Source organism: Triturus cristatus, chromosome 4_1 (assembly GCF_964204655.1).
Source record: "Triturus cristatus chromosome 4_1, aTriCri1.1, whole genome shotgun sequence".
In the NCBI taxonomy this organism is placed as follows: Eukaryota; Metazoa; Chordata; class Amphibia; order Caudata; family Salamandridae; genus Triturus; species Triturus cristatus.
Window position 1 is genome coordinate 159,514,709 of NC_140585.1, and position 72,089 is coordinate 159,586,797.

The 72,089-nt window shown below is 44.3% G+C and overlaps 1 protein-coding gene and 1 long non-coding RNA gene across 2 annotated transcripts in view; one reads left to right on the forward strand and one right to left on the reverse strand.

Annotated features, from left to right (window-relative positions):
- Window positions 1-40, reverse strand: part of LOC146853769 (olfactory receptor 5A1-like) — a 954-nt gene extending 914 nt beyond the window's left edge. Inside the window, exon 1 of the mRNA XM_085650883.1 lies at window positions 1-40. This exon is cut by the window's left edge and continues 914 nt beyond it. Coding sequence (XP_085507009.1) covers window positions 1-40 — 40 coding nt within the window.
- Window positions 41-15,915: 15,875 nt separating this feature from the next.
- Window positions 15,916-45,680, forward strand: LOC146853770 (uncharacterized). The gene is made up of 3 exons (XR_014980720.1): window positions 15,916-15,988; window positions 16,565-16,653; window positions 45,521-45,680. It is a non-coding gene; the product is annotated as an uncharacterized LOC146853770 (long non-coding RNA).
- Window positions 45,681-72,089: the final 26,409 nt, after the last annotated feature.

Below are 72,089 nucleotides of genomic sequence, written 5' to 3' on the forward strand. Positions count from 1 at the left end.
TACTCTGATTTCTGGATTCCATAGCTGCAGTTAATGACATCTTCCTGAGGAAAGAGAAAGAGAAGTGAATTCTAGAGTTCAACATCACTGTGAACATGGCAGACTGATCTGAGTATTAAACGAAAATAAATAAGAAAAAATAAAAACTTACCTTCAGGCCGGCCAGCCGCAGCATCTCAGTTCCCTCACTGCCACCTCTTGCTTCTCAAAAGCAGGATCCACGAAGCACCCAGGCTCCTGACTCACCTAGCCAATCACAACGCTGCATGTAGCATTGTGATTGGTCTGAGCGCCATTGTTCAGCACTCAGAATGGGAATGGGTGCCTGGGAATGTTCTGCAACCAGGCCGTAATGCAGCCTGAATGCAGAACATGCAAAGTGCACATGACTGTTTGGCCGGCCCGAGAGTGCCAGACAAACAATTATGCGCACTTTAGAGTGGAGCAACCAGCCCTGCACCAGGAAACGCAAAAAGCAAAAATGATAATAACTCTGGTTATTATCATTTTAGTTTTCCTTTAACTATTGCTCGCAGAGCAGTGGGGCGACGCAACCCCGCCTTAGCAGAGGAGCCACCTCTGACTACATCTTAACATTGATGTAATCTAAAATTGTGTCAACAGGCAGCCATACTAATGTGAAATAGTTTAGCAGTTTATACTCTTGGAGATAATTTGACACCTATATTTGAGTGTGGATCCATAAAAATGCAGGATATTTGAATGGGGATTAATAATAAGGATACATACAATGTCTCCTCACATGGCTAAGGTCCACTGCATACAAAGCTTCCTGTCTCCGTTCTGTCTGTAAGAAATCTGTCTACTCTGTACCTTTCCCCTTTCTGTGAGAAGTGAAACTCCAGTTTTCTGGGCTGGACTTGAAACAAAAATCAGCTTGGGCAAACAAACTAAAACCTACCCCTCTACAAAAGGCTGTCTCTAGTCATGGCAGCCCATCCAGCTGTGAAAGTAGCCCCCTTGCCTGGATCTACCAGGCAAATGTCTGACTAGCAGAATGGCTAGTCCTGTTGTCCTTTTTTGTCCTTTATTGTGTTGGGCAAATTTGCACTGCCTAGGTCTATACTGTACCTCTCCTATATGCAAGGAAGTATTGTGGGTGAATCTAGACACGCAACCTCAAATCGTCTTTGAGCTTATCGAACTGCATGGATTGTTTGCAAACTCTCTGAAACCCTTGTGTGACAGTTTAATCATCAGGTTAAACAGTTACTAGTCAGCAAAAGTTCATAGCTGTTGTTGGAGGAAATCAATTATAGTAAACATATTACAATTTTATAGTTTGGAATTTCTAGCTTGCAAAATAGGATCCAGTATTCTTTTAACATAAAACACCGGATAGGTGGGATCCTTATTCTGTATGGCCCTGAGGTGTTCCAGAATTCTGATCTCTGTGGGATGGATAGTACTCCCAATGTAACGCAACCCACACGGGCAATTTACACACAGCTATCCATTCAGTAATGGCTGACACTCTGACTGAAGAAAGTCGAGTAGTCCTCTGTCTATGTCAAATGCTACCTCTGTATTTAAATCTGTGTCATGCCGGCGCCGGCCTCTATTGACAAAGGCGGCAAGCCGAAACGCGTCTGAGTGTGTATACATTTTTTCCGATTACATTTTGGATTTATACGTTCCTGTGAGTGCTGGTATTTTGAATATCGTGAGCTGTGGATGAAAATCCAGCGCGGTGTCCGTCACCGTGCTTTAAAGCACCCGATTGCGAGTGCAAGGGAGACAAGGCGGAATGTCAAAAGTGTGATATATATATATATATATTTATATTAAAAAACGAAGATGCCTTCAGACAGAGTGCACTCCCAACAAGTTAATCTTGGAAATGGAAAAACTTTGTAACCAGACAATGAAAATGATAGCATGCCTTGCCTGATGCGTTTCAAACATAATGTTCTTTCTCAAAGGCAGCATGCAGCAGCAATGTTCTTTCTGTCTCCAATCGTGATTCCATTGAAACGCGCCAGGCAAGGCATGCTATCATTTTCATTGGTTGGTTACCAAAGTTGTTCCCTTTCCAAGATTAACCTGTTGGGAGTGCACTCTGTCATGAAGGCATCTTCGTTTGTGAATTTAAATACGGCCCGCCAGGTCGTGGAGTAGCACCATTGCAGATAAAAGCAAGTCTCGGGGTGCAAATCAAGCAGCAACATTATGGAGCAACAAGTTTGGGTTTATTTCTTGGAATAATTGTTGGCTACTGAACTTTGTGAAAGAAAGGTGCAAGTATGTTATTTAAAATTGAGCATTTTCATGTTTTTCTGACCCATTAGGGTTAAATGTGAACTCCAATTACCATGATGCAATTCATTGAGGAGCCTACATGGGCAGGATGTATTTGATTGGGAATCATGATTGGAGATGGAAAGAATATTGCTGCAGCATGCTGCCTTTGAGAAAGGACATTATGTTTGAAACGTGTCAGCAAGGCATGCTATCATTTTCATTGTTTGGTTACCAAAGATGTTCCATTTTCAAGATTAGCTTGTTGGGAGTGCAATCCGTCCTGAAGGCATCTTCGTTTGAGAATCTAAATACTGCCCGAAAGGTTGTGGAGTAGCACCATTGCATATAAAACAAGTCTGTGGCATGCAAATCAAGCAGCCACATTATGGAGCAACAAGTTTGGGTTTATTTCTTGGAATAATTGTTGGCTACTAAACTTGGTGAAAGAAAGGGGAAAGTATGTTATGTAAAATTGACCATTTTCATGTTTTTCCGACACACTAAGGTTAACTGTGAACTCCAATTCCTGTGATGTCACTGACCATGTCATGAATAAGCCTGGGCATAGTGGGCGTAGTGGGGCTACATGTAGCAGTACGTAGTGTGGCAAAATCTACGCACACTCATGCGCTCCGCGTAGCCCCACTACGCGCCTCCGTCCTCTCGCCCGCCCTAATTTTAAAATAATTTAAAGAAGGTTAAAAGTAAATATAAACCTCATTACCTTCAGCACGGCGATCCCGGGGCTCCCTCTTCTTGCAGGCGGTAACTTCTTCAGGCAAATGCGCATGTGCGGACGCCCGCTCATGCGCATTTCTCACGATACATGAGCATGCGCGGGCGTCCGCCCATGCGCATTTTCATGAAGAAGTTACCGTCCACAAGAAGAGGGAGCCCCGGGATGCCGCGCTGAAGGTAAGGTGGTTTATTTACCGTTAACCTTCCTTAAATTATTTTAAAATTAGGGCGGGTGGCGGGCAGCTCTGCTTCGCTATGGTGTGTGTGTAGCGCTGCCTGCTATGTCTACTTCGTAAACGGCAAAGCAGGCAGCGCTACATGCACTCTGTGGGCGAAGCGGAGCACGACGCCCAGGGTTAGTCATGAATGATGTAATATGTGACATCATCAGCAGTGCATTGCGGGGGTGCAAGTTAAAGTTAGCTCAACTAACTATAACGGCTGAATTTCTCTGGTTTTTTTCGAGTGAAATGTCAAACAAACTATAAAATCCCTGAAAAAGACAAGATGGTGCACAAAAAAGTAGGAGGGGTACACAAAGAGGCACGAGAGGTATAGAAAGAGGCAGGAGGGGTGCCGAAAGAAGGAAGAGAAGTGCAGAAAGAAGTAACAGAGGTGCTCAGAGAGGCGCAAAGGGTGCAGAAGGAGCAAGAGAAGTGCAGAAAGAGACAAGAGAAGTGCAGAAAGAGGCAAAAGAGGTACAGAAAGATGCAAAAGAGGTGCAAAACAGCAGGAAAGGTGCAGAAAGAGGGAACTGGGTTACAGAAGGAGGCAAGAGATCAGCAGAAAAAGGCAACAGAGGTGCTGAAAGAGGCAAGTGAGGTGCAGAAAGGGGCAAAGGAACTGCAGAGAAAATCAAAAGAGGTGTTGAAAGTGAGGTGCAGAAAGAAGCAAGAGAGGTACAGAAAGAGGCAATAGAAGTGCAAAAAGAAGCAAAATAGGTGCAGAAAGAGGCAAGAGGAGTGCAGAAAAGGCAAAATAAGTGCAGAAAGAGACAAGAGAGGTACAGAAAGGCAAAAGAGAGGTGCAGAAAAAGGCAGGAAAGGTACAGAAAGAGTGAACAGGGGTGCAGAAAGAGGCAAGAGAGGTACAGAAAGACAAAATAGGGGTGCAGAAAGAGGCAAGAGATCTGTGGAAAAAAGCAACAGAGGTGCTGAAAGAGGCAAGTGAGGTGCAGAAGTAAGAAAGAGAGTTGAAGAAAGAAGGAAGAGAAGTGCAGAAAGAAGTAACAGAGGTGCTGAAAGAGGTAGGATAGGTGGAGAAATAGGGAACAGGGGTGCAGAAAGTGGGAAGAGAGATGCAGAAAAAAGCAACAGATGTGCAGAAAGTAGCAAAAGTTGGTGCAAAAAGAGGCAACAGAGGTGCAGAAAGAGGCAAGAGGCATGCAGAAAGAGGAGAGAGAAATACAGAAAGAAGCAAAAGAGGTGCACACTGCTCGGGGATGAAGTCCATTTGTGTCCTGAGGTCCTCAGGACACAAGAGGACCTCATCACCCCACCAGCAATGCACCAGCCGGTGCGTTTTCAGAGTGGTGTGAAAAGGGGCATGGCCTCAAACCCCCTCCCACTGTGTGGGGCTTACTGGAGGTACCTTGTGGGCTAGTTGGCCCCAGGGCCCCTCAGGAATGAAGGGGACTTAATCTCCCAACTTAGAATGCACCAGGGGGTGCATTTGCAGAATCATACATGGAGGGGGCAGGCCTCTGGTGAGTTGCCGGTTTCTTTTCTTTTTTCTTTTTTATTTCATGGGAGGGAGGCCCCGTGCCCCCCTTCCCTAGGTCACTTCTGGCCCTGGGGACCCCATCCTCTTGGGCCTGGCCATCCTTGTTGTTTTTTTGGAGGGGGGCCACATTGCCCCCTCCAGAGGCCAATTATGGCCCCAAAGACCCCATCCCCCAGACTGTGCCTTTTTTTTAAATTAATAATATATTTTTTTTAGTTAGGGAGGTTGGCCGCATGGCTCTCTTCCCTTGGCTACTTTTGGCCTCAGGGACCCCATCCCCTGGGGCCTGGCCTCATGTTGGGGACCTTGGGGGGAGCCCCAATTCCCCATGGTCCCTGCCAGCTCCCCACCTCCTGCGGGAGTCTGCATTGATTTTGGCCAGGGGGAGCTGCTAACATACAGCTCCCCTTGCCCAAAAGCAATTCTACTTTGCTTCCAAGATGCAAAGTAGTGTTTGCAATGACAGGGTGGGAGCCCTGTCATCGGAAACAGCAATCTGCTGGGGTGGGCACCCTGAGACATTGCAGGATCCGGCCCTGGGGGGTGGTTGTCCCCAGGGCCATCAAGGGCTCCAGGAGGGGGGCCAGCTAGGCCCTGCCTCTATTATAATAAAACCCTTGGGAAGTGGCAGTCCCCGGGGCAGCATGTGGGGGTTGGGATCCCCATGCATTTATTTTTCAAGCACCGGGGAGGTGGCGGTCTTCAAGGCTGCGGGGGCCCCTGCAGGCCCCTGATAATTAATTAGGCATTGCCCCAGGACCTGGCCCACCCGGGAAGTTAAGTACAACAAAGCGTGGAAGCCTGCGCTTTTTTTGTTTTTTATTTTCACGGCCTGATTCGCACATCCAGCGTGAATTCGGCCGTTTAAATTTTATTTTGCTTTTTTGGGGCCTGGGGTTTCTTGTGGGACCCCCTGAACTGGCCTGGGGGTTAGAATGTTTCTACCTTGCCCCCCCTTTTTTGTTTTTTTACCTTTGTTTTACCTTTTTCTTTTGACTTGGTTACCGAGTCACATGATGGCTGCCAACACATTCTGGTTTAGAGTATTGGCAGCCAATCAGATAGAAGCTCGGGCCAGGGAGGGTTCGCGATATCGATATATATATTTTTTTAAATTTCTTAACAACTACTGAACGGATATACACCATTTAAAAACAAGCACGCTTTCTAGCCCTACCTTTTTGCCAAATTTGGTGTAGTTCCGTTCAGCAGTTCGGGCTGTAGCTTTGCGTAAAGTTTCCTATGGAAATTAACATGGAGAAAACGAGTTTTGGGACCCCCCTTTCTTCTCCGCCCCCACTTGACGAATCACCCCGAAGGTTTCAAGACTGGAGCTGACCGGAGTGCCCCATTAGTTTTTAAAATTTTGCAAAGATTCGTCAACCAGCGCCAAAGATATTGGGAAATCAAAAAATGCTTTTCCAATGGATAATAGGTCCTAACCATAACTACCTTCTGGCGACCACCAGTAGGTAATATATACATATTTATAAATACACACACATATATGTATGTATATATCTATTTATTAACTGAAAAAAACAGAGGTTATGGGGACGTTATAGTTAGGTCTGAATTTACACAAACAAAACCATAGAAATTCAGCCGTTAGTTAGTTAGTTAGTTAGAGTTATTTCAAATAACTATGACATGTGCACTAAGTAAGGTAACTATAACTTGCACCTGGCCAGCCATACCTAATTATCCCACATATAACATCATTTATTACATCTTTGATGGCATCATTGATATTATCACTGTAACATTTGCAAAACAACTATTGATGAGAAAACTGTGCATGGCGAGGGCGCAATAAAAAGATGACACTGAGCTGAAACTCAGATTCAAACCTCATTTCATAGTTCAGCTTTACCTACAAGGGTGTATTTCCTCCACCTTCCACCAACCATAGGGTCTGAACACAACAAAGCAACAGGCGATTCAGTTCCTGTTTCACACACTGCATCATTGACATTTTTTTTTAGGTAGATAGACTGTGCTCCCTCTGTCCGCACGTTATAGTAGAAGTACATGTTGAGCATTGTTCTTAAGAGAACATGCTATGGTGCTTAAAGAGATGCGCATGACAGGATAGGGCACTGGGCGCTGTTTACATGCTTGCGAGGTATTCAGTTGTGTTATCACTGAACCATGCAGCTTCACTCTCTTGCCTTTCATCAGCCACCGAGCTGGAGGTGATGGAGCCTAATGTAATCAGAAAAGCGGAAGCAACAGTTGTGGGCAGTAAATTAACCAGACACCCATGAACCTGTTGCAGAGAGCAGACATGGGATATAATGAAGTTTTTCGACTTGCTTTACATTTTGGCCTCATGGTGTTTTAACACAACTAAAGTAAAATATTTAGTACTGGTCTGAAGTGGGAACTAGGAAATTGTTGCTTCACATTCTGTTCCTAATTTTAAAGACTGCATCATGCTACATCACTTATTAGTGTCAAAATGACACAAAGATATTTTTGACTGCCTGTGCTTGCTTTTTTCAAATTTTTGCTAAGATTTGTGGATTCTTTGTGATTTTGTAGCAACAATTTACAAAAAATGCTTTTTGGCCGTGGTGAAATCTCTTGGGGGCCCCAAGTACCAGGCCTAGGGGGTCAGGGTATTCCTAACCTGCCCTCTTTCCTTTATTTTTCAAATTTGGGGGAACTCGTGGCCCTCTGCCCTAAAACCATCACCCACCCCAACCACCCACGTCCGCAACTTCAGCATCATACTCAACAGGGAACTCTCCATGAGACAACAGGTCAACTCGGTGGCCTCTACCTCCTTCAACAACCTAAGAATGCTCTGCAAAATCTTCAGATGGGTGCCAAAAGACACCATGAGAACTGTCACACAAGTCCTCATCACCAGACATCTTGACTATGGGAATGCCCTCTAAACTGGAACCACCACCCTCCTCCTCAAAGCATCTAGAACACAGTGGCTAGAATCATCCTGGATCTGCCATGACAATCCCACACCACTCTCCAGATCCGCACCCTGCACTGGCTCCCCATCAAGAAGGATGCCACTTCTAACTGCTCATGCGTGCCTACAGAGCCCTCCACAACACAGGACCTAAATCCCTGAACAGCTGTCTGAATTTTCACCACCCCACCAGACAGCTGCATTTGGCCTCCCTGGCTCTCGCCACATTCCCCTAAATCCAGCGCACACAAGCCAGATGATGCACCTTCTCCCACCTCATTGCCACAGCCTCAAACCACCTCCCTATCCACCTCCAAACCTACTCCTCCCTCGTCGAATTCAGGGGCGGCCTCAAAACCGGGTTATTTGAGTAGCTCAACCCCCACATAGCACCTGGATACCCCCATGGGTATTAGTGTGTTCTACAAGTACTGATTGATAGATAGATTGATAGATTGATAGATTGATTGATTGATTGATTGATTGATTGATTGATTGATTGATTGAGTCCGAGTCCCAAAATAGCTACCAACATTTCTTGGTTGAAGTGTTGACAGCCAATCCCATCTCTGCACGAGATTGGTTGGATTTGCGGAGGGTTCACAACACTAGGAATACAAATTTGGTTTTCCTTTAATATCTCAAAAACTCCTGAATGGATTTACACCAATTAACAAAGAGGTCTTTCTAAACCATGACCTAGCTTTCGGCCAAATTTGATGTAATTCTGTCCAACGGTTCGGTCTATAGTTGTGTTTAAAATACCAATGGGAATTTGCATAGGGAAAAATGTTTAGGGACCCCCATTTTTCTCAATCCCCGCTTGCTGAATCACCCCCATCCTTTCAACACAGCTGCTGAACTGGCTGTTGTACTAGCTTGAAACATTTCGGGAAGATTTTTCAAAGGGCGCCAAAGCTATGTATTTTGTAGTCACCTGCATTTTAGGTCCCAAGCTCGGCGATCATCTAGGGAACCCTACAGAACCTAAACATTTCTGAAAACTAAATACCTGGAGGAGTCCAGGGAGGTATGATTTGCGTGAATCCCCTACAAACTTCAGATTTTGTTAAAAAATCTAATTTTCCTCACATTTCTGTCTGGTATCACAGTGCCAACACAAATCTTACACTCGGTCTTCCCAGAAAAATGATACCTCGCTTGTGTGGGTAGGCCAAGGGCATTCCACTGGGAAGAGCCAAAAACATAGGTTATGAGGGGATAGCACAGGGAGCTCTAAGCACAATTTTTTCTTATATATGCGTTTTTAGGCTAGCTCTGAATTGGACACCCACATGAATAAGGGATCATTTTTATTGGGCGATCAAGGGGCACGCTGGGTGGTAGGACATTTGTGCTGGCACTGTGATCCCACACAGATATGCAAGGAATTATGCCTTTTTTGCTAATTTGTGGTATGCAGGGGATTTTAGGTAGGAAACGTTTGAGGTCCCAGGACTCCATGGACTTCCCTAGATGTCTAGTTTTCAGAAATGTCTGGGTTAGACCACTGAGCCTGGGACCAAAAGCGCAGTTGCCCTCCTTGCAAATCCAGGTTATTTTGTGATAGGTAATTTTGATGTCTTCACAATGTGTTTTGGGCCCTTTCCTGCCACAGGTACTTGGCCTACCCACACAAGTGAGGTACCATTTTTATCAGGAGGCCTGAATGTGTGGACGTTTGTTGCTCCCTGCAGTTTCTAAAACTTTCCATCACAGAAATGTGAGGAAAATGGGTTTTTTGGGCAAAGTTTGAGGTCAGCAAGGGATTCTGGGTAACAGAACCTGGTGAGAGCCACACATCCTCAATTCCCCTGGATGTCTAGTTTTTAAAAATGTACAGGTTGCTAAGTTTCCCTTGGTGCTGGCTGGGCTAGGATCCAAAATCCATATGTAGGCATATTGCATTAAAATATGTCAGTTTTCACTTGAAAAATGTAATCTGCACATTTTGCGTTTAGGGCAATATCCTGTTGCGGACACTAGACCTAATCACACAAGTGAATTACCATTTTTATCGGGAGCCTTAGGGGAACACAGAATTGTAAAACAAGGGTTACTACCAATTGACTTTCTATGCATTTCTGCCTTCCAAATGTAAGACAATGTATAAAAAATAAGTTTTAAAAAAAAATTCCTCTAATTCACATGCTAGTATGGGTACCCACAATTTCTGAGATGTGAAATAGCTACTGCTTCTAAACTCTATGGGGCTTATATACAAGGCCCTTGTGCCACTGGTGTGTTACCTTTTGTGATGCACTCGGGGCTGAGCCTGTTGCCCCATATTTACAAGGACACATAAAGCCACCAGCCGTGGATTTTCATGTATTTGTAAACACGGTCCATTTACAGTCAACATTTTTCGTGAAAGTGGCGTTCCATGGGTGTAGCTGACACATTTCCAGATTGATGAGAAATTGTGAACCTGGAAATGCATCAGAATACTACTCCTCCCCAAGGGAGGCGTTGGGAGGCGCAACGAGGAGAAATGTATTAACTTCTCCTCTTTTTTTTCATCTGTCTATGCATGCTATGGACACCATCCTGCACATAAACAATCATCCCGGTGACGCAGGCATCCTTGCACAATGGTGCGAGGGTGCCTGCTTTGGAGCATGGCAGCTAATTGTGCACCAGCGCAGGGGAGAGCAAAGGGATCTGTCATATCATTGTAGATATGAAGGATGTATGACGTAACAACGCGAGTCATTACAACGCGTGCAGTTACATCGCATTCGTTACAACGACTGCAATGTTACTACGCTATGCCATTACAACGCAAGTCTTTACATCGACTTGCGCTAGATGGCGTGCTAACATTAGAAAAGCGTAATTTACTATTCCAACTCCAGTCCACTTAACAGTAGGGAAGGTGTTGGGATAGTAAACTACACTATTTGTAATGTTAGCACGCCATCTAGCGCAAGTCGATGTAAAGACTTGCGTTGTAATGGCATCGCGTGGTTACATCACGTTCGTTGTATTCAATGCGATGTAAACAATGTTTCCCAGATATGAAGCATCCCTGTGCTTCAGAATTAATACAGCCCAGGGAAATGGCTTGCGGCACCGCGCTGCATTAATTCTTTGTAAATAAGGTGCTATATTTTGTTCCCAGTTTGGAAATACAGTGTCCTTGATACCTATATTTCACTCTTCATATTTTACCAAATTAATTGCTATATACCCAGTACCTAATGAAAAACCATTGCAAGGCACAGATCAGTTATTGGCTCTGGGTACCTTGGGTTCTTGCTGAACCTACAAGTCCTATATATCACCACAACCAGAATGGTCCAGCAGACATAACGGAATATATTGCTTTAAAAAACCTGCCATACTTATTATAAGTTACAGGTAAAAACGTTGGAACTAATAGCTGTTTTTTTTAACTCAATTTTAATATTGTTTTATTTTAACAGTTAGTTTCTATAGGAAAACCTTGAAACTTCTACGCAAATGACCCGTTGCTAAATTAGGATGTTACTTTTTAGAAATGTATAGTTTTCCAGGATACATTATTGCTCTCACACCCATTCCTACCGCTAACTGGAAGGAGGTTGAAAGCACAAAAATAGGAACAATAGGCTATATCCCAGTAAAATGCCCAAACTGTGTGGACAATTTTGCATTTCTAACAAAAGTCTACTTGTTCCTGAAAGCAGGGAAGATGGTGATTTTAGCACCACAAGCCCTTTGTTGATACCATTTGCAGGGAAAGAGACAGACGCTTTCTTCTGCAGCACTTGTCCCCTTTTCACAAAAAAACTAAATGTTGCTGTATTTTGGCTCATTTCTATGGTCCTCTAAATGTGAATCCACAAACCGTGGGAACCTTTGGAATCCAGAGGATGGTGGAAGAAAAGGACGCAAATTTGACGTGGATACCTTATGTAGACAAAAAGTTACAGGGGCCTAAGCGCAAACCACCCCAAATAGCAAAAAAAAGGCTTAGCGGAGTGTGGGGGGTAGGGCCTAGCAACAAAGGGTTAAGTAAAATAACCTAAAAATTGGGAAGACCTAGCTACAAAAGTGTTAAGTAAAATAACATCAAAATTACAAACTAACAATATGGAGACCCGAGGAGAGAGGTGTCGTCAACCCCCGCCTCTTGTGTCTGTAGCTCAGCAGATAGAGGCTAATAATTAACCCAAAAGGGTGAGAAGGTGAGTGAGTGGATGGGCTGATGGATGGATTTGTGGATGGATGGATGGATGGATATATGAGTGAAATGAAGGATGGGTGGGTGGGTGAGTGAAGGGATGCAGGGATGAATGAGTGAACGGATGGATGCATGGATGGATGAGTGAAAGGGAGGGAAAATATATGAATGGGTGGATGAATGTTTGATAGGTTGGATGGATGGATGATGAGTGAAAGGGTAAATTGATGAATGAATGGAGTGAAAGGCTGGATGGAGGGATGGGTTGAAAGAGTGGATGGATGAGTGAAAGGAGTGATGGAAGGACAGATGAGTGAAAGAATGGATGAATGATTGAAATGAAGGATAGATGGATGAGTGGATGAAAGGATGGATGAGTGAAAGGGTAAATGGATAGATAGATGCGCAGAAGGCGGGATCAAGGATAAGTGGATGAGTGAAAGGATGGGTGGATGAGTGTAAGGATGGATGGCTGGGTGAAAGGGTGGATGGATGAGTGGAAGGGAGGATGGGTGGTTTGAGGGAAAGGATAGATGATTGAAAGGATGGATGGATGAGCGAAAGGATGGATCAATGGATGATGGGGGATGGATATGTGAAAGGATGGATGACTCGGTGAAAGGATGGATATGTTTGATGGATAGGTTTGAATGTAGATGGATAGGTTTGGATATAGATCAGTTAACAGATGGAAGGAATGGTGATAGACTGAATGTTGTATGAAAGACTAAATGCATGACAGAATGTAAAGATGTGGATTGGCGGGTGGATGGAAGGATGAAAAGATGAATAGATAGATGCTTGGATGGAAGAGACAAACAAGCTAAGGTGGGGAAGGTCTTGCTTACTTGTTTTGCTTGCTCAAGTGCTATAAAAGATTTGGTACAAATTGGGTGGTATATTAATTTTCTGGCTACTCCCTTGCACAAAGACATTAGTTTTTAAAGATTTAAATTACAATGGCACAAAAAAGAGCAAAGATTCAAATGGTACTTAACAGTTATGGTTGACCAGATTTGAAGCCAATTACAAAGGAGCCTGTGTCAGATGCATCAAGTGGATGACAATAGGGAAATTCGAAAATGTGTTTAAGATCCAATCTGAAACTGGACTTTATTGGTTTTTTGAGGAAAACTCTTCTACACACAGGACAAACCTGAAATGTATTCCAATACCATAGAACTTCCAGTTGTAAACTTTTTAGAAGCAGTCCTCTTGAAATTCCAGAGCTCTAGAGTAAATGTTTAAACAATATCCCAAACTTCTTTCCGTTGCCAAACATCCACAAAAGTACACTTCTACTAACTCCCGCTCCTCAAGGGGGGGGGGCTTTTAGAGACTCACAGTGGCTTGCAGAGGGTAACAGCAATGTCCAGTCCATTTCCAATTGCCATTGATGAGGTGGTATTCTTAGCAGGATTATCCTCTTCAGCGTTTTATGTTCCTGGAGCTACCAATGGAATTAGCCTTATGATCCTCAACAAATTATTATGCCCTTGGATTGTAAGTGAAAGCAGATCCAAAGTCCTCAGTTTCTTCTCACAGATCACAGATGCCAAGTGCAGCAGGTTCAGTCTGCCTGGCATCTTTTCAATAGTCAAGGAGTATTCTGTGGAAGGCTGGTTGAGGGTACTTCTGCACAGGGTTCACTTGCCTCTGGACGGGGGACACTCATAGTTCCTCTCTTACCAATGGAGCAAAGGTTCCAAGGCCCTGACCTACATGCTTTTGCAGTATTTCCTATTTGCTTTACTGCAAACAGGTTAAACATTCAATGTGTCAGGGTATTTTAAAAATGGTGAAAGTCTTTTCCGACACAAATTCTGGATTCTGAAGGCTGAGGGGTGTGTGGGAGTGTCATGGGGGAAGCACCAGTATCCTCCCACATCTAGTACTAAAATCCAGTTTGTAGCATCCACTGCACACATAACTAACCGGACAACAGCAGGATATTTTCTTGGAACCCTGTTCTTTCCCTTTCAAGTATAGTCCAGTTTTACATGTGGCTCAACAGACCGGTCACACAGGATTTGACCATGTGGTATGAGAAATGATGCCCTGAGCTCCCACTCTAAATATTCTGTCAAGTTCAAAGGAGTCATCTCTGTCCATTCAGGTTAGCTCAATGTTTTATCCTGGGAATCATTTCACACCTCTTTCACACCTCTTTTCAAGAGCGCAGGCTGTGATCTAGCAGAGGCATATACTAATCAGGTATATTATAGCTTTCTAAAAGTTACTTTTCCTTAATGTGTATTATGAATCCAGCTTCACCTTTGAATGGAATTTTTAATAACTATTATAAATAGTGTATTAATTATTTTTCTAGCTGGTCCCATTCCTGTGACACAGTATTAGCTTTTTATCTGTAGGCTAGTTTTCTACATAGTAAAGCTAGTTCTGCCACAGTGAAAATAGCTTTTAGGTAAGCCCGGGCAGAGTTCGCGTAGTTGCGCAATGCGAACCTGTGTGAAGCGGTCAAAAAACCCTGCAACGCTAAGCTGAGTTCTGCGAGCATACAGAGTTGGTTGTCCCGCATGCTCGCGCAGGTTTGCGCATACTCACAAGATGTTTTCTGACGTTCGGCAACGCGGACTCCATGTTCGGGGGGAAATATCGAGCAAACTTTACCATGCATGAGCCAATGGGCGCGGCCATCTTGTTTTTCTACTCTTTGAATGGTTCTGGGGCCTGTTTATCATCCCTCTTCAATCTTTTCAATCCTTTGTTTCTAAAACTGTTTTTCTGATCCTTTATATTTATTATCTATCCCTCTCTCTCCCTAAGTGTATATTTTGCATTTTATTTCTACTTTTACTGCTTTTTTATACTGTTATTCTATTACTTGCGTTTTATTTTTTTTATTTCCTACTTCTTCTCCTGACTTTATTTTTTACTTTTAATTTTTCTTTTACATCCCCCAGAAACATGGCTGAGGCTAGCCAGAAGGGAAAGGCCAATGGTAGTGACTCTGCCAAGAAGAGCCGCATTCCTTGTGGTAGACAGCACCTGGAAGAGGTGTAGCCCCGCACTCTGCTCTCTGAGGTGGAGGTGGCCGCCCCTTGTTTTTTTTGGACTGCACCACCTCCCCTTAACCTGGGCAGCAGGCGGCAGACCCGGCTCTGGCTACACTACCCTGGAGCATCATGGCCAGTGGGCAAGGGTGCACCGAGCAGTGTCTCGCTGCTCTGAGGTCTCTAAGGTGACGGTCCCGCACCATAGAATAAGATGTGACCACCACCATGGCGGTTGCATCCTGGTTGTTTAACATTGCGGTGGGTGCTGCTGGCTGCAGCACCCACCGCAATGCTAAACAGCCATGTCTTGCATTTCCCTGCACTACCTGACAGGACCCACATGGTGCCTGCCCTTAAGTGTAAGGAAAAGAAGGGGGTACAATGGGTACCTCCCAGTGTGCCCCCCACACAAGAGGGGCCCGCCACGGGCTCCCAAATACAATACCCACCAGCCTGTGAATGGTGGTTTCATCACCATACACCGGCTGGCCGGGATGCAGCATCGTAATATGGCGGATGGTGCCAGCTAGGCACCGCCGCCATTTTACAGATGATGACTGTTCCCCCAGGCAATCAGAACGATTGCCGTGGTGGAACCGTGGCGGGCTCATTCTTTGAGCCCGCCACAGTCACGGTCAGATTCCCCCTGCCATCCTAATTTGGCGGGGGGAAAATCGCTGTCCCATGGCGGAGGGCCCACTACCGCACAGCTGGCGGCGGCGAGCCTTCCGCCATCATAATGAGCCCCTAAGTCAACAATTGGCCAGTCAATATAATATATTTTCTGGCAATTGAATTAATTTCTAATGTCTCTGAAATAGACAGGCTAGGTGGTACTTACTTACAGGTTTAGGATTCTGGAATTGGAATAGAAATAATAACTAGATGGTCCGCGATACTACTAATAGTCGATCAGATTAGCTAGGTCAATTTTATTGCAATTGTTGTTTCCTGTCCAAAAATGTTTTTAAAGCGTTTTAAAAAGTATTTTATTTGTTTCACACCAATCAATTTTTGTATCATTATTATATCTTACATGATCAGCATCCAGGGGCAAGAAGACGAAGGGGTCGTCTGAGGCGGGACTCGGAGCTGGAGATGCCTCCCAGGGCCAGGATCGCTCCTCTACCGAGGGCTCTGCTGCTGGCCCCAGTAAGTCCTCCTGTTATTAATATTAATAAATATATTTCCCTAACTTTTAATGAACCTTATTTTTTCCAAACTATAATTTCCGTTTCCTAAATAATTTTTTTAGCAAATCTTTTTCGATCTATCTGTTTATAAACTCTTGTTATCCCTGTATAACCTACCTACTTAGTTACATTTTTTCTAGTGTCTGTTTTTTTTTTTACATCAATCTAACTGCCTCTGACTCTGTGCTACTATTAGTCTGTCTGTAGCTAGCCCAGTTGGCCACTCTTTATTTTTAAAAAGTTTTAAAACTCAGATTCACTAATAGCTCTAGCCACTGAGTCCAGTCCTTTGGGTTATCCTGTTCTTAATCATGGGAGGCTTTCAGCAATTACCACCAACAAAATCCCAACCAGATTTTTGACTATTTTTGATAGGATAGGACTTACTACTGTCTACTCTACTCTAGTACCCGATTTGTAGTGATGTATGTGGTATATGTATGTATGTATTGTATTTTCTCAATCTTGCTAGTAAAAAAAAATAAAAAGGGAGAGGCGTATATGCCATCTAAAAAATGTGTAATGTTTTTTCTAGGCATACCGACCACCAGTGCCATGGTCAATGGCGGGGCAGGCAACGTCAGCCAGGAAGAGGCAGATGCGGCACCTTCTACAGCAGCAGTGGTGGGCGGTGCTAAGTTGTACTTATATTCCTTACTTATTGACAATAGTTACACAGTCGCTGCAAGGGTGAACTGTACTGTACTGTTGAGAGAAACTTCGTTGCTGGGAACAACGATTGAAGAAGAAGAAACCCTTTACTTAGCATTAGCAATAGCTTTAGCGGCGTAGTTGAGTAACTAATGGCCTCTTCTATCTGACTCCAACTCAGCTGGGAAAGTTTTATGAATAAGACTAGGAGTCATACGACCTTGATGTATGGGTTGAACGAAAGGGAAAGAAGGATTGAAGGAGGAAGGACGGGCGACATATCATATTATATATATGACTGGCAGAGAAGGATGCGTGGGACGAATAGTTGGCTGATAGGAATCGGACGCATGGGTGGTTGAAAGATGAGTGAAAGGTGAAAGAAAGGCTGCCTGCCTGGCTGGGAGAAACTGTATGATTAATAGGAAGAATCCTCCAGGGGGGGTTTATGGGTCAAACGCAAAGGCAAGCTAGGAAGGATGCATGGGTGGTTTTTAAAAACAAATACTAATGGATGTTGTTGTTGTTGAACGTTTTTTTTAGAGAGTATTTAAGAAGAATGATAGCAATGTGTACTTTAAATGGATGGATGCCTGGATGGTACAATCATCATAGCATAGGTGGAGACTGTCACTGGATTAAGACAATGTAAAAGAAAAATAAACTGTGGCAGAGTAGCAAAGCCAAGGAGAATAGAATGAGAGATTCACATTAAAAAATATAATATAATATAAATATAAATATAATATACAAGGTTTTTGATTCAAGGTTGTATTTTAGAATACTCTCTTGACTCACAGTAGTTTGCAAGCACAGCATATATATTGTGTATGTATGTACCCATTCCCACCCACCCCCCATTATCAAGCGCCTCCCTCCAACTCCGAGGCCCACTCCCTAGTCCCTACCTATGTCATTTTCAACTGTGTCAGCCTGCCATGGGTGGCCTAGCAGCCGCCATCGCTCCATATATAATGAATGATCATTTGAGTCAGGTATCATATGCCTTGTTGTAGTAGTCAGGGTGAAAGTGAAATTGAGCAGTTGCCATTGATGTATGGCCATAATAGAAAAATAATATAATTGTGTAGTTGTAGACTACAGCTGCCCTACCTGCAGACAGTAGTAAATAAAATAATGTGAGTCTGCAACATGAGTATGTCATTCTAGGGCGCAGGCTGAGTGAGCTGCCATGCCTAATTGTCTCCAAGGTTAATTTAGCTAAACAAGAGAGAGAGAAGAGAAAGACTTGTCTACTCCATAGTTCCTAGTAGTAGTAATGCCTGAAACTCCCACAAATTGTAGAGACCAAGGAAGTGGGAGGATTGCTAGTGCTACTGTGCCACTATGTGTATAATTAATTTTGTGCTACAGTTTTACTAAGAGTATTGGTTACAATTGTCTTTTTTTCTTTCTTGATTTAGCAATTCCTTCCCAACCAAACAGGAAGGAGTTGGCAGTCTATGCACTCTGCAACTGAACTTGGAAGGGTGTGGGTGTGTGAATTAATGAATTAATTTCCACCATGCAGCCAAAGCGATGGCTGCATGATGATGATGGTTTGGTTTCCCAAGATGGCAAGGTGGTGGTGGTAGTAGTAGAGGACACTGATAGCGACAGTAGCACTTGCAAAGAAAGAAGATGAGACAGTCAGTCACCTGAGAGAGACTCAGGAACAAGCAATAAAAGTACAGTACACATGAAGACTGGCAAACATGAGGATAAACAATGCTAAAGTAAAATAAACATAATGGTGGCGGGGATAGCCTAGTACAAGTTACAAACTGAAGTTGGCTCGACCTATGAAGTGGACAAGAGTAACCTTTAGTGCTGGATGGATGATGACTCGATGCCGGCAATTATAATTATGATGGATTATGTTCCTTTGGAAACAAAATTTACTCGCGAATACTGAGAATGGGTTGGCAAGCAGAAGAAGATCCTCGCCCTGCCTTGAGTTAATGTTGCTTTCACCACATATGCCCCAGCAAGTGTGTGATCAATTATTGATGAAATTGTATTTAGTCACACCTCAATAAAAATCACACAGCCCGGGGGAAGAGGATTAGGGTTTGATGAATGGTTGGGAAGGGATATTTCAAGGAAAGGTTTAATAAAGACAAACACTACACGTGGACAACACACAATCTTGGCAGACGACAATCATAAATCTGTTAAGGGAGAAAAAGGACATGCATGCATGATGATGACTTGATGGTTAATGATGAGTAGTACTAGACTAGTAGTACAGGGCAGCAGTATATTATTAATTATTATTATTATGCAATTGCCTTGCCTGTTTGCCACCGGAGGGACCCAAATTACATACATTTATGTTCTGTTGTAGTGGGCTTCCTTTTAAAGCTAGGAAAGAAAATGAAAAAACAGCTGTAGAGGTCAAATATATAAGCAAGCATAATAAACAACAACACACACAGTCATAATGATTGAAGAGTGAAAAATGAATCAAATTAGAAGATGATGATACTACGTTATGGTCAAATTGGGAGTTGCATCTCAGCATTGCTCTTGGTCCTTCCTACTATGGATGCACCGTTTGTCAACCTTGGGTGCCACTGACTGCCTTGCGGATGCGGATTGGTAAGGTAGGTGTGAGTTGTGTTTCCCAGAATAGCACATGGTAAAGGCCGGCCTGTAACAAGTATAGATGAAAAAACAAAAGGGATATTGAAAAATCAAGGAGAAAAGTAAAAAAGGTAAAATGCAAAAATTAAGGAGGAGTGCAACATGAACACTTTCAGAGGGGGCATGGCTAAATTATGTCTACTCTGTTTCCAGCATTAACAACAACAGGACAGAGCAGGCCTGCGGCGCCCACCCAACCTCCGCTTAGCTTAGATTTTGAGCCGGACAGCACTGAGCACCCATATACAGAAACATAGCATTTTCCAAATCAAGTAACTAAATCGATGCACCGCTGTCAGTCATACCACTACACTCACCTCCAACACTACACAGACATGTAAGTCTGGTGTGGGTGTTGTTAACTTGTTTGCCTTTAACGACACTTCATGAAACGCCCAAGTTATTTAATCACCTCCGATCGTACTGACTGATTGCAAGTATAGCATGGTCATCATGGTGTCCAACTTTGTAGTGTACAGAGTTAGTCCAGATTCCAGAATCAAAAATACAATGGATCGGCCTGCAGTAGTACAATTTTGTTATTAAACAACAAGAAGGGAGACATTCACTTGAGTCACTTATTTGTGTGTAGATTATACTAGTAGACTTCATGCACAACAACAACACAAACACCAACCACTCAGAGTCATCGTCCAATGCATGCCATCATTTACCTGTTCTTAAGGGGCAGTCCCTCTGGGCTCGGAAAGGAGGATAGTTAGAGTCAGGTTCTTTGGAGGGACTCGACGAGGCAGGCACACATTTCTTGTACTATCCTCCATCCAATGTCTGGCTTAAGGGAAATAGATTTGGGGCGAGTCAGGAGTGGACTGGAGCACGACTCGGAGGATTGGACGTACTTCCTCACTGACTGCACACAGTTGCAACTCCAATCTGGCAATAAAAGAGTAAGACTGTGGTGATGGATTTGTTGTGATTCGAACCAGAAAGACAGAGACACACACAAATAATAACATTAAATAAGCAAGAAAGAAAGTAACAAGTCAAAACTTGAAAGCCTAGCTGTCAGGGAAGTAGAGCTCATCCTCAAACTCTGGTGGTTCACCCAGAAGTAGGTCAACTAACACACTACTTCCATGACCTAAGTTGCCATCATCATCTTCCTGCTGTGCTACTTCAGGTACGGTGTAATCCGGTGGTATCAAGTGCTGATTTATTTTGATGATGGTTAACCTATCCACGTTTTGAGTCAAGAGACTGGTCCTTTTCACTGTCGGAATGGCACCAGCAGCACTGAAAACACGCTCAGAAGAGGCACTTGCGACAGGGCAAGCCAGATAGTTTATCGCCAGCCTTCTGAACACTGGCCGTTGGTGCCTTTCCCCATACCAATACACCAATGGGTTTTGATCAATGTAGACTTCTGTTGGGTCATCCAGATAGGCCTAGACCATCCGCTCAATGCTCAGGGGTGCTCTGCTTTGCTCGGACTCTTTTGCCTTTGCCTCAGCACTGGACCTAACAAGCCGTTGCTGTAGAAACCATTCCTGCACCGTTTTTGGTGGGGCTGATGCTCCTGTTCTTGTTGTTGTTGATGTTGTTCTTGGTGTTGCTGGTCGTTCTGCCTGCTGTGAGGCAACCGCACTGCCCTCAGGCTCTGAAGTTAAACAGCTGACGCCGGCTGCCCTGCAGTAGTTGTTGTGGCCTGGAGTAGCAGGCCTCTAATTCCTGGCCGTTCTTTGTCTAAGCGACTTGCTTCCACAGCTATCCAAGTTTTGTTCCTGGCAACCTCCACTTCTGAAAAAGGAATCAATATGTTCAGTACTTGTTTGTACCATGGATCCAGAATTGTGGCAGAAATGTAATGGTTGGATGACACAATGCCTCTTTGCACCCTTGTATTTTCAGATGAGCGAAGGGTTAAGCTCTCCTCCAACTCATATGCTTATTTTTTTCCTCCACGCCTGTGTACATTGCAGACACCCCCTTCAGCTGTTCCTGTAGCATGTGCAACAATGGGATAGCTTGGCCCCTAGTACAGTTCTCCTAGCTGACTTCCAATGTGAAGAGCTAGAAAGGAAGTAGCTTCTATGTCAGGCATTTAACTAGGCCCCATTGGTCCATCTCAATGGTGATGCCTTTCACAGTAGCATCCCCTTTTTGCATTACATATTCATTGATTGGTCTGTACTGCTCAACCAGACGTTCAAGCATGTAATAAGCTGAGTTCCAAAGTGTTGGCAACCTCCTGGATGAGTGCTTTTACTGTCACTCTATGCTCACGTTGAATGATCCTCAGCTGTTTCCGGGTTTTAAAAGAATGGCTGGAATGTGTGCAGATTCTTCTGCAGGTGGTCAGTAAGTTGCTGACTCGGTCTTCTTTTTTCAGAAAGTTTCGAACAACGATGTTAATGCAGTACACCAAACACAGGACCCTGCAATAGCCACCATCATACATGGCCTTAACTATATTACTGCCATTGTCTGTGGCAACAAAACCAATGTTAAGCCCTCTTGCATGCAGCCATTCAAAGACCTTGCTGCCAAAGTCTTCCAAAATTGTTTTCAGCAGGATGAGATTTCTCCAAGGCGAACATGGTTACACTTGCATGTTTCCGAGTGGCAATACAAATCTCAGCAGTGTCAACAACACCTGCTGTAGATATCTTTTCTCTAACCTCCAAAAAAGAGATCCATTGTGCAGTGATGCACATGTAATCAGTGGCTTGGCAACTGGTCTACGTGTCTGTTGTCAGGTGGATAGTGTGAACAGCACTTTTCTGCAAAGCTTGTCCAAGCAATTCCAGCACGTCGTGAAGTAGCAAAATAGGACTGGCTGGGAACCTTCAATTTTGGGAAGATGGCTGTCACAAATTCAAGAAAACCCATCCCTTCCACAAAAGACAAAGGGAGGAGGTCCAGTGCTAACATTTTAATCAGCTTTGCATTGTACAAACGTGTTGTTGGGTGGTTGCATTCGTGCTGCCCCTCTGACCTAAGCATGCTGAGAATGGTAGGCTGGATTTTTTCTTTTCTGGTGCCACTGATGCAGGTGACTTCTTGACGCCAGATGTTGTTAGGCTCATCGTTGCAAGTTTTTTCGTTGCGGTTCTCCCTTGCCTGGGACCTCTTGGTGTCTCAGCCTGACTCTTACTCTTGTGCCACTGAGATGTTGCTGATGAGGAGATGTGCATCCTACATTGCTGAGGACAGGGCTACATTGTGTACCAGTGAAAATGTCTCACCATTGTTCACCTTCCACCGTGATCGTATCTTCTACTTCTTCATCCCCACCAACAGCAATGGGTGCAGTTTTTTGGCCGCTATGGTGCACCTCCCACTGGATCATTTGGTGTTTTTTCAGATGGGTTGTTTGGCCTCCGGTACCATAGTTTGTACCAAGCTTTCCCCGAATGGAGCATATAGCAGTGTTCACCACCTTCATGCTAACCGAAAAGAAGTCCCAAACTGGGGTGGTCAACTTCCTGACGCTGCTGCTGGTGCCACTTGCAATGCCGGATGAACTGGTAGGTGGGCATGAAGTTTCACTCTCTGCAGTACCTACTTCTACAGTTGTGGTACTTGTGGTGGATGTACGTGGCTGCCAGAGAACAATGGAAGCTGGGGGTGGTATTGGTGGTATGATCTATGTTGGTGGTATCCGTGCCACATCCCTCACAGCAATTTGAGATGGGGTAATGTTGGTCTCCACTGGGGCGGGAATAATGTTCATGATGATGACTGGCTTGTCATCATCCTCTTCTTCTACATCTACCTCCATAACTCTAAGGCTTTCTGGCACCTTCCTTTTCCCTAGCCTTGTCTTGTGGTGTGTCTCACTTTCAGACTGAGGTGGTGGGATCCATGTGGCATCTAGATCATCAGAAGGGGGACTTGCAGAAGAAGTTGATGGACTAACACTCCTTTTCCTTGCTGGGGATCTGGAAGACAATGGATCTCCTGAAAGAGTGGCTTGCTCTTCCCACTCTGCAGGAAGCTCTATCTCCTGAACTGCCCCTACTTCGGGAGGAAAAACTACTAATGGGGCGGTTGCGGCTGTTGTTGCCCCTCTTATCTCAGTTCCCTGCATTGATTGGGTACTACTTTGCGACAACGATAAGTCAATTTCGGGATCACCGCTCGTCGGCGTTGCCGTGATTAGACTGTCTGCCCCTGCAACAGACATGGGTTTGGACCTAGGTTGAAGGGGTGGGTCCACTGATGCGGGGGGTGTCAAGAGATCAGAAAGATATATATACATGAGATACATCAAATGATTACTTTGGATGTGCACCTCAACTCACTCACACATCACAAAGAAAACACCTCAAATGAACAAAGCCACTGGCCACACATCACAATGGCAAAAATCAAAACTCAACACTTCACCTGGTGCAAACACTGCATCTTAGCCCACACCTGACCGGGGGAATTAATCAGCCAGGGATAAGAGCCTCAGCAACCAGGGTCCCGAAGTAGAAGCGTCTGTCCCCATTTGGATTCCAAAATCCCGGTTTCTAAGTCAACAATCCTCAGCTTTATAATCTCAAAACACACCTTCCCCCCGAGCCAAAGGAATATTACCAGAACTGACCAGCTTCCAAGCAAGCATTCCCTGGCAGCAAGGAGTTCCCACATACCCTCTCCAATCTTGCATGTTTCAGCCTTTATCTTGACGAAGCTCACAAAAGCCTTCCAGGGTACATTAAACAATCTCTCACAAAACAATCCTTGAACGTGATTAACCCAAACAACTTGCAAGGGTGGATGTGCATGCCGATAAAGCTCAAGCCATGCAGAGTCAGAATTCAGGATGACATGAGGCCATGGCAAAGCCAATAGTAAGAACTTCATAATACTTATCAATGTACAACACAATGCACATGTGTCCACCAATGCTCAGAACACTGCACTTCGAGACCAAAAAGTACATTCCACACATCACTCTAACTCTCATGCTTTCAAATGCACATCCCACACATTCTGTCCTTGGCAAGGCTGTTCTACTCCGTGACAGCTCCCACTGAAAGACAGTAAGATTAAAAGAAATAAACCTGTAAGGGAAACAAGGCATATACAGGACATTGTACATTCAGGCTAGGATAAAATCACACACCAAAGTCAATTCAAATAATGGTAGTCAAAGTCATCACAGGGAGTCAGACCACAAGAGTGCCTTTAGCACTACAGGGTGCTGCTCCCAGCTTGCTCCCCAGACACCACTGCAGCAGGCGTACATTTTGTTTCCCAAAAATGATCTTGGGTGGCACACCAGTCTTTGGTAAGTGGCAGTTCCTTCCTCTCACTGGCAACTTTCATGGTACTGGAGGTCCTGGTACCTTTCTTTGGGGCCATCTTCTTCAGATGTCAGCAGCACACAGTGGCACAAGTTAAAGAGATATCTATGGTCACACGTCACGTGACATCGTGCGCAGCAGGACTTCTGTCTGGCAGTACAATGGGTGATGCCACCTCCTTCTCTTTTGTGCACCTAAGAAGCAAGAAGAGCGCCAGTGAAACATGGTTTTCATTGTTGTGGTTCAATTACTACTAGTACAAACAAACAAATATAATATATAACTTTGTGTGTGGTCACACTTATTAATATTATTACATTTATTGTTACCTCAGTTATTAAAAAAAACGTAACACAGTGTAGACATTTGTGAGACTGACAAAAACAAGGGCTTTCATGATTTGTGTACTAGTGTACAGTACACTGAGGAAGGATAGGAAATAAGAAGAACAACAACAAAAATACAAATGTAACAGACCCTGTTTGGCATTGTGCATCATGTGGGATTCACCATTCAGGGAGCTGCACCTGGCAGTGGATAGAAGCGTTAAGCCAAGAGGAAAAAAGGAAAGAGAAAGACATGCAGCCCTAATGCAGAAGTATACTGGCTGCCTTTGCAAAATGGATGCCAGCTACATAGCCAGGCCAAAACAACAAGAAAGGGAAGGCAGACAATGCAGGTCTATGGCAAAAGTACATTGGCTGTCTCACAAAATGGCCGCCAGCCACATGGCCAGGCAGGCTACCACAACAAGAAGCAATAAGCCAAGAGGAACAAAGGAAAGAAGACATGCAGGCCTATGGCAAAAGCAAGCACACAAACGATCACCACCAAAAAAATGACCATCAGGCACATGGTCAGTCACTAGCAACAACAACAAGCAAGAGGACCGGAAAACAATGAATTCAAGCAGGCCTATATGGATACAGACTTTACAAAATGGCCACATGGGGAGGCTCAGCCAAGGCAAATGCGGGCTGGCCCACTATTAGAAACACACTCACACACTGGCCAGACAAATGAAGCATGCTAAACAACACAGTTTTAATACAACAATGCCAAAAATGAAAATCCACAGGGCTAAAGAGGTATGCAAGTTACACAACAACCACACACATCCAACAAAGGCATGTAATTAACTCATATGAAAAAAGTGGAAAAAAACCCAAGACATTTTGCATTTCAATCCGAGGCCAACCATGCCCTAAATGATGTTTCAATTCAAACACCACAAAAACAGTTGTTTCATGCACCCACGAGTAGTCTGGGCCTACTGGCTAAAAGGCCTATTGGCAGACTACTGGGCTAGTGAACTAATTAAATATAGCAAATTGATTTCAAAAGTTGGAGAAAATGTAGTGAACTTTGCAACATGTTTCCTTTATAAAAGAAAACTAGTAGAAAAATGACATTCACAGAAACAACTAGGCCCCTACTGAAACTACAGGCCACCCACCACATTCCATTTAAAAAAAAACTGTAAAAATAACAAAAAAATTGAGGTGCAATGCCCCAATCAAACAGACAACACCAATTTTCCATCTTACTTGTGAAATCTCAAATCCAAAAGTCCTCAAATCCAATGATATATGATGTAGCAAACACAAAGAGTGATTCTTCCAGCTCCAAATCCAAATGAAAAGTGAACAGGCGATGGACAAAGCACTGGGAGGAGCCTGCTGGACAGGAACAGGAAGTTGGAGACTCTGGGGCACGTCCTTCGTTTTAAGAAAAATTTAAAAGAAAGAAAAAGGACTCCTTACACAAAAAATTCAGCCAAGTGGTAATCTGAGGAGTGTTTTAACCAAGTCATCATTTCGAGAAGGTTTTAATGCTGCTCGAGAGAGACTTTTCTCCAGATTGCAAATTCTTTCACCGGAAGTCTTATTGCGCACCCGAATGACGTGTTCTCGATCGCACACTCTCGGGGGACTGTGCAGCTAGCTACCATAATCTCGTGGCGCTCGCGAACAGATGGAAAATCTTTTTGGCGAACGCAGGCATCCCGGTAACTCACTCCCACGTGTGAAAACGCATTTTGAGCACACAAAAATAGAAAAAACACCCGCTCCATTGCGGAGCGCAGAGTTTTCAGTAACTCGGCTTTCCACGCGGAACACGGAGTTGCCTAAAAAATCTACAAACTCCAGAAGCGGAGTGGATTTTATGCCCAGGGTTACATTTAGGGCCTTGTCAATGGCAACATTAACTTTCCGCATGCCCCCTATCATATGGGCTTTAAGGTTTACATGGGGGGAATACAAGGTTCACAATATATTGTTTAAAAGGGTAGTTTTACCTAATAAAAAGGGTTATTTTAACAGGTCGCACTACAGGTGTCAGGCTACTATAGTAGGCCTGAGCCATGTTCTCCTTATCAAGCTAGTCTATGGCAAAATAAATGCTGCTGTCCACAGGTGACATTTATCTTTTCATGTCATGGGTTTATTTCTGCAATACATACTGTAGCATAAAATATGCCAATCATGGATTAGTCAATTTCTACATGTTTTATGGGTAAGAGCAATACAATTCAACAACAAATGTGGATCACTATGCAAAGGCGCTCTGTAGCTAAAATGGTAAGTAGCAACAGCCATTCCATTGGAAGTTCTTGTTGTTTGAAGAAAGAATGTAGAAAAGCCCAGCTGCACATCCTACTGCCAAGTGCAGTTATGGGCTTGCCTTCAAGTTCTACCTTTGATAGTATTGCCACTCTGGTAAGGTCAGCCCAAGCCACTAATTTGGTCCCTGGGGACCATTCTCATCTGCTGACCTCATCTGGGATAGCACTAACCATGCCTACTCACAGAGGCCTGCCAACAAGTAAATAGGACCATAATGTCAACAAGGTAGTGTGGGGACATCCTGCCTCCTGGTTCAGGCTTTTTACCTCAAATGAGAGCCAGCTGTGCCCATAAGGCAAGCAAGCAACAGGAACCGCTGATAGCTATATGTGTCAGGAAGGAGACTCCTAGCCTTCCACTGACAGGTGAATGCTCCACACTGATGCCTGGAGTAGGCCTAATTTCCTTCCTTTCGGCTGGCAAGAAGTCACCCACTACCTAAGGGGACTACAACCTCAACTTGCAGAGATTCACCTTCTACCTTCACCTCGGTCATCTCAGGGTCTGTATTATGGGATTGACTGTGCCTGGCAGACCAGGACATCTAGGCTGGGCACAGAGTCCCCCCTAAAGGGTGACACACGCTGTCTGTGTCTTGTAGGAGTCTGTCTGGCCCAGTTCCTCTGTATTCTGTCACTGCAATAATGCAGGCTGTACCAGCAGACCAAGATGTGGCTTTACCAATGCCAATCTTGGAGTCCATGTTACACAAGATCCAGTCAGAGGGAACCAAGAAAGCCATGACAAAGGCAGATTTCTAGACAACATATCCATACCAAACTGTTGCTCTTGGTGGGCTTGGAGGAGGTACTGGGCCATGGAGGCATGGTTACTCTGTTTCCTACAGGAAAGGAGCCCTAAAGCACATGTTATAAATATGTGGCAGAGGGCAAATGAAAATGATAGGAAGTGAAGGGGATGCAGCATGCAGAAATAAATGTCTTGGAGTTCCTTTCAGGTCGGAACAGGTAACACGTGAACTACTGATCTTCCCATTGTGGATGTCATTCACCTCCTCCTCGTTACTTTACTCTGGGTCATCTGAACCCTGCTCTCAAGCACAGTAGCCACTGAAATTTGTGTTTATTGGGGTCCCCTGGGTGACCAACTTCCTTGTTCTTTTGTCCCCTGTTGGAGATCATTGCCAAGAATGTATTACAATTGGCATGTCAACCAATCAATCAATAAGGATTTATAAAGCGTGGTTACTCGCCCGTCAGGCTTTCAAGGTGCTGGGAGAGAGGGGCGGCTGATCCATCTGCGCTATGGTGTTCATTCAAAGAGCCAGGTCTTGAGGTCCTTCTTGAATTGGGTCACCCACTGGGAGGTGGTTCAGCAGGTTCGATGATAGATTCAACCCAGATCTGTGACTGGGGGTGAGTGTCTGAAAGGTTTCAGCGCCCCGTCCATCATCTCCTTGTGTTTGCCTTGTTTGCCCTAAGTTGGTAGGGTGTGCTCACTTTGCCACTGGATTCAAGCTAGCCTGGCTGATGAGGAATGTTAGCCCGAAACTGGTCCCAGGATGCTTTTTTCCAGTTCAGGGAAGACCTGACTTGGCAGTTAGGGCTGGACGGTTCCCATGAGGCACAGGGTCAAGACTGATTTGCATATATATTTGAATAAACGCCCCTACACCCTCTAGAGCTGAATTGGCAAACGCTTTTTGGTTAAATAACAAAAACATGATGCTAACCAATAACAAATTAGGCTCACTGACCATGGACTTCTTTAATACTAAAGAAGACTTCAAAATAGAGCCAGTTTTAGACCTGATGGAGCCTAACGCCTCTAGGAAATTATATATGCAATTCAGGTATGGAACATTGCCCCTGAGAACATTCACAGGAAAATGGTCGATAAATAATCCTTCTGACTGCCCAACCTGTGGGGCTTCTAGTGAAAGTGACTTACATGTCCTCTTTTTTTGCCCCACATATAAACCTATCAGAAAACGTTGGCTCCTTCAACTCTGTAGGAATTTGGGGACTACACATTGTAAAGTTGCCTACAGAATTCTGAAGACAGACACTGCATTACCTATAGTTTTTTCGGTATCACGTTTCTGGTATGCTGTGTGGCGAAGGAGAGGTTCCCTTTTATTGTCTAATCCCCTGGAATAAATCAACACTCATTGATGCTATTTCTTACTGTTTTTATAATATTTTAATCTTTTAATCTTTTATCTACTGTTTTAATGAATTAACTGCCAATTAATCTAATCTTTATTGTACTTACTATTTATGAACTGCAATTCCCTTTTCTTCTTTTTGTATAATTGTATGTCTTTGTGGATTGCTTATCTTTTATGGTCTATGACCGAAATAAAGATTATTTTGATTGATTGCATATAGCTGGGTCTGAACTGAGGTGGCAAAGTGAGCTAAACAACGATGATGGATTCAACCCAGATCTGTGACAGGGGTGAGTGTCTGAAAGGATTCATCGCTCTGTCCATCATCTCCTTGTGTTTGCTTTGTTAGCCCTATGTTGGCAGGGTATGCCCAGACGTGGGTCCCTTGCTCACTTTGCCACTGGATTCCAGCTAGCCTGGCTGATGAGGGCTGTTAGCCTGAAATCGGTTCCAGGATGCTTGTTTCCGGTTCAGGGAAGACCTGGCTTGGCAGTTCAGGCTGGACTGTTCCCATGAGGCACAGGGTCAAGACTGATTTGCATATAGCTGGGTCTGACCTGAGGTGGCAAAGTGAGCTAAACAACGATGACGAATTCAACCCAGATCTGTGACTGGGGCGAGTGTCAGAAAAGTTTCAGCATTCTGTCCATCATCTCCTTGTGTTTGCTTTGTTTGCCCTAAGTTGGCAGGGCATGCCCAGACATTGGTTCCTTGCTCACCGTACCACTGGATTCAAGCTAGCATGGCTGATGAGGGCTGTTAGCCCGACCCTGGTCCCAGGATGCTTGTTTCCGGGTCAGGGAAGACCTGGCTTGGCAGTTCGTGCTGGACTGTTCCCATGAGACATAGGGTCAAGACTAATTTGCATATAGTTGAGTCTGAAATGAGGTGGCAAAGTGAGCTAAAGAACGATGATAGATTCAACCCAGATCTGTGACTGGGGGTGAGTGTCTGAAAAAGTTTCAGCGCCCCGTCCATCATCTCCTTGTGTTTACTTTGTTTGCCCTAAGTTGGCAGGGTATGCCCAGACGTAGGTCTCTTGCTCACTTTGCCACTGGTTTCAAGCTAGCCTGGCTGTTGAGGGATGTCAGCCCGAAACTGGTCCCAGGATGCTTGTTTCCGGTTCATGAAAGACCTGACTTGGCAGTTAGGGCTGGACTGTTCCCATGAGGCACAGGGTCAGGACTGATCTGCATATAGCTGGGTCTGAACTGAGGTGGCAAAGTGAGCTAAACAACGATGATGGGTTCAACCCAGATTTGTGACTGGGGGTGAGTGTCTGAAATGTTTCAGCGCTCCGTCCATCATTTCCTTGTGTTTGCTTTGTTCGCCCTAAGTTGGCAGGATATGCCCAGACGTGGGTCCCTTGCTCACTTTGCCACTGGATTCAAACTAGCCTGGCTGATGAGGACTGTTAGCCCAAAACTGGTTCCAGGATGCTTGTTTCCGGTTCAGAGAAGTCCTGGCTTGGCAATTAGGGCTGGACTGTTCCCATGATGCACAGGGTCAAGACTGATTTGCATATAGCTGGGTCTGAACTGAGGTGGCAAAGTGAGCTAAAGAACGATGACAAATTCAACCCAGATCTGTGACTGGGGCGAGTGTCTGAAAAGTTTCAGCGCTCCGTCCAGCATCTCCTTGTGTTTACTTTGTTCGCCCTAATTTGGCAGGGTATGCCCAGATATTGGTCCCTTACTCACTTTGCCACTGGATTCAAGCCAGCCAGGCTGATGAGGGATATTAGCCCGAAACCGGCCCTAGGATGCTAGTTTCTGGTTCAGGGAAGACCTGGCTAGGCAGTTTGGGCTGGACTGTTCCCATGAGCCACAGAGTCAGGACTGATTTGCCTATAGCTGGGTCTGAACTGAGGTGGTAAATTGAGCTAAAGAACGATGATGGATTCAACCCAGATTTGTGACTGGGGGTGAGTGTCTGAAAAGATTCAGCGCTCTGTCCATCATCTCCTTCTGTTTGCTTTGGTCAGAAGGGTGTTCCAGGTCTTGACGGCGAGGTAGGAGCAGGATCTTCCTCTGGTTTTTGACTTATGGATCTGAGGGACGGTGGCCAGGGCCAACTGGGCAGAGCAGAAGTGTCTGGTGGGGACTTGGAATGAGAGGCCGTGGTTCACGTATGCTGGTCCTGCATCACGGAGGGCTTTGTAGGGATGCATGAGGAGCTTGAAGGTGATCCTTTTGTTGACTGGGAGCCAGAGGAGTTCTCAGAGGTGTTTGGAGATGTGGCTGTGGTGAGAGATGTCGAGGATCAGGTTGGCTGTGGTCTTTTGAACATTCTGAAGTTTTCTGAGGAGTTGCTGGACGACACCGGCATAGAGAGTATTGCCGTAGTCGAGTCGACTGCTGATAAGTGCGTATGTGACTGTTTTTCTGGATTCAGTGGGGATCCATCTAAATGTCCTTTGAAGCAGGCGGAGCGTGTGCAAGCATGATGAGATGAGTTTGTTGTTGACTAAGTGTTCAGTGGGAGCTAGGAGTTCAGTATGATGCCGAAGTTATATTCTTGGTCTGTGGGGGTGGACGGGGCTTCCATTGTGGAGGGCCACCATGAGTTGTTCCAAGCTGAAGGTGAGGGTTCTAGAATGAGGACTATGGTCTTGTCCAAATTCAGTTTGAGGCAGCAGCTCTTCATCCAGGTGGCGACCGGATGATGTATTGCACTGTGGGTACTCACACTTACTCTTCTCTGGGTAAGTCCAGCTGTTACTCCTCTAATGCTGCCTTCTTTACCTCCAGGGCTATGGCTGCAACTATTTTTCTGCCTGATTGTCGCCGTTCTCTTTTTGGTTGATAGCCAACTCAGATGGTCTTAGGTTGTCAGAGCGTTCATCATCCCCAGCCCTGGAAGGTGCTTATGAAATTCTTCTTTACAACAGAACATCATCTGCCTCCTCCTTTCCTTAGATGTTGTTATTCTGCTCATCATTCGCCTCTGACGTTGATCTGTAGCTAACAGACTCACAGACTTTTTTCTCCGGCCTTGAGATTTTTATGGAATTTATCCGTCTTAGACTGCATGCATAACTTCACCCCTCTTCTTTGCATATGGTCCTCAGCTCTGCCAAGCTAAGGCTCTCCACGGAAGCCAGGCCCATCTCCATGTTCCCAAAAAAGACTCAAGGTGCAAACATTGTAATTAAAAATACTTTTATAAAATCAAAGATGACCCAGTCAATGGCCTTACAGCAAGTAAAAATCAGTTTTCACTGTCAATTGAATTTAGGTATTTTTTCTGTCAAGTTTTAAAACTAGGTGCCACTGTTAAAAACAAGATCTGGATCCCATCACTGAACACTAATGTAACAAGACAGTGACTGTATTAATTGTGCTGGAAATTAATTTACCCAAACTACGAAAAACTTGTTGTATCACATTTACTATGCCCACTCAAATCTAAAACAAGAGAATACATTGATTCTGGAAGGGTTAGATTTACTATTCCCACATCAACTTAAGCATAGCATCGAAAGTGTGGGACTTTGGAGTAGTTAGATTTATTCTCCCTGCTCCAATGTTAGCAATAGTCTGGAAAGTGTTGGATTTTGGAGGAGTTAGATATACCATTTCCAATACAATGTGAGCAAAAGCATGGAAAATGATATATTATGTAGATATAGATAGATAGTGGGATAGATAGATAGATAGATAGATAGATAGATAGATAGATAGATAGATAGATAGATAGACAGACAGACAGACAGACAGACAGACAGACAGACAGACAGACAGATAGACAGATAGATAGATAGATAGATAGATAGATAGATAGATAGATAGATAGATAGATGTCTATATATAATTCAAATAAAAAGAGTAGGGCCATTCCTAGCCCAGCTAAAACCACCCATAGTCTGCAAAGACAATGGCATAAAATTGTGCCTGGACGCTTTGCGAATAGCTTTCCAACTAATGCCTATCTGGCTTCAGATAATATGGATGATTGTCTGGCTAGGTACAATAACATAGTAAGAACCACCCTGGAACAGCTGGCCCCATTAAAACCTCATCCAACTAGGACCGGGCGAACGCAGGCGGCATGGTTCTCTCCCGATATGCGGATGGAAAAAAGCCCATGCAAGAAAATGGAAAGACTTTGGTGTCCCTCCCACACCGTTAATGACAAAATAACTTATATGAACTCTCTTTCCCTATATCACAAAAAACATAAAGAAAGCACTCAAAAGACAAATTGAGTCACAACTCAATCAGGCTAGAAAATCTTCTAAAGAGCTTTATCGTACTCTCAGTTCCTTCACTAATCCCAAAGCCTGTCATAACGAGGTAATGCCCTCACAAGAACTCTGTCACAAACTAGCCAATAATTGTATCCAGAAAATTGAGAACATATACAACAGAATCATTAGGGACAGGGACCCTCCTAACAACATCTCTACCCCCATTCCACCTTTCTCTCCCATTACACATTCTTTGGACTGCTTCCCTTCACTCTCTATAGATACTGTGGAGTCTCTAATGAAAACCATCAAATCAGGTTCCCCTCAGGATATTTTAACTGCTAAACATCCTCCCAACTCCATAAACAGTTGGCACCCACTTTTTGCTCCATTCTCAATTCTTCCCTGAATAAGGGATATCTTCCATCTGAATAGAAGGATGCCCAGGTAATCCCTATCTGGAAGAAACCTAACGACCCTCAGGATGATCTGTCCAACTACCGCCCTATCTCCCTTTGTGAAAACTTCTGGGAAAACACATCAACAAGTGTCTCTCAGAGTTCACTGAAGTAACAGGATGTCGAGACCCCTCTCAGTCCGGGTTTCGACCCATGTTTAGTATGGAGTTGGCTCTGATTGCAGTCACGGACAGCCTTAGGCGCTCCCTGGATAATGGACAAGCAGCAATACTGGTGCTGCTGGATCTGTCAGCGCCGTTTGACACAATATCCCAATCCATCCAACTCAATAGACTAAGTAACATCAGAGCCCAGGGCTCTGCTTTCCAGTGGTTAGCCAGCTTCCTAACCCACTGCACCCAAACCATCAATCTTGGCACCTCCAGCTCCCAAACATCGAAGCTGACTAAAGGTGTGCCTCAGGGATCCTGTCTCAGTCCCACTCTATTTAACATCTATATGGCTCCCTTGGCGAATCTACTAAGGGATCTGGGCTTCATCCCAATCTCATATGCTGACAACACCCAGCTCCTAATGGCTTTTGACAAAAAATTTCCCATGTGAAGGCATGGTGACCATATCGGATTGAATCCGGAACAATTTTCTTCAACTAAATGCCAGCAAATCAGAGATTATGCTGTTTGGAGGAGCGCCCCTACTCTGGTGCCCTTATTGGTGGCCCACTGACCTGGGTGATGCCCCTATCTAGAAAGCAGTAGTAAAAAACTGAGGGGTACATATAGACCAGGGTTTTTCATCTTCTCCCCATGACAGTCTGAACAAATCTCCTTCTGGCCCAAGCAATTAGTCATTTAGACTATTGTAATGCCCTCCTGATTTCAGCCAATGAGTCTTCTCTTAACAGACTTCAGGTGGTCCAAAACACTGCAGCCTGCTTAGTCTCCAACTCTCCTGCTAGGACCGCCTCTCGGCCACTTCTCCAGAGTCTACACTGGCTGCCTATCCTCAAGTGAATTCAATATAAGATCTGCTGCATAGTGCATAAGGCAAGATATGGTAATGACCCTAGCTATCTAGCAAACAGACTCATTCATTATCTACCTTCCAGAACTCTCTAGTTCTAAATAACTCCTCTTGGTGCCCCATGTTAAGAAATCCTGCAACAGGGGTGAATCTTTTTACCATCTGGCCCCCTCCGCGTGGAATTCACTTTCCAGCCACCTCCGGAATTGTACCGACTATCTTCGATTCCGTAATCTCTTAAAAAACGCATGTTTCTGATCTGCTTCCTCACCCTTCTATAGCACTCCTGCAGCGTAGGGATACCCTTTTGGACGGATATCTATCTATAAATATATATATAATATGACATATATTATATCAATAATAAATGTAATAAAACATGTTCACAAATTTTAAAATAAAAAATATATTAATCAAGATAAACAAATTTGAAATAAAATGAAAAATATATTACAAAATACATTCGAAGCGAAAAGAATTATAATTTAAATAATTTTTTTAAAAATACATTTTTTTCCCTACTACCCTCAAAAAACACCCAAACACTAGTTAAAATGTTTTTTAGATAAAGCACTCATATATTAAAATTAATCATTACAAAACAAATTTTAAATAACGAATAAATACAAGATTAGAATGCTTATAATTAAATCAACTAATCACTAATAACTAAAAACACAAAAGAAGATTAAAATAATGATTAAATAATTAAACAGCTTACATACTTACAATATTAATTAGGAATTAATAATGTAATCACCCTAAACAATAATTTAGATTAATGAACAATATTTTATATGTTAAATAATTTCCCATTAGAATCCCCTGTGAAACCAAGTAGCCACTATCAAATTACAACATACTAATTACATTAAAAAAATACATCTGATATCTATTCATTAAAATAACAATTTATGGTAGTGTTGATACCTTTAAATAATAATATAACTAATACATACTAAATTAATTTTAAAATGTACAACTATATTCAAGAAAACAATATTGTAGGAAATGACTATCGTGTACCCTGAGATTTTTGCTTTGACTGCTTTAGCTGGTTGTAATTGGCATATCCGTAATTGAACTATGTAAACTACCTATAAGTCCCTAGTATATGGTAACAAGTGCACTCACAGCCTGTAAATTAACGTTGTGACCCTAAGTTGGAAGGGTATTGTCCAGACGGGGGTCCCTTGCACACTTTGCCACTGGATTAATCCTAGCCTGGCTGATGAGGGGTATTACCCCGAAACCGGTCCCAGGATGCTTGTTTGAGGTCCAGGGAAGTCCTGGCTTAGCAGTTCGGGCTGGTCTGTTCCTATGAGGCACAGGGCCAAGGCTGATTTGCATATGCCTGGGTCTGAACTGGGGTGGCGAAGTGAGCTAAAGAACGATGATGGATTCAACCCAGAACTGTGACTGGGGGTGAGTGTCTGAAAAGTTTCAGTGTTCCGTCCATTATCTCCTTGTGTTTGCCTTTTAAATGAACTTTCACCAGTTGTGCCAATTTTGTAGGGGTGGGCGGAATTTGCGTAATCGCGTTACGCAATTCTCCGCGAAACGGTAAAAAATCTCCGCGAACATGCAGAAATTCCGCAAACACGCGGAATTGCTTGTTCGCGATGCTTTTTTCCTGTTCACAGTTGCTGTTTGCGTGCTCGGGGAGAAATATCTCACGAACACGCATTTTGAGAACGCGAACAAGAAAAAATTTCGCGAAGTCGCGGAAAGCAGAATTTTGGGCGATTTCGCGTTCTCCGCGGAACGGGAAATTACCGAAATTCCGCAAATTCCGCAAGCGGAACGGAATTTACCGCCCAGGCCTACAATTTTGCCACTCACTGCCTAAACAGTGCAAACATGACTAGAGGCCTAAACATTTGGAGTTTTAAAGTTGCAGTTTTAAACGGTACATTTGATCTGTCAAAATAACCCCTTGTGATAGAACAAAACATTCCTTTTGAATATTTATAAGTCACACCTAAGTAGGCCTTATTGTCAATGAGGCAGCGTGCATTGTATTTAAAACTGTTTAACGCTAAACGTGACCTTACAGTGAAAAGTCCCAAAAGCTATTTTCATTGCAAAAAAGCTAGCTTTTCCACAGGAAAACACTGGTTTACTTTATTACATTGAACAGAGCTAATTTTAGTTAGATGAGAGCTAAAAATATGATTCAAAATTCCTTCTCATTGAGATCTCGGTTTTCAGCAGAAAGGGGCATTGGGGATTGTTTGCTGGAGGGCATAGAGGAAGTGCTGCAATAATGGGTAGCGTTACGCCTGGGAACATTCACTCTATTGCTTAGGGAGAGACATGCTGTCTGAAACTTGAGAAGAACAAAGAAGACTGATTGAATTCTGGTACCCAGAAGAAGATCAGACTCTGAGAGTTGTAAAGTTTACCTCCTGTGCAAGCTACAGGGACATCACAAGCACTAACATGCCTTTTCCTTTTTTTAAATGATCTTTATTATACATTTTTAAACATTTCTTCCCGCCCCTCCCTTCCCTCCCCCACCCCACTTAGGCATTACAATTCATTATATATACATAAATCAGGAATTGAAGTATCACATATATTTCATAAGTCAAATATGTTACAATATCAAACAAAAAAAAGAACTCATCTTGCGCAGTTGGTTTCGCTAACGTTATAAATGATCTAGTATATTCAAGACATTTCCTAGTATATTTTATTATTTATATAGTTAGGACCACCAAGCATCTAATCCGCACTCTCATAACTTTTCATCCACTGTCGCAGGGGCTCCCATATTTCCAACCCCTTTTTTCTCTTGTTCCGTCCCTTCCTTCTATATATTTTGCAACCTCTAGGCTACATGAAGCTAACAGTCGTGCCCGCCATTGTTGGAATACTGGTGGATTTGGATCTAACGAAGCGGAGGGCATACATATTCTAAATATTGCCATTAACATAAAGATCAATCCTTGTATATTAGTTGGTCGAATATCTCCATCTATACCAATAACATGCCTTTTTCTGTGTCACACTTCCTTACAGCTCTTGAAACATGAAACTTAGAAAATGTTTCAGGCCTAAAGACCTCCGGAGGACTGGTGCAAACCTGCCAAGCTATTAGAATGGAGGTGCAATTTAGGCTGGTCCCACACTGAGAATGTCGGTAGCAGCTAATTCAATTTAGAAGAACCTTATCGAAAAGGTATCCCGTATCATGGAGCCCTCTTCAGCTACAGCCTGCAGCCGTGTATCACTAGAAGAGTCTGAGCTCCAAAAACCTGACTACGTCCAAAGGTAAAAATCTTTACCAGGCAAAGTCACTAATGGATCTTTCTGCTGAGAAAATCTAATTTCTCCTACTTATAACTTTCTTGCCAAAAGTCAACAGCTTTACCAAGATCTTGTCCAGTTGTTATCAAATGATGTTAAGCCACATTGGGCCATTGCTGCCTTGCCTCTGAGCATTTTTAACTTCATGTCAGAGATCAAACCTGAAGGTTAACTTCTGATTGCCTCAAGCCTATGTTCTGGATCTGACCTGTGTTCAATAGCTCCCATCAATTGACATGTACTTCCACAGACTAGACCCCCAGTTCTCCTCTGGGACTCTTTGCATGCACAGGGCCAAACAAGGTCACATCATATGCTGCGACTTACTTATCAATTAAACCCCACCACAGATCTGGGAATCTGGTCTTTGAGGATGTGGACTCTTTTACCTGTACTAGGCCCTTCACTGTTGCTGCCACCATCATCACTGGACTCAGAGAGCTTCTTTGATTTCAGGTCCAGTGCTTTCTGGCTTAGCTCATGGTCCTTTAGGCAAAGGCAAAGGTTAACCTTTCCTCCTCCAGTGCCAGTTCCACTGCTGCCTTCTTTTCCTCAAAGTCTAGGTTAGCCAGTTTCAATCTCAACTTCCTCTCAGCCTTCATGTCTTCCAATTCTTACTAGGTCAATGTAGGAGAGTGGCATCGACTACATAGTTGCCCCCAACTTTTTGCTGATGTTTTGGCTGTTTTATGACTCTAGCCAGGCTGCGGCCCTGCTATCCAGGACCCCAGCCTATCTGCTTCCTCGCTAAACTGATGTGAGTACCCTAGGTACATACTAATTGGATACTGAGGGCACCCTATGAGGCCCTTGTAGATGGTTCCCTAGGTACCCAGGGCATGGGTCCCTCAGAGGCCTACCAGGGGCTGCAGCACTTGTTGTGCCACCCCTGGGACAGCCATACAAACTGACACCACTAGACCACTACTGTAGTCTGAGTAAGGTGGTGCTTGCACCCCTTACAGGGATATAGGTACCCTGTATCCCACTTAATACAACACAACACATATATCCTCATAGGTCACCCCTAAAGTAGGACTTGCTAATCCTACAAGGCAGGGTGCTGAGATATGTGTGAGGGGGAACCCCTACCTGAGTAGGGCCCCTCTGCAGCCTTCGTTAAAACTAGTGCAAGGCTCTTTGTAGTGCAGCCATACCATATACTGTTAACCGCATTATAAGTAATCGCGATAGCGTGATAACTTGAGAATGGCTACACAGAACCATATCGTGTTTGGTGTCAAACATGTAGGAATCATACCCCCAATCCAGCCATGGGAGTGAGGGTGTTGAAAACTAAAACGGCGATATGATTAAGCATTCTCTAAAGACATGAATGTTCACCTCTTATGATCAATCAATTATGAATCTATCATAGTTTATACTGTATAAATAAGAATCAATTTGCACAGATGATGACTTGCAGATATATTGTTGTCCATATGTATTGTTGAAAAAAAGAATTCATTGTGAAAAAAAGAAATTGAAAAACAGAAAACGTAAAAAATAGATATTTATATTTTGTAAGAATAAAAGAGATATATCACATATTCATTAGCCTGTATGCCTATCTATTCCACTATTTGTATTTGTTGTATATTATTAGATGGTTGTTAATAGAATGAGTGATATGCATGTTTATTGGGAGTCAATTTGCAAGTAGTATTTATCCGACACTGTGCCCGGTGTTAACCCTTTCCCCATAATAGTTTATTCCCTACTTGGGCTATACATTAAGTCAGTAGGGGCCCCGTTGCTTTACCAAACACATTATCTCGCAGCCTGTCTGTGAGGGGTTCTTTTTAATATTATCAATTGACACTCTTTATACATTTATCAATTTGAACTTGGATTCCTAACCAAATAGTCTCTGGTTTTGCACTGATTACAGCACACTGAGATAGATTATCACGTTAAGTACATAATACAAATATGGCCAATCTCCAAACATTTGGATTCACAGATGAACAGTTTGCCAATATGGTAGGCAGTTCTAGCAATTTTGGACAACAAACTTTCACAGGTACAGATAAAAATGAAGATATAACATCACTTCTAGCATTGAGAAAAAAGATCAAACGCATTGAACTACATGGCCAATATATGTTGGAATATTTAAAGGCAGGAGTCATACCGCAAGGTTTAAAAGTCAGGAACATCCCAGGATTGTTTGTTCAAGTTAAACAATTTCTTGAACGATGGGCAATGATTTCCAATCGCTGCTCCCGTGACTATATGATGCTGATTGTGGAAACAGCAAAGGAGGTAATTGAACAACTAGCCTCAGAAATCGCAGAACTAGAGAATAAAATCAAAGCCTCTTGTGCAGTGGAGATAGCAAAAAAGAAATTAGAAGAAATAGATAAAGACCTACACTCCTACACAGAATACCTTAATAAACGTAAGATAGAGAAATTAAGAAAAGATATAAGGTATTTCAGCAAGGAAGGTACATATCCATACTTAGCTGAACAATTCTACAATCAAGCAGGAGAGATGCAACACGATACATTTATGAATAGACCAACATTTGTCAGCAGGAAAGTCACCACATTCTCTGACACAACAGATTCTGATCAGGAAGAACGAGCCCAAGAGCTCAGAGATAACGGAATAAATACAGCAAGATCAAGAGGAAGACAGTCTAATTTTTTAGGGAGGCGTTACACCAGACGCCAAAATTGGAGACCCCGATATCAACCACGTTATCCCACTCCACAATTTCAACCGCGCTTCCAGGGCAATCCACCGATGGACTACGACCAATATCTGGTAACCCGGAATGCGCAATACTGGAGGGAATAAATACTCTACCTGTATTCAATTTAAGTCACATGCCCCTTTCTGACTCTACTGTTGCCTTATTGTCCAAAGGATTGACGTTTGCCCCTCATTCAGGCCTTAACAAATTTGAGCTGGTGAGAGATCTTGTAGCCCTCTTCAGAAAAATAAGACTGAAGGTTTTTTTTGCAGGCGCAGACCCTCAACAAGGAACTCCAAATTTATCGGGTCTTGCTCCAATATCTGTATTTACACCTACCTTAGATCAACTACCACCAGAAGTAGCGGTATTCGAAAAAGTAGTTTACAACAAAGTCCAGAATATCATTAAATATGTTCCGGCAACACCGTTCAATTTAAAAAAAGAGGAATATACAGCAATGCAAACCCTTAAACAGGCATCACATCTAACAGTTAAAGCCTGCGACAAAGGAGGGGGAATAGTCGTATATGACACTCCCACATATGTCACAAAAATGAACCAAATGTTGGGAGATACCAGATACTATCGTATTATTACCAGAGACCCCACAGCACAAATTGCTAAACAAATACTCAAAATAACAAACAAGGCACTGAAAAATGGAGACATATGCATTAAGGAATGGACATTCCTTAATATAGAAAAACCTAAAATGGCCAGCATCTACGGCATACCAAAAGTGCATAAGAACGCCAGTGATCCGCCGCTGAGACCGATAGTCACCACTATAGGATCAGCGACCGAACCATTGGCCAAATACGTAGATGCACTACTATGCAAACATATACCTAAAACTCCAGCTTTCGTAAAGGACACTAGACATATCATTAACCTCGTGGAGAATACACCTTTCCGCCCAAATAATCAATATATGGTCACTATGGATATAGAGGCCTTATATAGCAATATTCCAATTGGAGGAGCCATTGCAGCCGTGCATTGGTTCATAAAGACATACAACATCGATTGTCCTTCTATCTTTGTGCTAGAATGTCTTAAAATTGTATTAGAGGATAATGTGTTCGAGTTCAATCAACAACTTTACAGACAGAATCAAGGCGTCAGCATGGGAGCGTCTTGTGCCCCCACGGTCGCTAATATCTACATGACCCTTTTTGAAAAAAACTACATCTATAATGAAATAGCACCTTTTTACGAATCAGTGACCAAATGGTCGCGATTTATTGATGATGTTTTTTTTATTTGGTCAGACACATATGAAAAGTTACTTGAATTCATAGAGTGGATCAATTTATGCGATGAAAATGTCAGCTTCACTCACAACATTAGCTCGGAACAAGTAGAATATCTAGATATCCTCATCAAGCATCAACAAGGAGTATTAATGGTTGTGCTATACACTAAGACAACAGCAAGGAACACACTATTGCATTATGATAGTTATCACCCTAAGAGCCAAAAGGACAATATCCCGTTCGGTGAGTTTTTACGCCTTAGGCGAAACTGTACGAACATCAGTGACTGTGATGAGAAATCAGAGGTCATGAAGAAAAAATTTCATGCTAGAGGATATCCGAACAAAATCGTAAGGGAGGCCTACAAACGGGCACGTTACTATGATAGGCAACACCTACTTACAAATATCAAAACTACATCAAATCCACCTTTGGTTTTTGCTACACGCCATTCCATGCTGAACTCCAGAATTCGACAAGCGATATGCTCTAGTTGGCACATATTAAATGTGGAGAAAACTAAGAGAGAGGAAATAATACCTAAACCTCTATTTGCATACAAGCGTAACAAAAGCTTGAGAGACCACATAGTACATTCAAGAATGAAAAATGAGACAAACTTCCACCAAATTGATTTGGAAGGCTCTAAAAAAGTGGTAGGGAACTTCAAATGCACCATGTGCAAATCTTGCTCCATGGCCATCGAAGCAACGACATTTACTTTCAATGGTGTCAACATTACACCCAAAACATTAAACAACTGCAAATCAACAAATGTCATTTATTTGATCATTTGTCCATGCCACAAGGGATATGTGGGAGAAACAGGGAGAGCGTTCAATGTCAGACTTACCGAGCACAAATCAGCAATTAGAACACAGAAAACATCGGCACCCATGGTGCAACACTTCCTAGATCTGGGACACACACCAGAAGACATTAAGTGGTATATACTGGAAAAGATTTGGCCCCGCGTAGGAGAACAGATGGATAAGATCAGAAAAATGAGAGAGGTTTATTGGATGTTCATCCTTAATACAGCTACATCAGGTTTGAACCAAGAAATACCTTGGGATCAAGCAATTAAAAATAATGGATAATTGATACTCATGATGACAGTCAAGTCAGTCAAATTTATACCAGTCTTCAAGTCAAGGTTAAGAAAAAGAAAAGAAAAAGAAATATAATTGGCTATACTGATCTAACACATAGTGGTTGATAAGCGGAATAAAGAGGTCAGTGTATATAGGATTGTAGTTGAGAAACGAGTAACCACTTTAGCTCAAGAGATCCTGGCAATAACATCTTAATATCATGGAAACAATGGTCTCTCTCTTTAACGTCGTAAGTCTCAAACGAAAAAACAAATTGTATCACTGTCTACAACATATATCCCCCAATATCAAAGGACATATATAAAATATAACACATTTATAAGTTTCTTTAACAAATAAATAATTGTGGTATTTTTTGTAATCACTCAAATTGAATTATTAACAGTGATAGTGAGACTTCTATCCATAAATTAGACAGGAACAATAAAGTTATAAAATAACCATTTAAACATGGCGCAGGTTGTTATTTCGACCAAACCACTAGCTCTATCTCCATGCGCATGACCGAGTACGTCAGAACAACGTACGTAACACGGGCGTATGTAAATAGACCCAATATGGCGGTGATTATGATCACTGACGAAGCAGAAGAGGACGCTGAGCCAAACAGAGAGGAGATTTCTACCCATTCGAGACCCGACCGGGTAAGGAAAGATAATACGGAGTGCTAATAGTTTATTCCGAGTTAGACTCAAACCAATAGGCATACGGTTTGTGCACGTGCTGATACGAACGCTGGTTGATTGTATCACATTAGCAGCATTAAACTTATTGACACATGCTCTCCGGTAGTCGAATATCGATCGCAGACAGGGAAGCTAACCAGTATGAGTTGAAGATTCTTATACTATGAAGTGTTTTCCCAAGGAGAGTTTTTACTTTCTGTGGTGAAATTTCGTAAAACTTATAGACAACCATTTATGCTATTCAACAGGACGATTAAATAGAGCCCGATATGAAGGGGAAACAACAGACGCAACAAAGACGGACCACAACGACATAGAGAACAGAATAACAAAATCAAGGTGTGTATTAAATACACATGAATGAATTACAATGATATCTGTGCAGCTATTGGGTTACTTAGACAGATAACAAATGGGTAAATAACAGATCTTATCATAGGTAACACGAATTAGGTATAGTATCAGAGCCTTTTCGTCTATATAATAAACTGTAGATAAAAGTGAGCAGCTATAGTACACTCGCTTATATATCCACTTCCTTAGGTCTGCTTTTATCTGCGAAGACAGAAAAACAAAGGTGCGCACCATTGACATCCATGTTTGGCAAGAAATCAGTTGTTTAATCGGTGCAACACTTTTCAAGCAAGTAAGTACTCTAGTTAAGCGTGCCACAGATTAGACCAACATATCGTAATAAATAGAGTATAATCAGTTATCTCCCATCCCTCAGTCTAAGTGACATATCTCTGTCTTTCTTTAGAACCATTGTATACCATTCGTCCCCCTAAATAAGGATATAAACTGGGTTCAACCGATTACTTCGAGCTACACACGAAAATAGTCTATTGGAATAACAAGGGTCAGTATGGTTTTCTCATCTCTCATAACTATATAAAAGCAAGATTAGAAATTCAGTGTTCTTAACTTCAATTTAACTGGCATATACCAAGAAAAACATCTCCCATCAACACCCCTTGTAAGAGTAGAGAAACTCGTCCTGGGTAACAAAAAAGAATACTTGTTAGTACCCAATTCCAGCATAGCCCAGGTCCCCATCAGATTGGTCATGCTTGGTACAACTTAAGCAAACTGGTATTGTTTCACCCCATTTTTGTAAAAGTAGAGTAACTCGCCCTGTGCAATAAAAAAGAACACTTGTTAGCACCCTATTCCAATACTTCCTAGGTTTCTATCAGAATGGTTCTTGCTAAGTATAGCTAAAGTTAAATGGTATTGTTTCTCCCCATTTTTGCAACACTATGAATCTGGGTAACTGAATTTCTTTATCAAGAGTGTTGGGATCGGTGCAGAGCTGAGAGACGTTGGGAGGGGATTTCATAGTTCAAATGAATTAGTTCATCATTGTTTATGTTAATGAATTATCATTGCTACATTGACTCCCTTAAACAATTGATAAAACGGGTTTTAATTGATACATATGTTTTTTCTTGTTGTTATTATTTTTTACATATAGTGTTAAACTCAGAGCGGATTCCTGACGAAGGCCTAGCCGAAACGCGTTGTGTCAATCGACCGCCTATGTGCTCATTGTTCTACAATTGAGTATAAAGTTGAGACAATCAAAAAAAAGTTTTTCACTGGTTTTTTGGATTTTAGTTCTTGTATATAGTGTGTGTGAGGAAAAACAATCATAGTAGAAATAATGAATTATCAATATGATTAACACTAGCAGGCTAAGGACACCTCTTATGATCAATCAATTATGAATCTATCATAGTTTATACTGTATAAATAAGAATCAATTTGCACAGATGATGACTTGCAGATATATTGTTGTCCATATGTATTGTTGAAAAAAAGAATTCATTGTGAAAAAAAGAAATTGAAAAACAGAAAACGTAAAAAATAGATATTTATATTTTGTAAGAATAAAAGAGATATATCACATATTCATTAGCCTGTATGCCTATCTATTCCACTATTTGTATTTGTTGTATATTATTAGATGGTTGTTAATAGAATGAGTGATATGCATGTTTATTGGGAGTCAATTTGCAAGTAGTATTTATCCGACACTGTGCCCGGTGTTAACCCTTTTCCCATAATATGTTCTCTAGTTAAAACATGTTTTCCGTCTTATGTTGCCTAATGTCCGGACTCCATTTTGTATTGTCATGTCTCCACGTGCTCAGCACGAGAAGAGTCCTATCTTCGTGTTAGTTGCTCTTGTAATCTGCCTAGTAACAGTCTATAAATAGTTCCTTTGTCTGTCTGGCGCATGTCCAGACTTGACCACATCTGTTATCAGTTAGTTCTTGCTTGACCATGTTTTCGCGGGCTTAGGAGTGTGTTAACTCCGCCCACATATTGATTCTGTATCGAAAATGTCCATAAAAGGTAATGCTTTTCGCCTCATGTTGTATCCACCCACTTATGAGCCCCTCTGTTGTGTATAAAAGGGGACCGTGTACGCAAGTTCTTTGTGCTACTCTATGCAATACTGAAGAGTGTTGTATGGGTTGTAGGACCACCCTTAAGGGTTAATAAACTTTGTCTTTGTATTTGCAGTTTCCGTGCCAACTTCCTTCTAGTTTACGTTACAGGAGAGCGAACCCTAGTATTCTGCGGGCCTAGCTGGGGCCTGTATTCATCAAATGGCGCCCGTCACGTGGGGCTCATCGGCGACTCGGATGCTCGAAGGACTGGTCGTGACGAAGGTGAGGAATTTGGCAGGGGATGTGATCACTGCCAGTGGCGTTTTTAGTCCTGGCATCCCGAGGTTTTCTTCCTTCCCTTCCGAACTGACCTTCTGGGTGGCGCCGGTCCTCGACTGAGACCTCTTCTGTCGGTTTGCCGCGACAGCCGTTTGGGCGAATTTTGGAACTTGGCAGTTGGAACCTGGACACTCTTGATTGGTAAGAACCGTTGTACGGTACTTGTTCCGAGTTTTAAAGCCTGGGTTGGCTATTTGAGTTTGATTTGTGATGACCGGTCATATTTTGTATTGATTACTGTGAGAATATATGCGTTGCAACACATATAGGCAGGTAATGTGGAGATATTTCTCCGGAGCTGTGTAAATCTGAACGGCGAAAGTTTAAGTGCCATTTTTGATAATACTGCATATTTTGCATTATTTTTGAGCATGCCTGCTTTTAGCGCACTCCGTAAGTGGTGCTGCTGTTTTGGAAACCGGTTAAACCTCGAGGAATCTGCTCCAGCCCCCCCAGAGGGGACTCCTAATAGGGATATGTATGTGAAGCATGGTCTTTCCTCTATAATGTACAGCACAGTGTGGAGGAAATATACCAAAAAGGATCCTGAGTTATGATGGCCTTTGTATGGATCGTTTGATATGCGTAAGATTGAGTATGTGGAACAGTGTATGTGTAAACGGCGTGCTCGGCAAGACATGTTTGAATGTGTACGGTTATGGGTGAAGGAAGTGCGTGAGCGAGAGAAACGTGAGAAAGCGTTGATTGATAAAGAGCAACGGAAAAATGATCATGTGAGAGCCCAGGAAGCGAAGCGTCAGGAGGAAAGAGTACTGGCGGAGAAACAAGAGAAAGAACGTAGGTTGCAAGTCTTGGGTCAATATGCTGTCCGTCAGCCACTTTATCCTGTCCTTACTAATCTTGACGATGATTTTTATTTATTAGATCGCTCTCCACCCCCTTATGTTGGCGCGTCTGCCCCGAGATCACGGGATTCTGGACCGGTTTCGGATAAGGTAGACACGCGGTCCATGTTATCAACTGAGCGTATGGGTGAGCTGCGGAAAATTTCTCTTTGTGCGCTTAAGAGCAAGCTATCTCTTTCTGAAGTATTGGAGTCTTTGGAAAAGTGGCGGGATAGAGAGAAGTTGTATTTTCTTGAAACTTTTTCTGATGAAGTGATTACTGCCTTTCGGAAATATTCAGAAGTTTTTGAGCCTGATGATGTAGTATTAGATGCTAAAGCATTACGTAACGGTGTTTTTTCTCCCTCTAAGGCACCTGATGCGGTCCGGCGGCTGTTTGCATTGCGGGACGTGGCGTTTGAACTTAAAGAGAGAGCGCGCCTAAAGACAGGGGAGGAGGAGCAATCGGATTCACGTATCGGCGGCGACCAATCATCTACCTCCCACTCAGATAAGAGCGGACTAGTGCATGCTAAACCAATGCGAGAGGCAGCACCTTTGTATGTTCCTCCTAAAGGAGCAGGAACTAGCTCAGATATGTCTTCCCCCGATGTTAGGGGTTATTTTGTGTATAATTGGGTTTATACTCCCTGGCATAGGGCTGATGTTATGGCATTGAAGAATGCATTGCCTGACCCCCGCAAGAATCCGGCGGCCTTTTACGAAGAGGTCGAAGGGGCCTTGAATTCTTGTACTATGACTTTAGCAGATATAGATTTGTTCTTTGGGCTTATTTTACCACCGGATATGTGGCGATCTGTGCGGAAGGTGGATGATCAAGCCGTTTTTAGGGCCAAATGGTCTGAGATTGAGGATGAGGATAGGGAGAGAAAACCCGCGCAAAAACCGCCCCAGATTATTTTAGATCTCCCCGCTGCTATCTTGACTAAGTTGAAAACGATTATTTCCCCTAAAAAGATTGACTGGAATATGTTAGCCTCGTGTAAACAGAAGTTTGATGAATCAGTTTCAGATTTCTTTACACGCTTTGAGGAGACCTTTCATGATTTCAGTGGTCAGTCGCTAACGGACGATACAAGCCGACATCTTTTTGTGGATAAATATGTGGCGAATTTATTACCGGGAATAGCAGCTCGTTTAAAAGCGAGTGAAAGTTCTTGGTCCACTTCGTCTCCGGCATCCCTCCTGACTATGGCTCAGTATTATGAGCGTCAGGAACAAGAAGCGAAGGGGAATGAGGAGAAGAAATCGAAAGATTTGAAAACTAAGGTGATGTTAGCACAAGTATATGGTCCACCTCGTCGGGGTGTAGACAGAGGTAGGGGAGGATTCTATGGTCCTCCTTCGGGTCGGGCAGATGTAAATAGAAATCAATGTGCGTATTGTAAACAGTCGGGTCATTGGGCTAGAGATTGTCCAGTGTTGTATGCATCTCGTCAGGGACGTGGTCAGGGACAACCGAGAGGTAGAGGGGGTTTTTCAAATTACAGAGGGAACTCTAATGATCGTACTCGATTTGAGCCTAACGTACAGCAACGGGATAGGCCTAATGTGTTTGATAGGCAACACCAGTATCAAGTGTCTGGGAACGACCGTTCTGGGTACCATGACTCACAGCATGCGTAGGACTGCGTTGGATGGGGGTTAGAATCAGTTGAAGTGCCGGTTGATCAGAAGGGTCCTTATGTTTCAGCAAATGTTTTGGGTTCTACTGATCGGTTCCTAGTTGATACAGGAGCTACTCGCAGTGCGCTGTCCAAACAATTGGTTCCGAGGGCTCCCCCATCTGGCTTAATGGTTACGTCAGTAGGGTTTGATGGTACACTCTCTCGAAGCCCTCTTTCCCGACCCCTTGCATTCCATGTTGACAACTTTTCTGCGCCATGTCCGTTTCTGCTTGCCCCGAACACGCCCGACAACATTATGGGTCTTGATATGCTCAAGCACTTCAGAGCTACGATCCACTGCTCCCCTACTGGAGTGCGTGTGATATTAAACGAAAATCACCCAATGATGTGTGGATGTGTGTGGTTGCGGAGGACACTGTATTAGCTTCCCTCCCTCATTCTTTGTGGGCCACTTCGGATACTGATGTGGGACAGATGGTGATTCCGCCTGTCCACATTAGTGTCCAGGAGGGTGCGGTGTTACCACGCCTCCCTCAGTATCGTATTTCCCAGGAGGGGGAGGAGGCACTCATACAGATTGTGCAGGATTTGATTAGGGTGGGAGTAGTGGAAGAAGTTCCCTATAATGTCTGTAACAGTCCTATTTTACCCATTTTGAAGAAAGATACCGATACCAGGGTTTATCGTTTTATCATTGACTTAAGGGAAGTGAATAAAATAGTGATACCTCAGTATCCAGTGGTTTCTGATATCACAACGTTACTCACTTTGGTCCCGCCAACAGCGACCACGTTTTCAGTTATTGACTTGAAAAATGCCTTCTTTTCGACTCCTATTCACCCTGATAGCCGATACCTTTTCGGTTTTACTCTGAATAATAGGTCTTATAGATTTTGTAGAGTCCCTCAGGGTTATACAGAAAGCCCTAGCATTTACAGTCAAGCATTGAAAAGGCAATTGGATTCCTTTGTTCTGCCCGAGGGTGTCGCCCTTATACAATATGTCGATGACATCTTGTTGGCGGCCGACACTCCTGAGCTGTGTGAACAGTGTACGTTATCCTTGCTTTCCTTTTTGGCATCTCACAATCACAAAGTGTCGAAGAAGAAATTGCAATTCTGTAGACCAAAGGTGACTTATTTGGGTCACCTTTTGTCTAAGGAGGGGCGTGCACTCACACCAGATCGTATTCAAGCAATTTTGGACACGCCAGTACCTTCCACACAGAAGGACGTGCGTGCATTTTTGGGTCTTGCTTCTTTCTGTAGGCAATGGATATTGGGATTTTCACACATAGCTAAACCATTTTTAGCCCTTTTGACAAAAGACACACCGATCCCTCTTCCCTGGTCAAATGAGTGTGAAATTGCCTTTCAGCAATTACGACAAGCCCTTTGTTCAGCACCAGTGTTAGGTACCCCTGATTATACGAAGCCCTTTTCACTGTATGTGCATGAGAAAGACGGATGTGCATTATCAGTTTTAGTGCAGATGCACGGCGACAAGCAACGCCCTTGTGCATATTTTTCGGCTGTACTTGATCCTGTTGCCCGAGCATTGCCTGGTTGTTTTCGCTCGGTTGCGGCGACAGCTGTGTCAATACGCCAAAGTGAGGGGATTGTGTTATCTCACAAACTGTTGGTATTAGTCCCCCATGCTGTTGATACCCTGCTTAATCAGACAAAGATGCAGCACTTGACCAGTGCTCGTTTAACGGGATATGAGCTGACGCTTTTGGCTCCTCATATTACGTTAAAGAGGTGTGCAACGTTAAATCCAGCCACATTGTTGCCGTTCCCGGAAACTCAGTCTGAAGCACGGAAAGCACATGATTGTATTCTTGTGACTGAGGAACAGACAAAGGGTCGTATTGATCTCCAGGATACGCCCTTTACAGATGTAGATGGAGAACTGTGGGTGGACGGATCATGCCTGAAGCTTCCAGATGGTACGACTTCAGCAGCTTATGCAATTACCACATTACAAACAATAGTGGAGACAGCACGCATACCGCAGAAATCAGCTCAAGCAGCGGAACTGATAGCATTAACACGCGCATGTGAGCTCAGTACAGGATTGTGTGTGAATGTTTATACAGATAGCCGCTATGCCTTCGGAGTAGCGCACGATTTTGGCCTACTCTGGAAGGAGAGAGGGTTTCTAACGTCACATGGAGCACAGATAATGTACGGGGAGTTAGTTCACAACCTTTTGACTGCATTAACATATCCAAAGAAGATTGCTATAGTTAAATGTAGTGCCCATAAGAAAGTGGTTGATAAAGTTGGAGAAGGGAATGCTTTAGCAGACCGGGTGGCACGAGAGACTGCGATGCAGCCTGGTGCTACTGCAATGTATGTTGAGAAGTCACAGGCAGAAAGATGGCACGATGCTAGGAGAGAAGTGCTGGAGATACAGAGGACCGCTTCCAATAAGGAACGGGAGCAATGGTCCAATGATGGAGAATTAGATGATGAAGGATGTTGGAGAAGTAAGCAGATGGATAAGTGGAAGTTACCCACAGCCTTCGTACAACCTATGATTCAGATGGCACATGGACTAGCGCATGTCGGAGCTTCCGCAATTGTCAAATTACTCACACGAGTTTGGGAGCATCCGGAGATCGCTAGTACGGCAAAGAGGGTAGTGCAGACCTGCATGATTTGCCTGAGGTATAACCCGGGAAAGGGTACACGAACTCCAGCAGGAGGATTTGCGACACCTACTGCACCCTTTGAGGTTTTGCAGATGGATTACATTCAGCTTGAGCGCTGTAACAATCTGAAGTATGTTCTAGTAGTGGTTTGTGCCTTCAGCAAATGGGTTGAGGCATACCCTACGAAAGACAATACTGCAATGACTACAGCCAAGATGCTATTGAAGGAGTTCTTCCCTCGATATGGCGTTTGCAGATTGTTGTGGAGTGATAATGGACCTCATTTTATAGCAGATGTTATCAAGTATGTCCTGAAAGGCCTGGGAATTACTCAAAAATTTCATGCAGTGTTTCACCCTCAGTCTGCGGGATTGGTCGAGAAATATAATGGTACTTTGAAGCTTAAGATCGCGAAGATCCAAGCTTCGACTTCTTTGACTTGGCCAGACGCTTTACCGCTGGCATTATTGTCAATTAGATCGATACCGCATTCTCGGACCGGTCTCACACCCTACGAGATTGTATTCGGACGCCCAATGAATATTTGGGGTCCACCAAAACCAAAGTCAGTGTATGATGTACCTTGTGTAATGATGAATGATTATCTGGCACAGTTAACGGATAATTTGGTTTCTATTCATCAACAGGTTCGAGAAGCGCTCCCTGATCGGTCCACAGGTGAAGGTCATAATCTCCGACCTGGCGATCAGGTTATGATCAAAGTATTCGAAAGGACGAACAGTCTGGAGCCGAGATGGGTTGGTCCTGAGCAGGTCCTGCTTGCAACGAGGACAGCTGTGTGAGTTTCCAATCGGAAGAACTGGATCCACTCCTTGCACTGTCGTAAAGTGCCGCCTGGATTGGTGGAGCCTGCTGTGTTGACCGACCATCGAGAGATCCTGAGTGCGGAGAAAGGCCGTGCTGTGGAACCGAACGACATTGAGGAGCTCTTCCCGGACCAATCGATTCCTGGAGGAGGAAGATATCATCTCAGACCAAGGAAGTGATTTTCTTTTTTGCATCCAAAGACGTTGTCAGAACGGCCCTTAGGTTAGTGAAACGGAGAGCCAATGTGGCAAGGGGGGGGATCAGCCCTGCATTAGTGTAGTGACACCCGTCTTGGCCCGCTGGTGAAGAAATCAACGGCTGCCTAAGGGGAAGAGTTCTGACAACCTTTTAGTTTCAGGAAGATATTGACTTTTTACTACAAGATGGAAAAGAAGAAGATTGTTTGTGCGACGAGTTTTATTATCAGTGTAGCTATTGTTGGTATAACCACATGGTTTGTTGAAGACGTGACTCCTGCCCGTGAGTTGCTTGTCTTGACCACTCCAGTGCCTGAGGAGCATTACTTTTATACCCTTCCGTATCAAGAATTGAAGCATGGCCAGTCTTATTTGAATAACACTTTCATCCAGATGTTGCATCATACCCATGTTGCTACGAATGCTACGAACTGTTGGATATGTGGTATGATGCCAGCTCATCAGAAGAAAGGAGGAACGCCGTTCATACCTCTTCCTTTCTCTCATAATGGCTCTTGTAGAGCATGGTATACTTTGCTTTTTGTCACACGGAAACCTACAGTGGGACGACTACTTTTCAGACTTAATAAGGAATGTCATCAGGATAAAGAAGGCTATCCACAAGCGAATGGGACAATATGGGAATGGGAAGAATATCGACCAGACAATGAATCGATCCCCTACATTTTCACGAACACTAGAGACACAGTAGGGAAAGAAAAATTTGTGATTCAAGTGGCACAAGCTCAAGCGGACCTGTGTGTTCAGAGTGTGGGTTATATTCCTGTTGGTGTTAGTGACTGTATTATTGTGCTCAATATTGACGGACTAAATAATAGTACTTTCTTAGCCTCCCATAATACATACTTTGTATGTGGGAATAAGGGTTATTATCGTTTGCCAGCCGGCTGGTCCGGAGTATGTTATGTAGCGTTCTTATTACCTCCTGTATTTTTGGCACCTGCATCTTATCATAAAGATTAGAAGTTGTTGAATAATGTGACTGTAAATAGGTATAAACGTACTCTATCTATTGATGATGTTGATCAAACTGATACTAGCTTACAGCAGTATGTCGATTTTAACTTAGGATTGTTTTTCTTTGTTGGAGCTGCCCTAAACAGTAGGAAGGTTCGAAGGTTAACGAGAGTTGTAGAGGCTGTGACGAATCAAACCGCTGCTGCCCTTGGGAATCTTACGGAAGAATTACAAATTACTAGAATTGTTGCATTGCAGAATCGTATGGTATTAGATGTTATGTTAGCTGATAGAGGTGGAGCATGTAAAATTATCGGAAGTAGTTGCTGTGTGTTTATTCCTGATCATACGCCATCAGTTTATAATGCTATTAAAAAATTGCATAAAATCGCAGCTGAGATTCATACAGAAAATGGCACTTGGACCTTTTCTGGATGGTTTTGGGCATTGATCACTACATGGGGATGGAAGGTTTTAACTGGTCTCTGCATTATTGGGGCAATTCTGTTTTCCTGCTGCATCTGTGTTCAGTGTGGTCCTTTACTCTGTTCTTTATGTGTGTCATTCTGTATTCCTGATAAGAAAGCTATTGCCAATGTCACCTATCAGAAACATTTAACCAAAGAGGTGGAAGAGATGATGAAAATTGATATATATGATGATTATCCTAATAAGCAGAATGTCTTCAGTAAATGCTGAAAGGGTCGTCTGTTGAAAACTAAAACGGCGATATGATTAAGCATTCACTAAAGACATGAATTTTCTCTAGTTAAAACATGTTTTCCGTCTTATGTTGCCTAATGTCCGGACTCCATTTTGTATTGTCATGTCTCCACGTGCTCAGCACGAGAAGAGTCCTATCTTTGTGTTAGTTGCTCTTGTAATCTGCCTAGTAACAGTCTATAAATAGTTCCTTTGTCTGTCTGGCGCATGTCCAGACTTGACCACATCTGTTATCAGTTAGTTCTTGCTTGACCATGTTTTCGCGGGCTTAGGAGTGTGTTAACTCCGCCCACATATTGATTCTGTATCGAAAATGTCCATAAAAGGTAATGCTTTTCGCCTCATGTTGTATCCACCCACTTATGAGCCCCTCTGTTGTGTATAAAAGGGGACCGTGTACGCAAGTTCTTTGTGCTACTCTATGCAATACTGAAGAGTGTTGTATGGGTTGTAGGACCACCCTTAAGGGTTAATAAACGTTGTCTTTGTATTTGCAGTTTCCGTGCCAACTTCCTTCTAGTTTACGTTACAGGAGAGCGAACCCTAGTATTCTGCGGGCCTAGCTGGGGCCTGTATTCATCAAATGGCGCCCGTCACGTGGGGCTCATCGGCGACTCGGATGCTCGAAGGACTGGTCGTGACGAAGGTGAGGAATTTGGCCGGGGATGTGATCACTGCCAGTGGCGTTTTTAGTCCTGGCATCCCGAGGTTTTCTTCCTTCCCTTCCGAACTGACCTTCTGGGTGGCGCCGGTCCTCGACTGAGACCTCTTCTGTCGGTTTGCCGCGACAGCCGTTTGGGCGAATTTTGGAACTTGGCAGTTGGAACCTGGACACTCTTGATTGGTAAGAACCGTTGTACGGTACTTGTTCTGAGTTTTAAAGCCTGGGTTGGCTATTTGAGTTTGATTTGTGATGACCGGTCATATTTTGTATTGATTACTGTGAGAATTTATGCGTTGCAACAACACATATAGGCAGGTAATGTGGAGATATTTCTCCGGAGCTGTGTAAATCTGAACGGCGAAAGTTTAAGTGCCATTTTTGATAATACTGCATATTTTGCATTATTTTTGAGCATGCCTGCTTTTAGCGCACTCCGTAAGTGGTGCTGCTGTTTTGGAAACCGGTTAAACCTCGAGGAATCTGCTCCAGCCCCCCCAGAGGGGACTCCTAATAGGGATATGTATGTGAAGCATGGTCTTTCCTCTATAATGTACAGCACAGTGTGGAGGAAATATACCAAAAAGGATCCTGAGTTACGATGGCCTTTGTATGGATCGTTTGATATGCGTAAGATTGAGTATGTGGAACAGTGTATGTGTAAACGGCGTGCTCGGCAAGACATGTTTGAATGTGTACGGTTATGGGTGAAGGAAGTGCGTGAGCGAGAGAAACGTGAGAAAGCGTTGATTGATAAAGAGCAACGGAAAAATGATCATGTGAGAGCCCAGGAAGCAAAGCGTCAGGAGGAAAGAGAACTGGCGGAGAAACAAGAGAAAGAACGTAGGTTGCAAGTCTCGGGTCAATATGCTGTCCGTCAGCCACTTTATCCTGTCCTTACTAATCTTGACGATGATTTTTATTTATTAGATCGCTCTCCACCCCCTTATATTGGCGCGTCTGCCCCGAGATCACGGGATTCTGGACCGGTTTCGGATAAGGTAGACACGCGGTCCATGTTATCAACTGAGCGTATGGGTGAGCTGCGGAAAATTTCTCTTTGTGCGCTTAAGAGCAAGCTATCTCTTTCTGAAGTATTGGAGTCTTTGGAAAAGTGGCGGGATAGAGAGAAGTTGTATTTTCTTGAAACTTTTTCTGATGAAGTAATTACTGCCTTTCGGAAATATTCAGAAGTTTTTGAGCCTGATGATGTAGTATTAGATGCTAAAGCATTACGTAACGGTGTTTTTTCTCCCTCTAAGGCACCTGATGCGGTCCGGCGGCTGTTTGCATTGCGGGACGTGGCGTTTGAACTTAAAGAGAGAGCGCGCCTAAAGACAGGGGAGGAGGAGCAATCGGATTCACGTATCGGCGGCGACCAATCATCTACCTCCCACTCAGATAAGTGCGGACTAGTGCATGCTAAACCAATGCGAGAGGCAGCACCTTTGTATGTTCCTCCTAAAGGAGCAGGAACTAGCTCAGATATGTCTTCCCCCGATGCTAGGGGTTATTTTGTGTATAATTGGGTTTATACTCCCTGGCATAGGGCTGATGTTATGGCATTGAAGAATGCATTGCCTGACCCCCGCAAGAATCCGGCGGCCTTTTACGAAGAGGTCGAAGGGGCCTTGAATTCTTGTACTATGACTTTAGCAGATATAGATTTGTTCTTTGGGCTTATTTTACCACCGGATATGTGGCGATCTGTGCGGAAGGTGGATGATCAAGCCGTTTTTAGGGCCAAATGGTCTGAGATTGAGGATGAGGATAGGGAGAGAAAACCCGCGCAAAAACCGCCCCAGATTATTTTAGATCTCCCCCCTGCTATCTTGACTAAGTTGAAAACGATTATTCCCCCTAAAAAGATTGACTGGAATATGTTAGCCTCGTGTAAAGTTTCAGATTTCTTTACACGCTTTGAGGAGACCTTTCATGATTTCAGTGGTCAGTCGCTAACGGACGATACAGGCCGACATCTTTTTGTGGATAAATATGTGGCAAATTTATTACCGGGAATAGCAGCTCGTTTAAAAGCGAGTGAAAGTTCTTGGTCCACTTCGTCTCCGGCATCCCTCCTGACTATGGCTCAGTATTATGAGCGTCAGGAACAAGAAGCGAAGGGGAATGAGGAGAAGAAATCGAAAGATTTGAAAACTAAGGTGATGTTAGCACAAGTATATGGTCCACCTCGTCGGGGTGTAGACAGAGGTAGGGGAGGATTCTATGGTCCTCCTTCGGGTCGGGCAGATGTAAATAGAAATCAATGTGCGTATTGTAAACAGTCGGGTCATTGGGCTAGAGATTGTCCAGTGTTGTATGCATCTCGTCAGGGACGTGGTCAGGGACAACCGAGAGGTAGAGGGGGTTTTTCAAATTACAGAGGGAACTCTAATGATCGTACTCGATTTGAGCCTAACGTACAGCAACGGGATAGGCCTAATGTGTTTGATAGGCAACACCAGTATCAAGTGTCTGGGAACGACCGTTCTGGGTACCATGACTCACAGCATGCGTAGGACTGCGTTGGATGGGGGTTAGAATCAGTTGAAGTGCCGGTTGATCAGAAGGGTCCTTATGTTTCAGCAAATGTTTTGGGTTCTACTGATCGGTTCCTAGTTGATACAGGAGCTACTCGCAGTGCGCTGTCCAAACAATTGGTTCCGAGGGCTCCCCCATCTGGCTTAATGGTTACGTCAGTAGGGTTTGATGGTACACTCTCTCGAAGCCCTCTTTCCCGACCCCTTGCATTCCATGTTGACAACTTTTCTGCGCCATGTCCGTTTCTGCTTGCCCCGAACACGCCCGACAACATTATGGGTCTTGATATGCTCAAGCACTTCAGAGCTACGATCCGCTGCTCCCCTACTGGAGTGCGTGTGATATTAAACGAAAATCACCCAATGACAGACCGGATGTGTGTGGTTGCCGAGGACACTGTATTAGCTTCCCTCCCTCATTCTTTGTGGGCCACTTCGGATACTGATGTGGGACAGATGGTGATTCCGCCTGTCCACATTAGTGTCCAGGAGGGTGCGGTGTTACCACGCCTCCCTCAGTATCGTATTTCCCAGGAGGGGGAGGAGGCACTCATACAGATTGTGCAGGATTTGATTAGGGTGGGAGTAGTGGAAGAAGTTCCCTATAATGTCTGTAACAGTCCTATTTTACCCATTTTGAAGAAAGATACCGATACCAGGGTTTATCGTTTTATCATTGACTTAAGGGAAGTGAATAAAATAGTGATACCTCAGTTTCCAGTGGTTTCTGATATCACAACGTTACTCACTTTGGTCCCGCCAACAGCGACCACGTTTTCAGTTATTGACTTGAAAAATGCCTTCTTTTCGACTCCTATTCACCCTGATAGCCGATACCTTTTCGGTTTTACTCTGAATAATAGGTCTTATAGATTTTGTAGAGTCCCTCAGGGTTATACAGAAAGCCTTAGCATTTACAGTCAAGCATTGAAAAGGCAATTGGATTCCTTTGTTCTGCCCGAGGGTGTCGCCCTTATACAATATGTCGATGACATCTTGTTGGCGGCCGACACTCCTGAGCTGTGTGAAGAGTGTACGTTATCCTTGCTTTCCTTTTTGGCATCTCACAATCACAAAGTGTCGAAGAAGAAATTGCAATTCTGTAGACCAAAGGTGACTTATTTGGGTCACCTTTTGTCTAAGGAGGGGCGTGCACTAACACCAGATCGTATTCAAGCAATTTTGGACACGCCAGTACCTTCCACACAGAAGGACGTGCGTGCATTTTTGGGTCTTGCTTCTTTCTGTAGGCAATGGATATTGGGATTTTCACACATAGCTAAACCATTGTTAGCCCTTTTGACAAAAGACACACCGATCCCTCTTCCCTGGTCAAATGAGTGTGAAATTGCCTTTCAGCAATTACGACAAGCCCTTTGTTCAGCACCAGTGTTAGGTACCCCTGATTATACGAAGCCCTTTTCACTGTATGTGCATGAGAAAGACGGATGTGCATTATCAGTTTTAGTGCAGATGCACGGCGACAAGCAACGCCCTTGTGCATATTTTTCGGCTGTACTTGATCCTGTTGCCCGAGCATTGCCTGGTTGTTTTCGCTCGGTTGCGGCGACAGCTGTGTCAATACGCCAAAGTGAGGGGATTGTGTTATCTCACAAACTGTTGGTATTAGTCCCCCATGCTGTTGATGCCCTGCTTAATCAGACAAAGACGCAGCACTTGACCAGTGCTCGTTTAACGGGATATGAGCTGACGCTTTTGGCTCCTCATATTACGTTAAAGAGGTGTGCAACGTTAAATCCAGCCACATTGTTGCCGTTCCCGGAAACTCAGTCTGAAGCACGGAAAGCACATGATTGTATTCTTGTGACTGAGGAACAGACAAAGGGTCGTATTGATCTCCAGGATACGCCCTTTACAGATGTAGATGGAGAACTGTGGGTGGACGGATCATGCCTGAAGCTACCAGATGGTACGACTTCAGCAGCGTAAGCAATTACCACATTACAAACAATAGTGGAGACAGCACGCATACCGCAGAAATCAGCTCAAGCAGCGGAACTGATAGCATTAACACGCGCATGTGAGCTCAGTACAGGATTGTGTGTGAATGTTTATACAGATAGCCGCTATGCCTTCGGAGTAGCGCACGATTTTGGCCTACTCTGGAAGGAGAGAGGGTTTCTAACATCACATGGAGCACAGATAATGTACGGGGAGTTAGTTCACAACCTTTTGACTGCATTAACATATCCACAGAAGATTGCTATAGTTAAATGTAGTGCCCATAAGAAAGTGGTTGATAAAGTTGGAGAAGGGAATGCTTTAGCAGACCGGGTGGCACGAGAGACTGCGATGCAGCCTGGTGCTACTGCAATGTATGTTGAGAAGTCACAGGCAGAAAGATGGCACGATGCTAGGAGAGAAGTGCTGGAGATACAGAGGACCGCTTCCAATAAGGAACGGGAGCAATGGTCCAATGATGGAGAATTAGATGATGAAGGATGTTGGAGAAGTAAGCAGATGGATAAGTGGAAGTTACCCACAGCCTTCGTACAACCTATGGTTCAGATGGCACATGGACTAGCGCATGTCGGAGCTTCCGCAATTGTCAAATTACTCACACGAGTTTGGGAGCATCCGGAGATCGCTAGTATGGCAAAGAGGGTAGTGCAGACCTGCATGATTTGCCTGAGGTATAACCCGGGAAAGGGTACACGAACTCCAGCAGGAGGATTTGCGACACTTACTGCACCCTTTGAGGTTTTGCAGATGGATTACATTCAGCTTGAGCGCTGTAACAATCTGAAGTATGTTCTAGTAGTGGTTTGTGCCTTCAGCAAATGGGTTGAGGCATACCCTACGAAAGACAATACTGCAATGACTACAGCCAAGATGCTATTGAAGGAGTTCTTCCCTCGATATGGTGTTTGCAGATTGTTGTGGAGTGATAATGGACCTCATTTTATAGCAGACGTTATCAAGTATGTCCTGAAAGGCCTGGGAATTACTCAAAAATTTCATGCAGTGTTTCACCCTCAGTCTGCGGGATTGGTCGAGAAATATAATGGTACTTTGAAGCTTAAGATCGCGAAGATCCAAGCTTCGACTTCTTTGACTTGGCCAGACGCTTTACCGCTGGCATTATTGTCAATTAGATCGATACCGCATTCTCGGACCGGTCTCACACCCTACGAGATTGTATTCGGACGCCCAATGAATATTTGGGGTCCACCAAAACCAAAGTCAGTGTATGATGTACCTTGTGTAATGATGAATGATTATCTGGCACAGTTAACGGATAATTTGGTTTCTATTCATCAACAGGTTCGAGAAGCGCTCCCTGATCGGTCCACAGGTGAAGGTCATAATCTCCGACCTGGCGATCAGGTTATGATCAAAGTATTCGAAAGGACGAACAGTCTGGAGCCGAGATGGGTTGGTCCTGAGCAGGTCCTGCTTGCAACGAGGACAGCTGTGCGAGTTTCCAATCGGAAGAACTGGATCCACTCCTTGCACTGTCGTAAAGTGCCGCCTGGATTGGTGGAGCCTGCTGTGTTGACCGACCATCGAGAGATCCTGAGTGCGGAGAAAGGCCGTGCTGTGGAACCGAACGACATTGAGGAGCTCTTCCCGGACCAATCGATTCCTGGAGGAGGAAGATATCATCTCAGACCAAGGAAGTGATTTTCTTTTTTGCATCCAAAGACGTTGTCAGAACGGCCCTTAGGTTAGTGAAACGGAGAGCCAATGTGGCAAGGGGGGGGATCAGCCCTGCATTAGTGTAGTGACACCCGTCTTGGCCCGCTGGTGAAGAAATCAACGGCTGCCTAAGGGGAAGAGTTCTGACAACCTTTTAGTTTCAGGAAGATATTGACTTTTTACTACAAGATGGAAAAGAAGAAGATTGTTTGTGCGACGAGTTTTATTATCAGTGTAGCTATTGTTGGTATAACCACATGGTTTGTTGAAGACGTGACTCCTGCCCGTGAGTTGCTTGTCTTGACCACTCCAGTGCCTGAGGAGCATTACTTTTATACCCTTCTGTATCAAGAATTGAAGCATGGCCAGTCTTATTTGAATAACACTTTCATCCAGATGTTGCATCATACCCATGTTGCTACGAATGCTACGAACTGTTGGATATGTGGTACGATGCCAGCTCATCAGAAGAAAGGAGGAACGCCGTTCATACCTCTTCCTTTCTCTCATAATGGCTCTTGTAGAGCATGGTATACTTTGCTTTTTGCCACACGGAAACCTACAGTGGGACGACTACTTTTCAGACTTAATAAGGAATGTCATCAGGATAAAGAAGGCTATCCACAAGCGAATGGGACAATATGGGAATGGGAAGAATATCGACCAGACAATGAATCGATCCCCTACATTTTCACGAACACTAGAGACACAGTAGGGAAAGAAAAATGTGTGATTCAAGTGGCACAAGCTCAAGCGGACCTGTGTGTTCAGAGTGTGGGTTATATTCCTGTTGGTGTTAGTGACTGTATTATTGTGCTCAATATTGACGGACTAAATAATAGTACTTTCTTAGCCTCCCATAATACATACTTTGTATGTGGGAATAAGGGTTATTATCGTTTGCCAGCCGGCTGGTCCGGAGTATGTTATGTAGCGTTCTTATTACCTCCTGTATTTTTGGCACCTGCATCTTATCATAAAGATTTGAAGTTGTTGAATAATGTGACTGTAAATAGGTATAAACGTACTCTATCTATTGATGATGTTGATCAAACTGATACTAGCTTACAGCAGTATGTCGATTTTAACTTAGGATTGTTTTTCTTTGTTGGAGCTGCCCTAAACAGTAGGAAGGTTCGAAGGTTAACAAGAGTTGTAGAGGCTGTGACGAATCAAACCGCTGCTGCCCTTGGGAATCTTACGGAAGAATTACAAATTACTAGAATTGTTGCATTGCAGAATCGTATGGTATTAGATGTTATGTTAGCTGATAGAGGTGGAGCATGTAAAATTATCGGAAGTAGTTGCTGTGTGTTTATTCCTGATCATACGCCATCAGTTTATAATGCTATTAATAAATTGCATAAAATCGCAGCTGAGATTCATACAGAAAATGGCACTTGGACCTTTTCTGGATGGTTTTGTGCATTGATCACTACATGGGGATGGAAGGTTTTAACTGGTCTCTGCATTATTGTGGCAATTCTGTTTTCCTGCTGCATCTGTGTCCAGTGTGGTCCTTTACTCTGTTCTTTATGTGTGTCATTCTGTATTCCTGATAAGAAAGCTATTGCCAATGTCACCTATCAGAAACATTTAACCAAAGAGGTGGAAGAGATGATGAAAATTGATATATATGATGATTATCCTAATAAGCCGAATGTCTTCAGTAAATGCTGAAAGGGTCGTCTGTTGAAAACTAAAACGGCGATATGATTAAGCATTCACTAAAGACATGAATTCTCTCTAGTTAAAACATGTTTTCCGTCTTATGTTGCCTAATGTCCGGACTCCATTTTGTATTGTCATGTCTCCACGTGCTCAGCACGAGAAGAGTCCTATCTTCGTGTTAGTTGCTCTTGTAATCTGCCTAGTAACAGTCTATAAATAGTTCCTTTGTCCGTCTGGCGCATGTCCAGACTTGACCACATCTGTTATCAGTTAGTTCTTGCTTGACCATGTTTTCGCGGGCTTAGGAGTGTGTTAACTCCGCCCACATATTGATTCTGTATCGAAAATGTCCATAAAAGGTAATGCTTTTCGCCTCATGTGGTATCCACCCACTTATGAGCCCCTCTGTTGTTTATAAAAGGGGACCGTGTACGCAAGTTCTTTGTGCTACTCTATGCAATACTAAAGAGTGTTGTATGGGTTGTAGGACCACCCTTAAGGGTTAATAAACTTTGTCTTTGTATTTGCAGTTTCCGTGCCAACTTCCTTCTAGTTTACGTTACAGGAGAGCGAACCCTAGTATTCTGCGGGCCTAGCTGGGGCCTGTATTCATCAAGGGCATGATTCCCCCCTGCTAGAGGGGCGATATGGGAAAAGCAGCAGAATTTAGACACCAATTTAAAAGCGATGGATGCTACCCGCCACCCACACAACTCTGGCTGCCTGTTGCTGGGCAGACCTCCAGCCCCGGCAGCTGGACAATAGGGATCCTGTTGCAGGGAGGTGGTCCCACCTCCCCAGACAGTCTATGTGGATTGGAACTGGGTGGGTGCACCATAGGATGTCTTTCAGACTTGCACGTAGGCTTCTCCAGTGCCTACTTCTGCATACACTGCCTCAAACCGGTTCAGGGGCATCCTGTCCCCTGCCCAGGTGGGAAACCACACACAGGGGAGAGGGTGTAGCCACCCTTTCCCGCCTGAACTCTCATTGGTGGGCTCTGAACTGGACACTCCCCTAATCTTTGGATAAAGGTGAATACAGGGTCCCCAGAGCCTCAGATTATTCTTGGACTTCACAGACTTGAACTTCGACTTGCTGCCGCACAGCTAAATGAAGAAATCTCCCTTGGGGTAAAGGAGTTACCCCCCTGCTTGGCAGGCACCTGAAACACTGCAAGTGACCCGGTTGGAACTTTGCTGCTCCTACGGACATCGACGACTTCTATCTACCTCGAGGTGGGTTTTCTAGCACCCCAGAGGCCAGTGAGTGTGCACAGCAAAGCTCAGCACCATGGACCCCGTGGGTGCCGAGATCCCCAATACACCAGGACACCGACCACCTCTTGCACAGCACACAAACCCGACGAGCGGGGAAGTTGTGCTTTGGCCCATTTTTGAGCCAATCTCCCACCATCATCTGTGCCCAAGATCGACACCCTAGCCCGCTCCAGCGACCCGTGGGTGCATCTTTACACACGCCAAATTGCTGCCTCCCGTGGTCCCTTGTCTCTCAACTGGTGGGCCCTAGCGGATGTCAATCTTCACTTCCAAGAGTTCCCCTGGTTGCTCCAGGCCTGCTCTTCAGTCTCCTTGCTGGAGACCTTGCTCAGACCTTGTGGGTCTGCACCAGTAGCTGTTTTGTGATTCTTGTGTGGGTTGCGGTTGCCAAGGCTTAGTGGATCCAATCCAGACACTAACACCGCAGCGACCCTCATCCTTTGTGGGAAAGTTGCCCTCTAGAAGCTGGCCTTCCTTGACACCTCCTGGACCCCGTGGCTGCTGATTTAATCTACCTTTCTTCCACCTGGAAGCACCCGACATTGAAGGGCTCTTTCTCCTGAGCCCCCTGGTCCCTGTGCCGTAACCCAGACTCTGTCCCCTCTGCTTTCAGGTCCTTCTCTTCAAGATCTACATCTTCAATCTTCACGACATCGACGATGCTTCTGGCTAGCAGCAGTTCTTCACGTTTTTCTATTGAAAATCAGCCCGCGACCCGACATCGAAAACGACCTATGCACGCGGCTTCCCTGGGGCAGGTAACAGTGGTACCTCGGTACTCTTGTGGGTGTGGGCCTTTCAAAAGCTTAAATCTAAACTCTTGAACTTGAACTCCTGCTACAAGTGTTTTTAATCTCATAAATTCCAACCGCAACATTTTCCATAGGCTTTAATAGAGATCCCGACAGTAGCTTATACCACTGCTTGCGTCTCCCGTGGGTCCCCTTCCTCACTACCTTGGGTGGTTTCACAAGGGGCCAGTGGCCCTAAATGCCCTAGGCATTGTCTGGAGAATTGTTGTGGTTCTTATACCACTTTTTTAATATATGGTTTGGTCCCGTCCTGGGGCCCTATGATTCCAGTGCTATTTATTGTAACTATCAATGCTTGTTTGAATTGTATCTTTACCTCCAGCCTCATAAAGAGACTAGTGGGATTATTATTAGAATAAACACACATATTTTATATATATACCAGTGTGGACTACTCTTTCATTTGGTCATTGAAGAGGTTATCTATGGCAAAACAATAAGCTTAACACTCCTTCAAGACTTAGCCTGAGGGCTGCTCTCCACAGCTACCACTAGGATAGCTTTCTTTAAAGGTTATCTTTTAACCTATCACCTTAAGAGTCAAATTGGACTGGTGCAAGGTGTCCGCTATAACTAGTGAACAGCATATGCCAGGCCAACTTCTCACATCGGTGTGCAGCGGTTGGATTCAAGCTTGCCATTGTTTTACCAGATAACAAATAGAATTTCTAAAGTGAAAGCCACTTGGTACTAAAGGTACATATAAATTTAAGCTTAGAATACAATAAGTTCTACTGAACTTAGGAGTTGTGTGTAGAGGGCTAAGCACACCTTGACTACAACTCAAGAAAGGGTTCAGTAGGCCACACCTAGTGTAGGTAGATACACCAGTACCACTACACTAGAAATGTCTTTAGGTTCAGGAGCCCATAAGGCCCTGGAAGGACCACAGAGGGTCCCAGTCGACAAGTATGACAAATTCACCTTTGCTGAGCTTAGAGAGATGTGCACTACTAGACAACTGAAGACAACCAAAGGTGCCAACACTCAACGTCTCAGGGAAATCCTGCTCATTGCAGACTTCAAGCAGACTCTAACGTCTGAGGGGGTAGACAGGTTGGGTGAACATCCCACAGAAGAGGACACCCAGTAGGTGGAATCTGATGAGGACCAGGAAGAGGAAGTTGAACTTGACCTGGAGGAACAAGACCACTCACAACATGGAGGTGATGGCCCAAGAGGAACTCCTTCCATCCCTAATGGGAGAGTGGTGGATCCAAACAAAAGGAACAGATCCCCCTCAGTGGGGTCTACCCATTCTGAGAGATCCAAAAGGACCTCTGCCTCTTCTCAGAGAAGAGAATCCTCACAAGAGAGGAAATGCAGACTGATCCAGTTTGAGCGAGCCAAGCTTCAGCTCCAAAGAGAACAGTTAGCATTAGACAGGAAAATGGGGTCTAGAGACCCCTGGTGGCAGTAATAATACCCCTAGAGTTAGAGAGAAAGCTCCTGACAATAGGAACCTGCATAAGATTGTGCCCCCCTATCAGGCAGGGGATGACATCCATAAATGGATCAATGCCCTTGAAAGGGCCTGTAAAGTTCAGAGGGTCCCAGTAGAGCAGTGGGTAGCAATCTTATGGCTCTCCTTTTCAGACAAAGGAAGAGACAAACTCCTCTCTCTTAGGGAAGAGGATGCAGATGATTATTATATATTGAGAGATGCTTTGATAGATGGGTTTGGTTTAACCACTGATCAATACAGATTAAAGTTCAGAGATACCCAGAAAGCACAGAATCAAGATTGGGTAGACATTGTAGATTGTGCTACCAAGGCACTGGAAGGTTGGTTAACTGGCAGTAAAGTAAATTATTACCAAGGATTATACAATCTCATCATGAGGGAGCAGATCCTTAATAATTGTTAGAATCAGCTATTGCATCAGCACCTGGTGGACTCAGATCTGACCTCACCCCAAGAATTGGGAAAGAAGGCAGACAAGTGGGTCAGAACCAGGATCAAGCAAAAGGTCCAGCCCTTAGGGGGTGCAACTAAAAAGGAAGATGCCAAGAACTCTGAGAAGGGTGGGGAAAAGGGAAAAGACCAGCAGTCTTCAACAGGCCCCCAAAAAGCAGCATCTGATAATTCCCAATCCAACAAAGCTAAACAGCCAAGGAAGCCATGGTGTAAAATCTGTAAGCAGAAAACCCATTGGACTTCAGACTGTAACAAGGCCAAAGACTCCACAAGTACCACTCCACCTGCCCCTAAGGCATCTATTCCCCCTAGTCCAGCTATAGGTGGTGGTACACAGAACAAGGGTATAGTAGGGTTGACCCTGGGATCTGGAGAGGACTCTGGCCTAGTCAGAATGCCTACTCAGGCTGTGTTAGTTTGTGATGGGGACCTGTCCCTATTTGTGAGTCCTGGTGGGCTGGGCAAATACAAACAACAGCCTAGAATAAATGGAAGGGAGTCTCTAGCATATAGGGACAAAGGGGCTAGTGTCACCATGGTGACTAAGGAACTTGTGGACCCTAGCCAGATCATACTTGGGGAAACTTACCAAGTGACCAATGCAAGCAACGTCAGTACTAACCATGTTCTGGCAGTTGTTAACTTCTCTTGGGGAGGGGTAACTGGCCTAAAGAAGGTTGTGGTGAGTGCAGACCTACCAGTTGAATGTTTGCTAGGGAAGGATTTGGAGACCTCAGCATGGGCTGAGGTGGAGCTGACTACCCATGCAGCAATGCTGGGTATCCCTGCAGGAGTGTTTGCCCTGGCAAGGTCAAAAGCTAAGCTGACAGAAACTGAACAGGCCTTGGATCCTGGAAAAATGGACCAAGGACCTTCTAAGATGAGTAGCAGGGGTAAGGCAGTGCCTTCCCCCCAGGATCAGTCTGAAGAGACTCTTATATCAGAAGAGGATCGGACACCTGAAGAAGGAACTGTCCCAGATGAACTTGAACCTGATCAGGTTGAGTTCTTGGGGACAGGGGGACCTTCTAGGGCAGACTTGAGCCTGGAGCAGCAGAGCTGCCCAACTCTTGAACCCCTCAGACAGCAAGCTGCTGCTGAGGCTGCTGGGAATTCTGGTGGACCAAAAGGCTGTACTGGTGGTGTACCAGCCAGGACAGAAGGTATGGGTGTTGGAGCCAGTGGTCCCAGCAGCTCTCTAAGATAAATGGAGTGGACCCCATACCATATTGGAAAAGAAGGGAGAGGTCGCCTATTTGGTGGACCTTGGCACTCCCAGAAGTCCCCACAGGGTACTTCATGTAAACAGACTGAAACCATATGTGGACAGGGCTGACATGGGCTTGCTCATGGCAACGGATGAAGGACAGGAGGAAGAGAGTGACCCTCTCCCAGACCTGCTCTCTCACAACCCTGATGATGGGTCAGTAGATGGTGTAGCCTTGGCCGGCAGCCTCACTGCCCAGCAACAGTCTGACTGCAGACAAGTTCTACAGTCATTCAGGCATATGTTTTTGCTGACTCCAAGTCAGACCACCTGGTGCACTCATGAAGTGGACACTGGGGACAGTCTGCCTGTGAAGAATAAGATCTACAGGCAACCTGACCATGTCAGGGACTGCATAAGGACAGAAGTCCAAAAGATGTTGGAATTGGGTGTTATTGAGCCCTCAGATAGCCCTTGGGCTAGCCCAGTGGTCCTGGTACCCAAACCTCACACCCAAGATGGCAAGAGAGAGATGAGGTTCTGTGTAGACTACAGGGGACTCAATGCAGTCACTAAGACTGATGCACATCCCATTCCCAGAGCAGATGAGCTCATAGATAGATTGGCCTCAGCCAAATATCTGAGCACATTTGATCTGACAGCTGGCTACTGGCAGATAAGGTTAGCTGAATCTGCAAAAGCCAAAACAGCATTTTCAACCCCTGGTGGGCACTATCAATTTATTGTAATGCTCTTAGGTCTGAAAAATGCACCTGCCACTTTTCGAAGGTTGGTGAACCAAGTCCTCTCAGGCCTGGATGACTTTAGTGCAGCATATCTAGATGATATTGCTGTCTTTAGCTCCACCTGGGAAGATCACCTGATCCATCTGAGGAGAGTTTTGGAAGCCCTGCAAAAGGCAGGGCTCACTATCAAGGCTACTAAGTGCCAGATAGGGCAGAGTCAGGTTGTGTACCTGGGTCACCTTGTAGGTGGAGGCCAGGTTCAACCACTACAGAACAAAATCCAGACCATCATGGACTGGGTTGCTCGAACCACCCAGACTCAGGTCCGAGCTTTCTTAGGCCTGACTGGTTATTACAGAAGATTTGTAAAGGGATATGGATCCATTGTGACCCCCTTAAATGACTTAACCTCTAAGAGGATGCCCAAGAAAGTTCAGTGGACTGTCAGCTGTCAGAAAGCTTTTGATGACCTAAAACAGGCAATGTGCTCTGCTCCAGTGCTCCAAAGCCCCAACTACTCCAAAGAATTCATAGTTCAAACTGATGCTTCTGAGGTGGGGGTAGGTGCTGTATTATCACAACTGAATGAAGAGGGCCAGGATCAACCAGTAGCTTTTATTAGCAGAAGGTTAACCCCCAGAGAGAAACGTTGGTCAGCTATAGAGAGGGAGGCCTTTGCTGTGGTCTGGGCCTTGAAGAAGCTGAGGCTATACTTGTTTGGCACTCACGTCCTTGATCAGACAGACCATAAGCCCCTCCTACGGCTAAAACAGATGAAGGGTGAAAACCCCAAACTACTCAGGTGGTCCATTTCCCTACAGGGGATGGACTATACAGCGGAACATAGACCTGGGAGCAACCATGCAAATGCATATGGCCTCTCCAGATATTTCCACTTAGAACATGAAGACTCAATTGGTCAAGGTTAGTTTAATGTCCCTGCGTTTGGGGGGGGGGGTTATGTAGGAGAGTGGCATCGACTGCATAGTTGCCCCCAACTTTTTGCTGATGTTTTGACTGTTTTATGACTCTAGCCAGGCTGTGGCCCTGCTATCCAGGACCCCAGCCTATCTGCTTCCTCTCTAAACTGATGTGAGTACCCTAGGTACATACTAATTGGATACTGAGGATGCCCTATGAGGCCCTTGGCGATGTTACCCTTGGTACCCAGGGCATGGGTCCCTCAGAGGCCTACCAGGGGCTGCAGCACTTGTTGTGCCACCCCTGGGACAGCCATACAAACTGACACCACCAGTCCACTACTGTAGTCTGGGTAAGGTGGTGCTTGCACCCCTTACAGGGATATAGGTACCCTGTATCCCACTTAATACAACACATATATCCTCATAGGTCACCCCTAAAGCAGGCCTTGCAAATCCTACAAGGCAGGGTGCTGAGATATGTGTGAGGGGGAACCCCTACCTGAGTAGGGCCCCTCTGCAGCCTTTGTTAAAACTAGTGTGAGGCTGTTTGTAGTGCGGCCATACCATATACTCTTAACCGCATTATAAGTAATAGCAATAGCGTGATAACTTGAGAATGGCTACACAGAACCATATCGTGTTTGGTGTCAAACATGTAGGAATCATACCCCCAATCCAGCCATGGGAGTGAGGGCATGATTCCCCCCTGCTAGAGGGGCGATATGGGAAAAGAGGCAGAATTTAGACACCAATTTAAAAGTGCACACGTAGTACAAAATGGATGCTACCCGCTACCCACACAACTCTGGCTGCCTGTTGCTGGGCAGAACTCCAGCCCCGGCAGCTGGACAATAGGGATCCTGTTGCAGGGAGGTGGTCCCATCTCCCCAGACAGACTATGTGTATTGGAACTGGGTGGGTGCACCATAGGATGTCTTTCAGACTTGCACATAGGCTTCTCCAGTGTCTACTTCTGCATAAACCGCCTCAAACCGGTTCAGGGGCATCCTGTTCCCTGCCCAGGCGGGAAACCACACAAAGGGGAGAGGGAGTAGCCACCCTTTCCCGCCTGAACTCTCATTGGTGGGTAATCTTTGGATAAAGGTGAATACAGGGTCCCCAGAGCCTCAGATTATTCTTGGACTTCACAGACTTGAACTTCGACTTGCTGCCGCACAGCTAAATGAAGAAATCTCCCTTGGGGTAAAGGAGTTACCCCCCTGCTTGGCAGGCACCTGAAACACTGCAAGTGACCCGGTTGGAACTTCGCTGCTCATACGGACATCGACGACTCCTATCTACCTTGAGGTGGGTTTCCAGGCATCCCAGAGGCCAGTGAGTGTGCACAGCAAAACTCAGCACCGTTGACCCCGTGGGTGCCGAGATCCCTAATACCCCAGGACACCGGCCACCTCTTGCACAGCACACGAACCCGACAAGTGGGGAAGTTGTGCTTTGGCCCATTTTTGAGCCAACCTCTCACCATCATCTGTGCCAAAGATCGACGCCCTAGTCTGCTCCGGCGACCCGTGGGCGCATCTTTACGCATGCCAAATTGCTGCCTCCTGCGGTCCCTTGTCTATCGACTGGTGGGCCCTAGCGGAGGTCAATCTTCACTTCCAAGAGTTCCCCTGGTTGCTCCACGCCTGCTCTTCAGTCTCGAGACCTCGCTCAGATCTTGTGGGTTGCGGATGCCAAGGCTTAGTGGATCCAATCTGGACACTAACACCCCAGCGACCCTCATCCTTCGTGGGACAGTCGCCCTCTAGAAGCTGGCCTTCCCTGAAGCCTCCTGGAGCCCGTGGCTGCTGATTCAAGCTACCCATCTTCCACCTGGAAGCACCCAACATTGAAGAGCTCTTTCTCCTGAGCCCCCTGGTCACTGTGCCGTGACCCAGACTCTGTCCCCTCTGTTTTCAGGTCCTTCTCTTCAAGATCTACATCTTCAATCTTCACGACATCGACGACGCTTCTGGCTAGCAGCAGTTCTTCATGTTTTCCATTGAAAATCAGC